Source organism: Lolium perenne, chromosome 3 (genome assembly GCF_019359855.2).
Source record: "Lolium perenne isolate Kyuss_39 chromosome 3, Kyuss_2.0, whole genome shotgun sequence".
NCBI classification, from domain to species: Eukaryota; Viridiplantae; Streptophyta; class Magnoliopsida; order Poales; family Poaceae; genus Lolium; species Lolium perenne.
In genome coordinates, this window is record NC_067246.2 from 188,460,120 (window position 1) to 188,532,208 (window position 72,089).

The 72,089-nt window shown below is 44.0% G+C and overlaps 3 protein-coding genes across 3 annotated transcripts; 1 reads left to right on the forward strand and 2 right to left on the reverse strand.

The window, feature by feature from the left end:
- The first annotated feature begins 20,157 nt into the window (after positions 1-20,157).
- LOC139838066 (uncharacterized) lies at positions 20,158-30,769 on the forward strand. The gene is made up of 5 exons (XM_071827420.1): positions 20,158-21,223; positions 22,544-22,767; positions 23,436-23,904; positions 24,226-24,371; positions 30,647-30,769. Exons 1-5 carry the CDS (start codon positions 20,158-20,160, stop codon positions 30,767-30,769), a joined length of 2,028 nt encoding a protein of 675 aa, XP_071683521.1.
- Positions 30,770-32,192: 1,423 nt separating this feature from the next.
- On the reverse strand, positions 32,193-34,137 carry LOC127342889 (uncharacterized). Its single transcript, XM_051368916.2, has one exon. It carries the CDS (start codon positions 34,013-34,015, stop codon positions 32,405-32,407), a length of 1,611 nt encoding a protein of 536 aa, XP_051224876.1. The 5' UTR covers positions 34,016-34,137; the 3' UTR covers positions 32,193-32,404.
- Positions 34,138-35,517: 1,380 nt separating this feature from the next.
- Positions 35,518-42,620, reverse strand: LOC127342890 (ABC transporter G family member 36). The gene is made up of 21 exons (XM_051368917.2): positions 42,161-42,620; positions 41,932-42,052; positions 41,737-41,825; positions 41,348-41,592; positions 41,122-41,198; positions 40,924-40,977; positions 40,731-40,821; positions 40,337-40,638; positions 39,967-40,248; positions 39,510-39,826; positions 39,249-39,409; positions 38,891-39,157; positions 38,577-38,803; positions 38,159-38,491; positions 37,734-38,024; positions 37,508-37,591; positions 37,290-37,423; positions 36,641-36,868; positions 36,386-36,557; positions 36,038-36,292; positions 35,518-35,945 (listed from the first exon to the last, which is right to left on the reverse strand). The coding sequence occupies exons 1-21, from the start codon at positions 42,496-42,498 to the stop codon at positions 35,688-35,690; spliced, it is 4,326 nt and encodes a 1,441-aa protein (XP_051224877.1). The 5' UTR covers positions 42,499-42,620; the 3' UTR covers positions 35,518-35,687.
- Positions 42,621-72,089: the final 29,469 nt, after the last annotated feature.

Below are 72,089 nucleotides of genomic sequence, written 5' to 3' on the forward strand. Positions count from 1 at the left end.
TGCGCTATGATACAATATCTACCTATGATACTCTAATCTCCTCTTTCATCCATAATTACATGCCACATTAATATTTTTGGTGGAGTTAGGATGCATGATACTAGCTATGATACTAGCACTATGGCTAGCCTAAATATGTAATACTACCTATATATATCTATAAAACAATGTCTTTTTTTTTTGAATATTTCTATGTCGTAAATCGGATCTAAATGCATCTATTTTTTTACTAAACTAAAATATCTTTTTATGGACGGAGGGAGAATAAACATCAACACTTTGCATCCTAGAAAAAAGAATTTCATCCATCCAATAAAACAGGTCTTAACTTTATTCTTCATCTATACTAAATTTTGATAAAGTTAAAACATAGTTTCATGTGGGACGGAAGGAGTTCTTGGTAGTTGTCCAATGTTCAATAACAGGCGAACATGGGGAGCCTGACCTTTTATGGGTGCGTGTATCTGCACCCTTTTGCCAAAACGTGGTGTTTGCCATGGTTGCACATGTGCTACATCGTGTGAATGTGACCATTACTTATCGTAGATTTATCTAAATACGTATGTATCATAAAAGAGTGCTAATCATGTTATAGCACGTAATGATATAGTCCCTCTAATTTATATTACGGCCACTAGTATAGATATACCTACAACTAAAATATGTCTAGATACATCTATATTAGTTGCAACTAATATAGATCGGAAGAAGCAGTAATGTTCGGTTTGTTAAACGAGCTAGACTTGTAAACGTGTAGTATACAGTTTAGATATTTATGTGTGCGTGTTTATCTTATTTCCACCGGCCATATTGATAAGGCTATGAGTGGTTAGACTAGATTCTTCTAGAGTCCTCCTTTGTAACAAACTTGATGTAAATCCTTTTGAGGTTGTTGGTTAAACCTCCTATATAAACACGCACGGTGTGCCTCGGAGAGGTAACACACCTGAAAGAACATTTCCCGCCCTTTTGGGTTTTGTGTGTTTGACGTCAACACTATGTATATTTTTATGTGTGTTGATGTAGACAGGTACAAGCCATCAAAAATTATGTTGGATCGGTGTATTGATTTAGCTGTTCTGAAGTTCTGCAGGTTTTCTGTATCTGGCGGAAGTTCCGGCCTAATCTGGCGGAAGTTCCGGCCTGACTTTTTCAGCGTGCTTCTCGTTGACGTCTCGTGCTCGTGTTTTCTTCAGGACCGGAAGTTCCGGTGGAGTTGGCCGGAAGTTCCGGTCAGCGGAACTTCCGCCCAACTTCCGGGCAAGTTCCGGAATTCCGTGTTTGTGGCTCAGTATAGTCCAGTAAGGTTTTCGCAAGTTTCCGGAACTTGGCCGGAACTTGGCCGAAACTTCCGGCCACCGGAAGTTCCGCCCAAGTTCCGCCCCTTCTTTTGCTTTGCAGGTATTTTATGAAGGGCGGAAGTTCCGGCCCGAGTGGCCGGTACTTCCGGTGGAGGCCGGAACTTCCGGCCATCCTGGCCGAAACTTCCGGTGCAAGTGGAATTCGTCCCCAACGGTCAGATCTGAAAGCTCCACCCATATAAATAGCTCTCTTCTCCAAAGGGACAAGTTGCTCAATCATTGCAAGAAAAATCTGCCAAGCTTCACCACCATTAGAGCCACCTCAAGAACACAAGATTTGCAAGATCTCTTTCCTCCCCCAACCAAAGCTCTTGATCTTTGGAGATTCGAAGGAGAAGACACCGATCTACATCCTCACCGAAGCGTTCTTCATTTCCCCCTCTCTTGTTTGAGGGATCTAATGCTAGTGTTCCTATTTGGTTTCCTAGTTGATTTGTGTTGATGTATTGTTGTTGATTGTTGTGTTGTAACAGATTTGGGAGCCTCCAATTTGGTTGTGGATGTGTGCCCCAAGAACCTTGTAAAGGCCCGGTTTCCGCCTCGAGGAAATCCCTTAGTGGAAGTGGGCTAGGCCTTCGTGGCGTTGCTCACCGGAGATCTGAGTGAAGCCTTCGTGGCTGTTGGTTTGGCTTTCGTAGCAACCACACTCCTCCAAACGTAGACGTACCTCTTGCAAAGGAAGGGAACTACGGGAATCACCTCCGTGTCATCGCGTGCTCCACTCTCGGTTACCTCTATCCTATTCTATCTCTATATTGCTTAGATATATCTTGCTTAGTTGTTAGCCTTGTCATATAGGTAAATTCACTTAGTTGCATATCTAGAGAATTTACCTTTTGCGTCAAGCCTAAATTGAAAAAGAACTAAAAATTGGTTAGCACCTATTCACCCCCCCCCTCTAGGTGCGGCATACGATCCTTTCAATTGGTATCAGAGCCTCGGCTCTTATTTCGGGCTTAACCGCCTAAGAGTATGCCGGACGAGGAGTCCTCGGAAGGGGCCGCCAAGATGGTCTCCGTGGAAGACTTCAATTCGTTGAAGTCCTCCGTGGAAGCCCAAATGGAAAGCATGAAAAAGATGATTGCCGAGCTTTTGGCTCCGGCCCTTCCCAAGGCTCCTAGTGTAGAGGTAAAAGACACGGGTGCGTTAGATGAGGGAGAGGCTTCGGACTTACCCTCATCTACCAAACCCGTGGAAGGTGATAACTTAAACACTATCAAATCTCCCATTGCATCTCCTAAGGGAACTAATGGGAGTGAGAGCTACAATCGAGTACCTCCACCTTTCCAATCACCCGATATACCGGTTCCCCATCCCCATTTGAACATTCGGGGCGACCCACCTAAGTTTTCTATTGATAATTTCGATACTTGGCAATTTGAGTTCCGCTCTCATGTTTGTAGTGCTTCCAATGAATTATGGAGAATCATCTTGGAGGGCTTCAAGCCATACAACCCCGACAAGTTGACTAGAAGAGAAGCGGTTGATAGTCAACTCAACAACACCGCCTTGCACATGATTCAAACTAGTGTGGGGACAAAGGAATTGCATCGTGTCCGGAACTACACCACCGCCAAGGAAGCTTGGGATGGTTTGACCGCTAGTTGCATTGGAAGTGAGAGCACAAGGAGGAACAAGTATAATGCTCTTAAGAATAAAGCCGAAGGGTTCATGAGGCTACCGGATGAAGATCATGAAGACATGTATGGAAGACTTCTCACCGTTGCCGATGCCTTCCGGCTTATTGGTGCCACCCACATCAATGACTCTTGGATCAAGGAGAAGTACATTGAATGCATGATGCCATTTGTACCCATTGATGTCAAGACTCTTGTGGGAAGGGAATGCTATTCCTCTCTCACCTCTCAACAAGTCGTGCACGAGATGCAAGCTCTCAAGGTGCTTGAGGAAACCTCTCATGATTCTCGCAATCGTGCTCTTGGGATGGCAAAAGGTTCCAACCTTGCCTTGGTGGTCAACTCCGTTGAAGAAGTGATTCCTCAAGAATCTTATAGGGCATCTTGGAGTATGACCTATCCGGAAGATTTGCAATGCCACTACCATGATCACATGGCCTTCCATGCAAAATCCTTTTGGGTTGATCCTCCAAGGCCAAGGAAGACAACATCAAGAGGAACAACAAAAGTGGGTTCACTAGCTTTGGTCCAAAGACAAGATCATGCTACAATTGTGATGACAAGCGCCACTTCATTGCCGAATGCCCCTATGAGAATAGAGAGCTTCATAATGGGAGGCTCATTCCCAAGGACAAGAGCAAAGACTCAAAGGGCAAATATTCAAAGCCCCTCAACAAGAAGTTCTACAACAACAAGACCAAGAAGGGCAAGAGGCCCTCAAGAGTTGTGCTAGTAACAAGGGAAGAATATTCACCCGATGAAGTTGAAAGTTCTAGTGGTGATGAAGATGAAGAAAGCTCAAAGGAATTGGCCGCCATCGTCACCACCAACATACCCTCTTCATCTCTCTTTGAATCTCCCAATGAGAACCCTCATATCAAGAATGCACATTGCTTCATGGCAAGGTCCTCCTTGGACACACCTATTGTGCTATCAACTCAAGAAGAGTATACCTCCGGAGATGATGATGTTGATGATGAAGAAGATGCAACCTCTAATGGATTGGTCGCTCTTGCCTCCCTCTCCACTAACTCTTCATCACCAAGTGAATCCCCCAATGAGGTCATTCATGTGGAGGAAGAAAGTTGCCTTATGGCTAAATCTTCCGAGGTATCATCTCCTAACCCCTCTATGCCTAACATTGCTAATGATCTAGGGGTTGACCCCGCTAGTCTAAAAGTGAAACAAGAGATGCTAGAGTTTGATGAGTTCATTAGTAACCTACAAGGTAACACTAAGAAGCATGTTTCAAGCCTCATGGTTCGTATAGCTCAACAAAGTGATATGCTTGAGAAAAAGGGTCAAATAGAGAGAGAAGACTCTCTTGAAATCCATGCCCTTAAAAATGCTCTTGAGGAAAGTCAAGAAACTATAGCTTCTCTTGAGGAGAGGCTAGAAACTCTTGAAGAGCCTCAAGATAAAATTAACAAGCTCACTAAAGCTAGAGATCTTGCTAGAGCTAAGACTAAAGTTCTTATAAAGGAAAAGGCCAAATTTGGTGTTGATCATGAGAAACTTGTGAAGGATCTAGATGAACTAGACAAGGCTCACAAAGCCTTGAAGAGTGAATACTCTCTCCTCTCCGAGTCTTATGAGCAACTTCAAATTAGGCTTGCTTCATATGACATACCTAGTACCTCTACTCCTTCATGTGATCATGCAAATATAATTGAGGAAAATGCTAGGTTGAAAGATGAACTTGCTAGGACCTCCTCTCCCCAAAGTAAACTTTCCTTGGATGATATTTTGAGTAAGCAAAGGTCAAACAATGGGAAGGAGGGACTTGGTTTTAATACCAAGGCTAAAAAGGCAAACAAGAAAAAGACCAAGCCCGCACATGAGAAAGCTAATGGTGAACCCCGAAAGGGCAACACCATTAATGATGATGGTGCGGGAATAGATAACCCTCACTATGTTCTCTTTAAAGATTATTATGGTGATGTTTATGCTAAATATGCTGGTCCATATGATGGTTATGTTGCTTGGTCTATTTGGGTTCCAAAGACCCTTGTTGCTAACAAAAGAGGACCCATTGAAAAATGGGTACCTAAATCCAAGAATTGATCTCATGTAGGACTATGCCGCCGGAGGTTCAAAATGGGTACTTGATAGTGGATGTACAAGTCATATGACCGGCGGCAAGAACCTCGTCAAGGAGTTGAGGCCTAACATAAATGATATCACCGTCTCCTTTGGCGATAATTCTACATCCGAGGTATTGGGTTTTGGCAAGGTTGTGGTTGCACACAACATTACTCTTGTGGATGTCATGCTTGTCAAAACCCTTGGTTACAATTTGCTTTCCGTTTCCGCCCTTGGCAAGATGGGTTTCACCGTCTTTATTGATAATGATATTGTGGTCCTCTTGTGGAGCAAGACTCTAAAAGTCGCATTCGTTGGGTATCGCGAACACAACTTGTATGTGGTGGACTTTTCGGGGACCACCACGTCAAGTGCGATGTGCCTATTCGGAAAGGCGGACGTGGGTTGGTTGTGGCATCGCCGCCTAGCCCATGTTAACATGAGAACTTTGCAAAGTCTTCACAAGGGGAACCATATTGTGGGACTAATGGAAAATGTGTCTTTTGCCAAAGATCGTGTTTGTAGGGCTTGTGTTGAAGGCAAAATGCATGACTCTCCGCATCCAAGCAAGACCATCATCTCTTCCAAGAGGATCTTGGAGCTCCTTCATGTGGATCTCTTTGGTCCCGTTACTCATGCAAGTCTTGGTGCGAAGAAACATTGCTTGGTGATTGTCGATGACTACTCAAGATACACTTGGGTCTACTTTCTCAAGACGAAAGATGAGACTCAACAAATATTCATTGACTTTGCTACCGAGGTGCAACGCCAACACAACCTCCTCATTATGGCAATAAGAAGTGACAACGGCTCCGAGTTCAAGAACTACACACTCAATGATTTTCTTAGTGATGAGGGGATTCGTCATCAATATTTCGCTGCTTACACCCCTCAACAAAATGGTGTTGCGGAGAGGAAGAACCGGACTCTTATGGATATGGCAAGATCTATGATGGCGGAGTATAAATCCCGCTATAACTTTTGGGCGGAAGCCATCTCCACCGCTTGCCACTCCTCTAACCGGCTCTATCTCCGCAAGGGATTGAACAAGACTCCATATGAAATACTCACCGGGAAAAAGCCTAATATATCATACTTCAAGGTGTTCGGGTGTAAGTGTTTCTACAAAATCAAAGGGGTTCGTTTGTCTAAATTTGCTCCTAAAGCTTTGGAGGGTATATTTGTTGGTTACGGTGCCGAATCTCACACTTATAGAATCTTTGATGTATCCTCCGGGATTATCATTGAATCTTGTAGTGTGAAGTTCGAAGAAAATGATGGCTCCCAAGTGGGGCAAGTTGATGTTTGTGCAGGTGATGAAATACCTCAAGATGCCATAGTAAGAATGGGTGTGGGATTTTTCCGCCCCATTGAGGGACACGGTGTGGCGTCTCGGGAAGGACTATGCTCTACCACGGTGGAGCCCTCATCTTCTCAACATCAACAAACCCCATCAAGTGAAGCAAATGATGCACCAACCCAAGAACAAGAACAAAACCCTCCCTCTAGTGTGCAAGATCAAGGACAAGATCAAGGACAAGATCAAGGTCATGATCAACCAAGAATTCATGATGGTTCCGACGAGTATCCATTTGATATTTGCTCCGCACCAAATGATGTCCAAGATCAAGCACATGATGTTGAGCACTCACAAGAGATTGTAGTTGCTCAAGTTGAAGGTCAAGACGGGGACCCAAAAGATCAAGTTGATCAAGTGATACCTCCAAGGCCAAGAAGAACCAAGGAGGAGATCGAGGCCCGTCGTCTAGCAAGAAGAGAAAGGAACCTTGAGCTTCGTGATCACACTCATGATAAGGTTCTTGGTGATATAAGGGCAAAGGTTTCCACAAGAAGGCAATTGGCTAATTTTAGCAACCATCATGCTTATATCTCCTTAGTGGAACCCAAGAAAGTATTTGAAGCCCTTGAAGATTTGGATTGGTTGGAAGCTATGCACGAAGAACTCAACAACTTCAAGCACAACAAAGTGTGGACATTAGTAGAGAAGCCAAAGGGGTGCCGCAATGTTATTGGCACTAAATGGATATTCAAGAACAAGCAAGATGAGTTTGGAAATGTTGTGAGGAACAAGGCAAGATTGGTGGCTCAAGGGTTCTCTCAAGTTGAGGGAATTGACTTTGGAGAAACCTATGCTCCCGTGGCTCGTCTTGAGTCCATCCGTATCCTTCTTGCTTATGCACCGCATCATAACTTTAAGTTACAACAAATGGATGTGAAAAGTGCATTTCTTAATGGTCCTATACATGAAGAGGTTTATGTTAAGCAACCCCCGGGGTTCGAGGATCTCAACTTCCCTAACCATGTCTACAAGCTCGATAAAGCTCTTTATGGTCTCAAACAAGCTCCTAGAGCTTGGTATGAGCACCTTAAGGAATTATTGGCAGACCGTGGGTTTGATGTTGGGCTAATCGATCCCACTCTTTTTATTAAGAGGGTCAATGGGGAGCTTTTCGTTTGCCAATTATATGTTGATGATATTATCTTTGGCTCTACTAACAAAGCTTTCAATGATGAATTCTCAAAGCTTATGACCGATAGGTTTGAGATGTCTATGATGGGAGAGATGAAGTTCTTCCTTGGTTTTGAGATCAAGCAATTGAGAGGAGGAACCTTCATCAACCAAGCAAAATATCTCCAAGACATGCTCAAGAGGTTCAAGATGACCGAGATGAAGGGTGTTGCCACTCCTATGGTTACCAAATGTCATCTTGCACTTGATCCCAATGGTAAAGAGGTGGATCAAAAGGTATATCGCTCCATGATTGGATCCTTGCTTTACCTTTGTGCATCTAGACCGGACATAGTGTTGAGTGTTGGTGTGTGTGCAAGGTATCAAGCTTCTCCTAAGGAGAGCCACATGATAGCTCTCAAGAGAATCTTTCGATATTTGGTTGATACCCCAAGATATGGTATTTGGTACCCCAAAGGCTCAAGTTTTATTCTCAATGGGTACACCGATGCGGATTGGGCGGGAGACAAGGATGATAGGAAATCAACCACCGGGGCTTGCCAATTTCTTGGTAGGTCCTTGGTGTGTTGGTCATCTAAGAAGCAAAATTGTATATCTCTCTCCACCGCCGAAGCCGAATATGTTGCCGCCGCAAGTGGATGCACTCAATTGTTATGGATGAGGCAAACTTTAAAGGAATACGGTGTCATTTGTGACAAAGTGCCTCTATTATGTGACAATGAAAGTGCTATCAAGATTGCCTATAATCCGGTGCAACATTCAAGAACGAAGCATATTGAGATCCGGAATCATTTCATTAGGGATCATGTTGCCCGTGGTGATATTGAACTCATCTATGTTCCTACCAAAGATCAACTTGCCGATATATTCACGAAGCCTCTTGATGAAGCAAGGTTCACTTATTTGAGGAATGAGCTAAATATCATCGATTCAAGGAGTATAGCTTGATCATCTTGCAAACACACCTTCGTCTCAAAACTTTATTTGGTTTAGATGTGGGCATGGAGATAGGGGGAGTGCGGTTTAAATTATTGAGCTATCCCTCCCCCCATAATGCCAACATTAAAGATTTCATTCTCGTTATATCATATGTTGATATGTGAGCTTAAATGATGAGTATTGGTTTGGACCCAAGATATATCTTCGCGGTGCCATATCATAACACTCATATATGGTGGCCTAGGCCACCGCACTCTTCTTCGTGAAGAGTTGGAGTTGTTTGGATCTTCATTGGATTTTATTGACATCTCCTTGTTTATGGGAAATCACTCATTTTTGGCCGTCATTTGATTTATTTGCAAAAATGAGTGATCATGTACCATCTCACAGTTTGGCGTATCTGTCCTAATCCTATCTCATCTAAGACATATCCTTCACCTTCTCCAAGTGCACCTTGTTCATGTCAAAATCCTGTTTTTGGGCACAGTTTCCTGTTCCACTGGAAGTTCCGGTCGTTTCGACCGGTACTTCCGGCCGGTATCCTTTTCGCCTGTGCAGCCCTGTTCGTGTCCAGCCTGGGTGGTTCCTGAGAGACCGGAAGTTCCGGCTCCAACGAGCGGAACTTCCGGCCTTAAGTGGCCACTATATAACTGGGCCGAACGGGTGAGCAGTTCCATCTTCCTCACTTTTCCCCTTTCCAAGATCTATTTGGTGGTGCTCCTCCCCTGTGACGGCTGCTGCTCCTCCGGCCGGATCTCCCTCCTCCGGCGCTCCCCGCCGGATCGTCTCCGTGGATCGGCATCCTCTCCCTCTTCTCCTCCATGGCTCCCCCCGGTTTGTGCCCTCTCCCTCTCTATGTGTGGGTAGACCTCACTAGATGAAATATAGGGCATACTCTAGGCAAAGCTATGGTAGAAATCCTCTAGATGCCTTTCCTCTACTAGATCGTGCTTAGGATGTCGTGGTAATGCGGTTCTTTTAGCCATTGCCTCAGATCTGGTGAGAAACTGCCGCTGTTTTCGAACAGCCGGAAGTTCCGGCCCTTCACGCCGGAACTTCCGCCCGGGGCGGAACTTCCGCCGGTTCTCACCGGAACTTCCGGCCTGGCGACTTTTTCTGCTGTTACCCGATATCCCGTGCATGCTCCGGTGTTTGGCCTCTTTGCTTATGTGTTCTCTTTCATCAGTCCTATCATTTTGATTCCGTTATCAGGTGGTTCCAAGAAGAGAGGCAAGGATCATGTGGATGAGGTAGAGGAAGAACTCGAGCAAACCCGACCATCCAAGCTCACCGCTCGCCAAAGAAGTCGCAGCTGCTCAGAGGCTCAAGTCACCGACTGTTCGTGGGAAGAACATACATATATCCGTGAAGAGCATGCAATATAATGAGTACAAGGAGGTCCGTGACATGAACCCTTACCTCACCCCTCGGAACAATAGGGTTGGGGATAAGCGGTTCCACAACAAGTCCCAAGAGGAGATATTCTATGAGATCTACATTCCATTCAAGAAGGGGGTAGCCCCTCAACATGCTATTGACACCGGGAAGATGGCCGCTAACAAGTACTTTGAAGAAGCTTATACTATGTGTGGAGAGTTTGGGCTCTATCCCATTATGGAGCTCAACAAGGACTATGATGTTGGGTTGATTCAACAGTTCTATGCCACCGTCCACTTTGAGCAAGATGAAGCAAGAACATTTCGGTGGATGACTCATGAGAGGCTCCTTGAGTCTAACTTGGCAAAGTTTGGAGCCGCCCTTGGATACCCTCGCTACCCGGGTGTTAATGCAAATGGTTGGAGGTGCCATGATAGCTCATGGGCTCAAACAAGGGAAGTCTTGGAGCACCTCTACATCCCCGGTTGGGGTGTTCCGGGCAAGAGTGCGGATCTTCTCCCCACTTGGGATATTATGCTTAGAGTCTACCGGGAAACCATTGGACCAAAGGGTGGCAACCTTGATGAGATACATCTTTATGAAGTGGATCTAATGGCAAACTCTTTTGCTAAGAAGGGCACCGGTGAGAAGATTGATGTGATGGACTACATCTACCATGAGATGTGGTCATGTGTGTATGAGAAGAAGCTTCCCGCCTTTGCTCCGTACATTATGAAGCTCATTGAGGACACTTGGATGGATACTTGTCAGGCTAGACTCGTTCAATCCATTCCACTCACTCTCACATCCCATGAAGTGAAGACATTGAGGGCCAAGCGCCACAACTCTCCTCTTGAAGATGTTAATCCCATGGATGAGAAGCCACCGAGTTGGGCTTCCAAGCTAGCACGCCGCATGAGACAGATCTTTTGCCTCACCTCTGCAGTCAACCAACGTCAGTATCAGCAGCATGTTGAAGCCAAGAAGTCAAGGGTTCGTCAGAAGAGCATCATGAGGGCACTTGAGGTGGAAGTGTCTCCCCCCGGATCCGAGGAGGATGTCACTCCGGAAGCTGAGTGGGTCTCTCGTTATGGTGTTCCTCTTCCTCCGGATGGCCTTGAGATCGAGTCTCCTCCTCACACTCCTCCCTATCCCGGCGCTTCATCGAACCTCCCTCCCGGCTGGGCTAACGCCGACCCTTGGGGCGCGTAGATTCTCCTTTTCCTTTTTGGTGCTTTGGTGCCAAAGGGGGAGAGTGAGACCTTGTTAGGTTGCTCTTCGGTGGGTATTTGCATGGGGGAGTCACAAGCTCGTGTTGGCTTTGGTTTTTATTGCTTGTGATTCTAGTTATCTTTATGGTGTCGAACTATGTCTTAGCTATTTGGTTTGTAAACTCTATCTATGTGCTTGGAACCTTATTTGTGTATGGTAAACTCCGTATGTGAGTCTTCCTTGGTTATCTATGTGTGCATGATCTTATTATCCATATGCTTATCACTATGTTGTATTGCTAACCCTTGGAAGACGGTTGCAAGATATAGGGGGAGCTTCTTATGTACCATTGCTCATATCTAGGGGGAGCTCCTCTATATCTCTCACATTGTTGTTTACATTATCTATTCCTTGCAAATACTTGTGTTGTCATCAAACACCAAAAAGGGGGAGATTGAAAGAACATTTCCCGCCCTTTTGGGTTTTGTGTGTTTGACGTCAACACTATGTATATTTTTATGTGTGTTGATGTAGACAGGTACAAGCCATCAAAAATTATGTTGGATCGGTGTATTGGTTTAGCTGTTCTGAAGTTCTGCAGGTTTCAGATCCGCGGAAGTTCCGGCCTAATCTGGCGGAAGTTCCGGCCTGACTTTTTCAGCAGAAGCTTCTCAGCGACGTCTGTGCTCAGGTTTTCTCTTCAGGACCGGAAGTTCCGGTGGAGTTGGCCGGAAGTTCCGGTCAGCGGAACTTCCGCCCAACTTCCGGGCAAGTTCCGGAATTCCGTGTTTGTGGCTCAGTATAGTCCAGTAAGGTTTTCGCAAGTTTCCGGAACTTGGCCGGAACTTGGCCGGAACTTCCGGCCACCGGAAGTTCCGCCCAAGTTCTGCCCCTTCTTTTGCTTTGCAGGTATTTTATGAAGGGCGGAAGTTCCGGCCCGAGTGGCCGGTACTTCCGGTGGAGGCCGGAACTTCCGGCCATCCTGGCCGGAACTTCCGGTGCAAGTGGAATTCGTCCCCAACGGTCAGATCTGAAAGCTCCACCCATATAAATAGCTCTCTTCTCCAAAGGGACAAGTTGCTCAATCATTGCAAGAAAAATCTGCCAAGCTTCACCACCATTAGAGCCACCTCAAGAACACAAGATCTGCAAGATCTCTTTCCTCCCCCAACCAAAGCTCTTGATCTTTGGAGATTCGAAGGAGAAGACACCGATCTACATCCTCACCGAAGCGTTCTTCATTTCCCCCTCTCTTGTTTGAGGGATCTCATGCTAGTGTTCCTATTTGGTTCCCTAGTTGATTTGTGTTGATGTATTGTTGTTGATTGTTGTGTTGTAACAGATTTGGGAGCCTCCAATTTGGTTGTGGATGTGTGCCCCAAGAACCTTGTAAAGGCCCGGTTTCCGCCTCGAGGAAATCCCTTAGTGGAAGTGGGTGATACGTCCCCGACGTATCCATAATTTCTGTCGTTCCATGCTTGTTTTATGACAATACTTACATGTTTTGCTTGCACTTTATGATGATTTCATGCATTTTCCGGAACTAACCTATTAACGAGATGCCACAGTGCCAGTTCCTGTTTTCTGCTGTTTTTGGTTCCAGAAAGGCTGTTCGGGCAATATTCTCGGAATTGGACGAAATCAACGCCAAACCTCCTATTTTTCCCGGAAGGCTCCGTAACACCGAAGAAGAGTCGGAGAGGGGCCGGGGGCCACCACACCACATGGCGGCGCGGGCTGCACCCGGCTGCGCCGGCCTAGGTGTGGCGCCCTGTGTGCCCCCGCGCCGCCTCTTCGCCTATAAAATCCCTTTCGACCTAAAAACACCGTACCAATTGACGAAACTCCAGAAAGACTCCAGGGGCGCCGCCGCCATCGCGAAACTCCAATTCGGGGGACAGAACTCTGTTCCGGCACCCTGCCGGAACGGGGAAGTGCCCCCGGAAGTCATCTCCATCAACGCCACCGCCTCCATCATGCTCCGTGAGTAGTTCCCCCATGGACTACGGGTTCTAGCAGTAGCTATGTCGGTATCCTCTCCCCATGTACTTCAATACAATGGTCTCATGAGCTGCCCTACATGATTGGGATTCATCTGATGTAATCGGTGTTGTGTTTGTTGGGATCCGATGGATGATACATTATGATTAGTCTATCTATAAAGTTTGTGAAGTTATTGTTGCTGCAATCTTGTTATGCTTAATGCTTGTCACTAGGGCCCGAGTGGCATGATCTTAGATTTGAGCTCTATATTGTTGCTTAGATTGTATCTACAAGTTGTATGCACATGTCACTGTCCGGAACCAATGGCCCCGAAGTGACAGAAATCGGGACAACCGGAGGGGATGGTAGTGATGTGAGGATCACATGTTTTCACGGAGTGTTAATGCTTTGCTCCGGTACTCTATTAAAAGGAGTACCTTAATATCCAGTAGTTTCCCTTGAGGCCCGGCTGCCACCGGCTGGTAGGACAAAAGATGTTGTGCAAGTTTCTCATTGCGAGCACGTACGACTATATACGGAAAACATGCCTACATGATTAATAATCTTGATGGTCTATCTTAATGCTTTGATTCCTATCAATTGCCCAACTGTAATTTGTTCACCCAACACTTGTCACTTATTGGAGAGTTACCACTAGTGTAGATCGCTGGGAACCCCGGTCCATCTCTCATCATTATATACCTGTCCTACATGTCATTGGAAGTAGTATCAACTATCTTCTGGTGCCATTGCTCTCATATTGCTATTACTGCTGCTATGTTATCACATTACTGCTCTCATATTATCGCTACTTTCACATCACCCCTGTTGCTAGTGCTTTTCCAGTGTGCAATGAATTGACAACTCAGTTGTTAAGGCTTATAAGTATTCTTTACCTCCCCTTGTGTCGAATCAATAAATTTGGGTTTTACTTCCCTCGAAGACTATCGCGATCCCCTATACTTGTGGGTCATCAAGACTGTTTTCTGGCGCCGTTGCCGGGGAGGCATAGCTCTACTCATAAGTTCACCTGGGGAGTACACTCTACCTCTCTCTCTGTTTTGTTTTATTTTATTTTTCTTAGTTTACTTTTGTCTAGTTTAGTTGTGCTTAGTTTATTTCTGTCTAGTATTAGTTTGCGTAGATTACTTTTGCTTAGTTTATTTTTGTCTTGTTTTATTTGTCTCATATACCCAAAAATCCATAAAAATTTGAAAAACCAAAAAATTAAAAACTGCTATTATGGGAGAACCAACAACCTACTTGGAGCTTATGGAATGTTATAATTGTTATAGAGAATCAAGAACTGGTAAAATAATGAGTGCTATGATAGAAAAATTAAATATAATTGCTAGAATCTTGCTTAGACGCCATGATATAAACTGTTGCTCTCAACAGGATACTAAACATCTTAAATTTCAATGTGGCTTTAGTGAGGAATATTTTATTAAGAGCTATAATCGGAATTGCTATATTCATTATGGGTTCGAAGAGGTAGAACAATTTGTCTTATTTATGGGAGCCTCCGAGATAGAATCCTTCATGGTTGAGAATTATGAAACTTGTGCTATTTGTAAGGACCTTAAAGATTATGTCTCTACTATCCTTAATTCTTGCATAGAATGCTACAATAGGAATCCTTATATCCTTGATTATAAAGAGAGACACATTAATGCACAAGAATGCACTCACAATTTGCAGGAACCGGTGGAAGAAGAAATTGATGAACCTGAAAGCTCATTGGATGAAAAAGAAGAGGAGAGCGACGAACAAAAGGAGGAAGAATGGATTAGCTAGCCATGCCAAACTTCTAATGAGAGTAACTCTTTATCTCTTACACTATTTGATTGTCCTCCATGCTTACCGGAAGAGGTTGAATGTTATGTTCCTGTGGATTCTCTTGAAATAGTACCTATGAGTAAAACTTGTGAGAATAATTATGCTACTGTTATATATGATAATCCATGCTACTTTGATAAATCTTATGATAATGCTTTGTTTGTGCCTGATGTCGAAATGCATGGTACTAAAGAATTTTGCTTAGCAAATGTTTATGATAAAGCTCTAGATGATGGTCCTATGTTACTTGATAATATTAATTGTACTACTAATGAAAATGGGATTGGAGAGGATTTAACTTTATCTATGTGTCCCATATCTCTTGAGATTGATCAACTACCTTGTTATATTATTAATAAAAGTAAGTTTGAAAGTTTTAATTCCACTATTCTTGAACTTGATAAAAATTATGTGCTTGGAAATCATGGAAAGTATGCTGCATGTGATAGTTATATTGTTGAGTTTGTTCATGAAGCTACTGAAAATTATTATGAGAGAGGAAAATATGGTTGTAGAAATTTTCATGGTACTAATACACCTCTCTATATGCTTAAAATTTCGATGTTACACTTGTTCTATTTTCTTATGCTTGTTACTTTGCTTTTCATGAACTTGTTTATTTACAAGATTCCTTTGCATAGGAAGCATGTTAGGCTTAAATGTGTTTTGAATTTGCCTCTTGATGCTCTCTTTTGCTTCCAATACTATTTCTTGCGAGCGCATCATTAAAACTGCTGAGCCCATCTTAATGGCTATAAAGAAAGCAACTTCTTGGTAGATAACCCATGTGTTATTTTGCTACAGTACTTTGTTTTATATTTGTGTCTTGGAAGTTGTTTACTACTGTAGCAACCTCTCCTTATCTTAGTTTTGTGTTTTGTTGTGCCAAGTGAAGCCTCTAATCGAAGGTTGATACTAGATTTGGATTTCTGCGCAGAAACAGATTTCTATCTGTCACGAATCTGGGCTATTTTCTCTGTAGAAAAATCATAAAAATATGCCAATTTACGTCCGTGTTCCTCAGATATGTACGCAACTTTCATTAGTTTTGAGTTTTCTGATTTGAGCAACGGAAGTGTTTTATTAAAATTCGTCTTTACTGGCTGTTCTGTTTTGGCAGATTCTGTCTCTGTTTTTTGCATTGTCTCTTGTGGACTTTAAGCGAGCTTTTCTAGACATAGAGAGCTGTAGCTAATGTTTAATTGAGTTCTTGCAATGTGCCACTACAGGACCAAGGTGGATTCAATTTTTTGAGTACTAACCCCTCTAATGAAGTTTATGAGAAGTTTGTTGTGAAGGAAGTTTTCAAGGGTCAAGAGAGGAGGATGATATATGATCAAGAAGAGTGAAAAGTCTAAGCTTGGAGATGCCCCCGTGGTTCATCCCTGCATATTTTAAGAATATTCAAGCGTCTAAGCTTGGGGATGCCCAAGGCATCCCCTTCTTCATCAACTTATCAGGTTCCTCCCCTGAAACTATATTTTTATTCGGTCACATCATATGTGCTTTACTTGGAGCGTCTGTGTCTTTATTTTTGTTTTGTTTTTGTTTGAATAAGATTGGATCCTAGCAATCCTTGTTTGGGAGAGAGACACGCTCCGCTTTTTCATATGAACACTTGTTCTTCGTTTTACTTTTAATGTTCAATGATAAAAGTTGGAAGCTACAATACTTATTGGTTATTTGGTTGGGAAAAGAAAATGCCTCATATGTTGTGGATAATTTGACACTTGGCAATTGTTTTGAGCTCTCAAGTAGATCATAAGTTTTTGCATGTAGTTTAAACCTATTAGTGGAGAACTACCGTAAAGCTTGTTAAAATTGGTTTGCATAATTGATCTCTCTTAAGGTCTAGATATTTTCTGGTAAAAGTGTTTGAGCAACAAGGAAGACAGTGTAGAGTATTATAATGCTTGCAGTATGTTCTTATGTAAGTTTTGCTGTACCGGTTCATACTTGTGTTTGCTTCAAACAACCTTGCTAGCCTAAGCCTTGTACTGAGAGGAAATACTTCTCATGCATCCAAAACCTTGAGCCAAAAACTATGCCATTTGTGTCCACCATACCTACCTACTATGTGGTATTTCCTGCCATTCCAAAGTAAATTGCTTGAGTGCTACCTTTAAACAATTCAAAATGCTTCTCAATTTGTGTTAATATTTCATAGCTCATGAGGAAGTATGTGGTGTTTAGCTTTCAACCTTGTCATTTACTTTTGACGGACTCTCATATGGACTAGTGGCACATCCGCTTATCCAATAATTTTGCAAAAAGAGCTGGCAACGGGATTCCCAGTCCCAAATTAATTAACTTAAATAGACACTCCTCCATGGTTTGTGATTGATGGACGGCACCCTAAGGATTCGGTTAGCCATGGCTTGTGTAAGCAAAGGTTGGGGGGAGTGTCATCATCATAATAAAACTGAAATAAAAAGGCACTCCTTCATGGTATGAGATTGTTGGCAGGCACCCGAGGATTCGGTTAGCCATGGTTTGTGTAAGAAAGGTTGGAAGGAGTGCCAAATAAATATGCAATAATTCATGGGAGCCGCTCTTGAAAGTCCGGTTGGCGAGGTAGTTAGTATACCCATTACCATTCGTTGACAACAACAAACACCTCTCAAAATTTTATTTTTTTATGCTCTCTATATGTTTTCAAAACCAAAGCTCTAGCACAAATATAGCAATCGATGCTTTCCTCTTTGAAGGACCATTCTTTTACTTTTATGTTGAGTCAGTTCACCTATCTCCTTCCATCTTAGAAGCAAACACTTGTGTCAACTGTGCATTGATTCTTACATACTTGCATATTTGCATTCATCATATTACTTTGTGTTGACAATTATCCATGAGATATGCATGTTGAAAGTTGAAAGCAACCGCTGAAACTTATATCTTCCTTTGTGTTGCTTCGATGCCTTTACTTTGAATCTATTGCTTTATGAGTTAACTCTTGTGCAATCTTTTGATGCTTGTCTTGAAAGTACTATTCATGAAAAGTTTTGCTATATGTTATCTATTTGTTAGCAACTATAGATCATTGCCTTGAGTCACTTCATTCATTTCATATGCTTTGTAATAGTATGATCAAGGTTATGTAAGTAGCATGTCACTACAGAAATTATTCTTTTTATCGTTTACCTGCTCGGGACGAGCAGGAACTAAGCTTGGGGATGCTGATACGTCTCCAACGTATCCATAATTTCTGGCTGCTCCATGCTTGTTTTATGACAATACTTACATGTTTTGCTTGCACTTTATGATGATTTCATGCATTTTCCTAACTAACCTATTAACGAGATGCCACAAAGGCGTCCTGTTTTCTGCTGTTTTTGGTTCCAGAAAGGTTGTTCGGGCAATATTCTCGGAATTGGACGAAATCAACGCCAAACCTCCTATTTTTCCCGGAAGGCTCAAGAACACCGAAGAAGAGTCGGAGAGGGGCCAGGGGGCCACCACACCACATGGCGGCGCGGGCCAGACCCTGGCCGCGCCGGCCTAGGGTGTGGCGCCCTGTGTGCCCCCTCGCGCCGCCTCTTCGCCTATAAAATCCCTTTCGACCTAAAAACACCGTACCAATTGACGAAACTCCAGAAAGACTCCAGGGGCGCCGCCGCCATCGCGAAACTCCAATTCGGGGGACAGAACTCTGTTCCGGCACCCTGCCGGAACGGGGAAGTGCCCCCGGAAGCCATCTCCATCAACGCCACCGCCTCCATCATGCTCCGTGAGTAGTTCCCCCATGGACTACGGGTTCTAGCAGTAGCTATGTCGGTATACTCTCCCCATATACTTCAATACAATGGTCTCATGAGCTGCCCTACATGATTGAGATTCATCTGATGTAATCGATGTTGTGTTTGTTGGGATCCGATGGATGATACATTATGATTAGTCTATCTATAAAGTTTGTGAAGTTATTGTTGCTGCAATCTTGTTATGCTTAATGCTTGTCACTAGGGCCCGAGTGGCATGATCTTAGATTTAAGCTCTATATTGTTGCTTAGATTGTATCTACAAGTTGTATGCACATGTCACTGTCCGGAACCAATGGCCCCGAAGTGACAGAAATCGGGACAACCGGAGGGGATGGTAGTGATGTGAGGACCACATGTTTTCACGGAGTGTTAATGCTTTGCTCCGGTACTCTATTAAAAGGAGTACCTTAATATCCAGTAGTTTCCCTTGAGGCCCGGCTGCCACCGGCTGGTAGGACAAAAGATGTTGTGCAAGTTTCTCATTGCGAGCACGTACGACTATATACGGAAAACATGCCTACATGATTAATAATCTTGATGTTCTATCTTAATGCTTTGATTCCTATCAATTGCCCAACTGTAATTTGTTCACCCAACACTTGTCACTTATTGGAGAGTTACCACTAGTGTAGATTGCTGGGAACCCCGGTCCATCTCTCATCATTATATACCTGTCCTACATGTCATTGGAAGTAGTATCAACTATCTTCTGGTGCCATTGCTCTCATATTGCTATTACTGCTGCTGTGTTACTGTTACTACTGCTCTCATATTACTGCTACTTTCACATCACCCCTGTTGCTAGTGCTTTTCCAGGTGCAGCTGAATTGACAACTCAGTTGTTAAGGCTTATAAGTATTCTTTACCTCCCCTTGTGTCGAATCAATAAATTTAGGTTTTACTTCCCTCGAAGACTATCGCGATCCCCTATACTTGTGGGTCATCAGTGGGCTAGGCCTTCGTGGCGTTGCTCACCGGAGATCTGAGTGAAGCCTTCGTGGCTGTTGGTTTGGCTTTCGTAGCAACCACACTCCTCCAAACGTAGACGTACCTTCTTGCAAAGGAAGGGAACTACGGGAATCACCTCCGTGTCATCGCGTGCTCCACTCTCGGTTACCTCTATCCTATTCTATCTCTATATTGCTTAGATATATCTTGCTTAGTTGTTAGCCTTGTCATATAGGTAAATTCACTTAGTTGCATATCTAGAGAATTTACCTTTTGCGTCAAGCCTAAATTGAAAAAGAACTAAAAATTGGTTAGCACCTATTCACCCCCCCCCTCTAGGTGCGGCATACGATCCTTTCAACACCTTTACCCAAAATATCACATGGTATCAGAGCACGGTACCTCCTAAACACATCTAGCGCAAAAACCCTTCTGAGATCGATCTACTCGACGGTCTCCAACCCCACGAAACCATGGGCACACCATCCTCCAACCAAAACCCTTCCGATCGTTCCACCTTCGGGACGGCCATGACCGGGAGGCTCGGCAAAATCAATTTCATCCTCTGGCAGACCCAGGTGCTGCCGGCCGTGAAGGGTGCCCGCCTCATGGGTTACCTTGATGGCTCCACCGAGGCGCCCGATGAGGAGATCAGCGTCAAGAAAGGTGAGGAAGTCATCACCGAGACCAACCCGGCCTACGAGGACTGGGAGGCGCAGGACCAGAAGGTCCTCAGCTTTCTCGTGAGTTCTCTCTCACGGGAAGTACTTCCCTACGCCGCTGGAGTAAAGACGGCGGCCGAGCTCTGGGAAATCATCCAGGGCATGTACGCGGCAAGGTCGCGTGCACACACCACCAACACCCGCATCGCCCTTGCATCTGCAGAAAAGGGCAACAAGTCCATGGGTGAGTACGTCACCATGATGAAATCGCTGGAGAACGAGATGATCTCCGCCGGGAAGACCCTCGAAGACGAAGACATGGTCTCCTACATCCTCGCCGGTCTGAAGGACGACTGCTACACCGGCCTCGTCGCTGCCATCCTCGCCATGACCGAGCCAATCACTGTAAGCGAACTTTATTCGCAGCTGTTATCTTATGAAAGCCGCCAGCAGATGCTCCGTGGTGTCTCGCAATCCTCTGCCAACGCTGCCATGCGCGGCGGGCGCGGTCGCTTTGGTGGTCGTGGAGGAGGTGGTCGCGGCTATCAAGGCCGTGGCAACCCACAAGATGGTGGCAACAGTGGCCAAAATGGCTACAATGGCGGCAACAATGGTCGTGGCTGCGGCAACTACAACAACAATGGCCGCGGTCGCGGCAATGGCAGTGGGGGCAACGGTCGTGGAGATCGTCCTCGCTGCCAAGTCTGCTACGTCCAAGGACACATTGCCAGCGATTGCTGGTACCGCTTCGACCCCGACTTCGTCCCTAGAGAGAGGACTGCCGCCAACGTCAACAATGGTGGCCACTACAACAACAACGGCGGCTGGGTCATGGACACCGGCGCCACCGACCACATCACCAGCGAGCTAGAGAGGCTCCACGCACATGAACGCTACCATGGCAATGACCAAATCCATGCTGCCAATGGCGCAGGTATGAACATTACTCACATTGGTGAAACTATTATTCCAACTCATGATCAAAATCTCCATCTAAAAGATGTCCTTCTTGTTCCCGAAGCTAGCAAAAGTCTTATATCTGCCCATCGATTCACTAATGACAATCATGCTTTCGTTGAGATTCACCCTGAATTCTTTTGTGTTAAGGACAAGGTCACGAGGACGGTTCTCCTTGATGGACCGTGCAAGGATGGTCTCTATCCTCTTCCCGAGTCATCCACCTCATCATCCACATCCAAGCAAGCTTATGGAGTCTTCAAGCCATCCCATCATAGATGGCACAGTCGTTTAGGCCACCCGGCCTCTTCCATAGTTCAACGAGTCATTAGTGAGAATAAAATTCCATGTTCTAGAGAAAATAATGAGATGGTGTGTGAGGCTTGCCTCAAGGCAAAGAGTCATCAATTGCCTTACTCTAGATCCACTAGTGTATCACATCATCCCCTAGATTTAATCTTTTCAGATGTATGGGGCCCTGCCCCCGACTCTTTTGGTCGCAAGAATTATTATGTTAGCTTCATTGATGATTTCAGCAAATTTACATGGATCTATTTGATCAAATCTCGTTCTGAAGTTTTTGCCATTTTTCATCAATTTCAATCCCTTGTTGAACGGCGTTTTGGTCGGAAAATTATAACCGTCCAATCTGATTGGGGAGGTGAATATGAGAGATTGAATTCCTTTTTTAAACAAATTGGCATCACTCACCATGTCTCTTGTCCTCATGCCCATCAACAGAATGGCTCAGCTGAAAGAAAGCATCGACACATTGTCGAAGTAGGGTTATCCCTCCTTGCTCAAGCATCCATGCCACTCAAATATTGGGATGAAGCCTTCATTGCAGCGGTATATCTAATCAATCGTCTTCCCACCAAACTTCTTAAATTTTCAACTCCATTGGAGGTCCTTGAGAAAATCAAACCTGATTATCAGTCCATGCGCATTTTTGGATGCGCCTGCTACCCAAACCTTCGTCCTTTCAATGCAAGAAAATTAGAATACCGCTCAGTGCAATGTTCATTTTTAGGATATAGCAATCTCCACAAAGGATTCAAGTGTCTTGATATCCATTCTGGACGCTTATATATATCTCGTGATGTCGTTTTTGATGAAACAATCTTTCCTTTTGCCAAGTTACATTCCAATGCTGGCATGCGTCTCTCTCAAGAGATTCTGCTATTACCTTCCCAACTTCTTAATCCTGACCAGTTTGATCATGGGGGCAAAAATAGTGTTGATCCAACTGTGACTAATGCTTCAATCAAACCTGCTAATAGTGCATGCGAGTTTACAGAAAACAGGGAAGAAAACGAAGAAGAAAACGGAGAAGAAATTGGAGCAGATTTGGTGCAAAACACCGAGCTGGAGCGTGATCGCATGTGCGCTATGCGACACGGCACGGAAGCCCAGGGTCAGGAGGATCCTGCTGCGTCACACGCGGGAAACGCGTCGCCAACCGCGTCGCCGCCACGACCCGGCGATCGGCGCAACCAATCATCGCGCGCCACATCGGCCCTGGTGAGCAGGATGAATCGCGTCATCGCCACTGGTGGACCCCGCCCACGTGAGCCAACGGCTTCGGCCAGATCCTCTGCGGCTCGCGGCGGGTCTTCCTCACGCCACACGGAGGATTCCAAATCGGATGCGCCCACCAGTGATCACGAGGAGGATTCGCGGCGCAATCCCGAGGGGAACCCTGCTGCTCCGACAGGGTCAGGTTCAGGGGCTGCGTCAGGCGCGTCAGGCCCAGGATCTTCTGCTCCAGCCTCAGGTAGCGAGCTTCCTGTGCAGCGAATGAGTACAAGACTGCAGATAGGTAAAATACAACCTCGCCAATACAAAAATATGGTAAAATTTGCCAACCTCACTTCTTCAGGAGAGCCAAATAATTTAGATGAAGCTCTAGCAAATAAGAATTGGAGGAATGCTATGAACGAAGAATACCTAGCCCTCATAGAAAATAAAACTTGGCATCTAGTTCCACCGCAGCAAGCTGGCAAGAATATTATAGACTCCAAGTGGGTTTATAAGATCAAACATAAAGCTGATGGTAGCATAGACAGATATAAAGCCAGGCTAGTTGCTAAAGGATTTAAACAAAGATATGGCATAGACTATGAGGATACTTTTAGTCCCGTAGTCAAGGCAGCTACTATTCGTCTTGTGTTGTCTATTGCTGTATCCAGGGGTGGAATCTTCGCCAGCTAGATGTGAAGAACGCGTTTTTGCATGGTGTTCTGGAGGAAGATGTTTATATGAGGCAACCACCAGGCTATGAAGTTAAAGGGAAGTCTCAATACATCTGCAAACTTGACAAGGCCTTGTATGGCTTGAAACAAGCCCCTCGAGCATGGTTCGCAAGGCTAAGTACAAAATTACAAGCTCTTGGATTCTGTCCTTCCAAGGCAGATACATCGTTATTCTTTTACTCCAAGGGGAATATTACTATATTTGTGCTTATCTATGTTGATGACATAATTGTTGCTAGTTCCTGTCACAAGGCAACATCAGCTCTTCTTAAGGATCTTCAAGTGGAGTTTGCTTTGAAGGATCTTGGAGATGTTCACTACTTTCTTGGCATTGAAGTTAAGAAGACAAAAGATGGATTGCTTCTAACGCAAGAGAAATATACCAATGATATTCTGAAAAGAGTAGGTATGTTACAATGCAAACCTACAAGCACGCCAATGTCCACAAGTGAAAAGCTTTCTGCTCATGAAGGAACCCCCCTAGAGGTAGAGGATTCCACAAGATACAGGAGTATAGTTGGTGCTTTACAATACTTGACACTCACAAGACCAGATATTTCCTTTCCTGTTGATAAAGTTTGTCAATTCCTTCATGCACCAACTACATCACATTGGACTGCTGTTAAAAGAATCTTGAGATATCTCAAGGACACATCTAGTCTTGTGTTGAGATTCAGCAAGTCGCCTTCTATGCTTGTAAGTGCTTTTTCAGATGCTGACTGGGCAGGTTGTCCAGATGATAGAAGGTCAACAGGAGGCTTTGTAGTTTTTCTTGGACCAAATCTAATATCATGGAGTGCAAGAAAACAAGCCACTGTGTCAAGATCTAGCACAGAAGCAGAATATAAATCACTTGCAGATGCCACGGCTGAAGTAATGTGGATACAGACTCTTCTTTGTGAATTAAGGATACCTCATCCTCCTTCAGCACGGTTGTGGTGTGACAATATGGGTGCAACATACCTTTCAGCAAATCCAGTCTTCCATGCTAGGACTAAACATATTGAAGTGGACTACCACTTTGTTCGAGAGCGAGTATCTCGGAAATTGTTGGACATAAAGTTTATTCCCACTGGAGATCAAGTTGCAGATGGGTTCACAAAACCACTTTCAGTTCGTCAGCTCGAAGCCTTCAGAAACAATCTCAACTTAGAGAGTTGTGATCGAGGGGGTGTGTTAAACGAGCTAGACTTGTAAACGTGTAGTATACAGTTTAGATATTTGTGTGTGCGTGTTTATCTTGTTTCCACCGGCCATATTGATAAGGCTATGAGTGGTTAGACTAGATTCTTCTAGAGTCCTCCTTTGTAACAAACTTGATGTAAATCCTTTTGAGGTTGTTGGTTAAACCTCCTATATAAACACGCACGGTGTGCCTCGGAGAGGTAACACACCTTTACCCAAAATATCACACGGTTGACCAAATAAGGGTAAGTAACCCACTTAGTCTCCTAGCACATGGGGGCTCCCAATAGAAAATTTCCACTTATGCCCCGTTTGGAAAACATATTTTTTGACATAAACCAGCGAAACTTATAGGTCGCTAAGAAATGTACCGTGATCTAGAAAAGCTATGTTTGGAAGCTCAATTTTCTTTGTGGGGTTTGGAAGTTCAATATTGTATAGGTGTCAACCCGTTGGATCCCACTTAACTATCTATATAGTCAGGTTCATGTATAGGAAGAACCGGGACAAAGTTAGCTAGCTTTAAACAAAATCCGGAGAAATCTCTCTTAAATCTCTATGTTTATGTTTCAGCAAAAAGAGTTTGTTTTCCCAATGGCACACGGTGGAAGCTGAAAATTCCTTTATGGGCTAAAGCTTTTTGTTGGTTGGTTATTAAAAATTGAACCCTTACCAGAGATAATCTAAAAAAAATAAAGGTTGAAAAGGCTCAGAGCTGTGTGGGTTTTGTGGTGGTTATGAATCACAAGAACACCCCTTCTTTGGTCGTCCCCTTGCTAGATATATTTGGAACGTAATTGGTGTCTTTTTAAATTTGAAGAATATGCCAGTTTCTTTTGAAAGTTTGTATCGGCAACGTTTTGCCACTTTTAGTAGTTTAGATAGGAAGGTGGTGATGATAGGTGATGATAGGTGATGTTGCGATTTGCTCGGATTTATGAAAAACGAGAAAATTGGAAGGACTTTGGAGGCTACTTCAATAGGGGGCTAGAAAATTGGCCAAGGTGGTGCATGAGATCTTTGGAAGAAGGGCATATTGGGATGATCTCTCTTGAAGATGGAGTCGAGGAAGACGGTGGTAGCAATTCCTATGGCGTGTGCGTGGCATATGCTGAGAGTCTGCTTGACTGGATATGCTTCTCATCTGCTATTGGGCGGCCTGAGAAGGCATTTGGTTTTTGGTTGATGTGAGTTGGTGAATTGTCACCCCCTTCATCCCTCTGTAGGTTTAGCAAGGTGGATTCGAGTTTGATTTTTTGTATTGCTCTTGTAAGGTGTTGTGAATAATCTAATAAAAAAGCTGTGTGCATCCCTTGGATGTAGAAGCTGGAACGATATTTTCCCATTTCGAAAAAAAAGAAAATTGGTCAAGGTGGTGCATGAGATCTTTGGAAGAAGGGCTTATTGGGATCCTGCGAATAGGAGGCTGGCTATAAGTTCATGCTATTATTTATATCCTGAAGATATCTCTATGTTTGGTGTGCCACTTCTCTGAAAATCTGTTGGCAGATAGCTTCTGTTGTGCGTCTCTGAAACACTCTTGTAGGTATGGCTGTTCCCTGGTACTTTGTTTTTGAGTTATAGCTTGTTCGGTTGCTTTCGTAGCTATAGTTTCGTTTACAGGCAAAAGGGGGTTGGTCCCTTTCAGTTTCCTGAATGTTGCAAAGCCTATGAAACGTGTGGATGTTATCTTGCCCTTGGTTTCTTAATGAAATCGGAACCCTTTTGGTTATTCCTTCTATTGAAAAAAACTTAGGGTGTGTTTGGTTGGTGTCCACCCCAGCCCTACCAAATATTTGGCAAGAGTTGGCTGCCAATTTTTTGGAAGAAATCCTTTGCCCACATTTGGAATTATTTGGCTAGAATCTGTGAGTGAGAGGGGTGGACATGCATTGGCAGCCAAAATTTTGGCTACAAACCAAACAATGACCACAACTTTATAGGCAACCAATTTTTTGGTAGGGCTGCTTAGGGAACCAAGGGGCTGTTTGGATTGTGCCCTCACATGCCCTGCCAACATTTGGCAGCCAAAATTTTGGCGCAGGATTTGGCCGCCCTTAACTTGCCCAGGAATTGGCGTGAAATTGTACAGGCGGATAGAGGCTGGCTAGGGCTCGCCAAATATTTGGAGCCCAACCAAGCAGCACCTTATGATCACAGGCGAGCCAATTTTTTGGTAGGGTCGACACTGGCGTGGAACCAAACACAACCCAAACCAAACACACCCTTAACACCTAGAAAAGAATAAACAATTGGAATTGGTCCTTGCTGTAGCGAGTGGCCTATGAGATACCTTTCATACATGATGAGTTTGGGCCTTGCTTCTATTTTACATACTCATCCTACTGTGTGATATTTGAGCCAGTACAGAAAATAGATCGGGATTTTCTGGTCTTGCCTCCAGATGTTCTGCTATTCACAATGGTTCATTTTCCGGTCCGTGTCGATTAGTCAAATTACGAGCCATCAGGAATATTTTAGGCCTGTGCATATGAATAAACAAAGAAACCTTATCGAGGTTGCTCTAAAATACCTTATATAAAATTTCGTCTATGCTTGAAGTATCGACAATTAAACTGATATTGAAACGAATCATTCATCAGCTAGCTGAACCGGAGGATACGAGCAAACCAACACACAAATCATACTAATTCCACTATGTTGACAACTGCATTCAAGTGAACTTTGGCTTGCCTAGGTTTTTGTTTGTAGAGAGTATTTTGGATTTGAACTGACAGTCCTAAACCTTTTTTTCCATATTATTTAACTATTAATTGCAAAACCAAGCTTAGAAAATTAAACCGGTACTTAATTCATTTTGAGTTGAAGGCCACTGTCCAATATCGTCTAATATCCTGGTGCAATTTATTTAGTTTATCAAGATCTAAAATTGTGTTTCATAAAGTAACTGTCTATAAGGTCCAGTTCTTTGGATCATACTCTGACATTAACTACAAGAAACTGTGGAAATCAAAAATACATTCGGAGGGGGGAGGACACCGGAGCACACCTCATTTCAACAGTCATCCGTTTTTTGACGTGGAGCCTGACATTAGCGAGTAGTCAGTTTAGGTTGTTCGGCTTGTGTGTTTGTTTTCTTTTCTTTCTCGCGATCTAGTTCCTCTGTAGCTTGTACCTGAAACATCTTCTTTCCTACTTAATTGAGTCGGCAGAACACCTGCCATTTTTCTTCAAAAAGAAGTAACTATCATAACACTATACCACCAAATCATGCTAACATGTCATGTTGCAGAGAAGTGTTATTCTCTAATCTTTCTAACATACTGATTTCCTCCACTGGCTTTTCATGTTAGATGATAAGTCTGTTATAAGCTCACTATATATGTGTGGGATTCTGGCTCCTATAGACTATCCAATGGTGAAGTGGGTTTTATCAGGTTATTGTATCTATACATTTTACCTCTGGGTCCTATAGCTCTATGATTTTTTTTACCAGTTTTGCTGAATGCTTAATAAAATGGCCAAGTTTAGGGAGAGGAAGACGAGGGATGTCAACGAAGTCAAATGCATCAAGGACGGAGAGGATCAGCTTCTTGTGAAGGATGAGGCGATCAAGCGTAGATGGCGGGAGTACTTTGACAACCTTTACAATGGAGAGGTTGAGAGCTCTACCATTGAGCTAGACGACTCCTTTGATGATACCAACATGTGCTTTGTGCGACGTATCCAGGAGTTTGAGGTTAAGGGGGCGTTAAGGAGGATGAAAGGAGGCAAGGCGATGGGTCCTGATGGTATCCCCATCGAGGCGTGGAGAGGCCTTGGAGACGTAGCGATAGTATGGCTAACTAAACTTTTCAACCTCATTTTTCGGTCAAACAAGATGCCCGAAGAATGGAGGCGGAGTATTTTAGTACCAATCTTCAAGAACAAGGGGGATGTTCAAAGTTGTACTAATTACCGTGGAATCAAGCTGATGAGCCATACTATGAAGCTATGGGAGAGAGTCATTGAGCACCGCTTAAGAAGGTTGATAAGCGTGACCAAAAACCAATTTGGTTTCATGCCTGGGAGGTCTACCATGGAAGCCATCTTCTTGGTAGGACAACTGATGGAGAGATACAGGGAGCAAAAGAAGGACCTTCATATGGTGTTCATTGATTTGGAGAAGGCCTATGATAAGATACCTCGGAATGTCATGTGGCGGGCCTTGGAGAAACACAAAGTCCCAATAAAGTACATTACCCTCATCAAGGATATGTATGATAATGTTGTGACAAGTGTTCGAACAAGTGATGGCGACACTGATGACTTTCCAATTAGAATAGGGCTACACCAAGGGTCAGCTTTGAGCCCTTATCTTTTTTATTTGGTGATGGATGAGGTCACAAGGGATATACAAGGAGATATCCCATGGTGTATGCTCTTTGCGGATGATGTGGTGCTAGTCGATGATAGCCGAACGGGGGTTAATAGAAAGTTAGAGTTGTGGAGGCGAACTCTAGAATCGAAAGGTTTTAGACTTAGTAGAACTAAAACTGAATATATGAGGTGCGGTTTCAGTTCTACTAGGCACGAGGAGGGAGAGGTTAGCCTTGATGGGAAGGTGGTACCGGAGAGAGACAGTTTTCGATATTTGGGGTCCATGTTGCAGAAGGATGGCGATATCGATGAAGATGTGGGTCACCGAATCAAGGCTGGTTGGATGAAGTGGTGCCAAGCTTCTGGCGTACTCTGTGACAAGAGAGTGCCACAAAAGCTAAAAGGCAGGTTTTATAGGACAACTATCCGACCTGCGATGTTGTATGGCGCGAAGTGTTGGCCAACGAAGAGACGACATATCCAACAGTTAAGTGTAGCTGAGATGCGCATGCTGAGATGAATATGTGGCCACACAAGAAAGGATCGGGTACGGAATGACGATATACGGGAGAGAGTTGGGGTAGCACCGAATGAAGAGAAGCTGGTCCAACATCGTCTCAGATGGTTTGGACATATCCAACGGAGGCCTCCGGAAGCGTCAGTGCATAGCGGACGGATAAAGCGTGCTGAGAATGTTAAGAGGGGGTCGTGGTAGACCAAACTTGACATGGGAGGATTCCGTTAAGAGAGACCTGAAGGTTTGGAATATCGATAAAGATTTAGCCATGGACAGGGGTGCGTGGAAGTTAGCTATCCACGTTCCGGAACCATGACTTGGCTTCGAGATCTTATGAGTTTCAACTCTAGCCTACCCCAACTTGTTTGGGATTGAAAGGCTTGGTTGTTGTTGTTGCTGCTGAATGCTTAATAGCTAAGGTTAATAAATAAGATCTGAAATTTTACGGATTTCCTTTACTATACCTATTTCTATTTGTTACACTGTTTCTGCTATGTAAGCTCACTTAGCTCAGAGGTTAGAGCATCACATTTGTAATGTCAGAGTCATTGGTTCAAATCTGATAGTCGGCTTCTTTTTTCTTTATTGAGATTCTACAGACAAGATTTTTTTTGACGGATTAAATGGGAAATTCAGGATCTTTTATGTTTTCTATCTTAAGTTTATTCAACAGAATATCTGATGAACATATATTGGTTCAGCTAACATAACAAGTTACTCATGTATCTTAATCTTATGCTTCTTCCTATAGTTATTTTCTGCCAGGAAATAGAATTCTGGCTAAATTGAAAGTGTTTGGCTGGAAGCTTGCCTCTAATACGCTTGGGGTGAAGTGCACAGATGTAGCAGAAACATGGATGTACTACCCACCTGTACCATTTTTGGAATGTAACCTGAATCGCCCATCACGCGATGCTGACCTGCTCAAAGTCAAAGGCTCTAAGATGTTGACTGTGGACTGGGTGTTTATACTCTGAATCAATGCAGCGATGAAGTGAGATCAAAGTTATTATTCTTACGGTGGCGATCCTAGCATCTTAGAAAGAACTCGATCTTTGGCAATGGAAAATTCAGTGTTGAGCAGTCGGCCTCATTTATCCAATCCTATTTGTATTCATTTATGCAGGTTAAAACTTCAGAGCTGGATCTGGATATTAAAGAGAAGAAAGCAATAAACCGAACTATTGATGGCATGCCACAGCAAGCAAAGGAACGACATACAGCCTGGACGAAACCAGTAGAAGGCTGATACAAACTAAATGTTGACGCCGCATTCTCTCATGAAGCAAATAATGGATCTTGGGGTGCTGTCCTACGTGACCATGAGGGAAAAGTGGTGTTTTCAGCGTGGGGAATAATACTGTTTTCTCAATCAGCTGAAATAGCAGAAGCAATTGCAACTTTAGAAGGAATCAAAGGTGTGTTACCTGTTGCAGCTATCCCTGTGATTTTAGAAAGTGACTGTGCAGCAGTAGTAAACAAGCTGAAGATGGAGGACAAAGTAATAGAACTGGAAATTTTGTAGCACACGATCTTGCTAGTTTTGGTCGTTGCGTGTGGAGTGGGGCTGTGCTAGTGAGTGCAATTCCTCCCTAAGCGGTTGAATCAGCTCGAAGAGATTGTAATTCTGAATGTAATCAAGACAATGTTTAAATAATACACATCTAGGTTTCAAAGAACAAAAGGAAATAGCTTGCTGGCAAGGCAAAATATTATACCATGTCTTTACAAACCTCACTATTTACAAACAATAGAAATTCGGGCTCTCTTTACATAATTCCAGTACAGGAACAAATTGCAAAACATTCATAAGATTGTTTCTCATTTATGAGATACAGTTGCTGTGCCTACAGGTCTGCCATGATACATTAGATTCCTAACTATTTTCTCCATTATATTTTCATTCAAAATATTTGTTTTGTCAGCATAATCCGTTTCCCCTGCAAAAACAAATCACGTTTCGAAAATCTAATGGGTTTGTCAGCGGACACAACGATGGGACTTGAACTATATGAAAGGGAAAGAGAGACCATGAGGAACAAGAGAGGTCTTCTTCTGGGTGGTCAGAAAACTAGAGGTCTTCAATGCGGAGAGACCAGCAGTCCAGATGATCATCCAATGGATCCAGACGAAGCCTGGAAGACAGCGGGGCTCTTGCGTAGAGAGTTGTTTGGCTTCCCTGTGCCAACACCAAGGGACCTACCAACACCTACTTATGATTGGGATGTAATGTTCCATTGATTCTTACAAGAAATTAACCAAACCATTTTGATGGTTCATATTAAATGAACACATGAATTTAATTGAAGGAGGAGAGAAAGATAGAAGGATTTGATGTGAATTTAGTAACATCCTCCAAAATTTATATGGAATCTTATGATCCAAGGAGGCCCTGATTCTAGTGACATGAACCAAAAGGTCAAGAGAGATGAAACCATACAATTCAAAGAGGCCCTAATTCTTTTATCCGTTTGGTGCCTACATACATGAATCAAGGTCTAGAGAGATGTCCAATATGTTGCTCCAGTTTTTAAAATTTATGCTTACTAATCATTTTTAGCATAATTTATACATTTATCCTTATTCAGTAGGCATTTACGTTTTTCTTTAGTTGGTTAAATATATCACATCGAAACGATGTATTGGAAGCAAAAAGTTCAGCGATCAAGCTCCATCCAACAAATATGCAAATGGTGCCAAGGGATTTCAGTATTTGTTTGTTTTACAGAAAAAACTAGCCCATGCAGGTGCACGGGTTGACAACAAGTAGTATTATAAACCTTCACTGATTTCTTAAAAAGGAAAACAAAACGTCTTCATTGCATCATGATTTGCCGTGGATCAGTGCTCACCTCCAACTGCATGTAAAGAATAAGAACATATCTCATTCTCTTGAATTCTTCCACCGATGTGCTGCTTGCAGAATCTTCAGGTGTTTGGATTCAGAGACTTCACCAGGGAGTGGTCTATTCCTCTTTCCTACTCTTGGTGTGTTGATTTCACGGTCTATACCGCTCAAGCCAGCTGAAGCATCAAACTCAGCCAAGTCCTTCAAAAGAAACTCAGGCATATCTAGCGCTGGCTGAGCAATTGCAAGCTCATAAATGGACCGAGCACGATCGGTCTCTCCAAGTTGCCTTTCCAGTTCAGCATATTTCCTCCAAGCATAGCAGTTCGCCGGAGACCACTCGATGTACTTCTGGTACAGTGTCCGACACCGATCAACATTGCCGAGACGCATCTCCATCTCGATGTACTTCTTGAAGATCTTGCCCTTGGGAGCCATCCCGATGGCATTTCCCAGAAGCTGGCGAGCGGCAGTGAGGTCCTTGCGCCTGATCTCAAGCTGGGCCGCCATGATCCACACCTTAGCGAAGGTGAACTTCTTGTGCGGGATCAGCTTCAGGCACTCCCGGTAGACCTCCCTGGCACGTCCCATGTCCTGCGCGTCGAGCTCCTCGTAGAGGGCGTAGTTTATCCAGAGGTAGATGTACCTCTGCCAGTATCGCTTCTCCTCCGCCGGGGGCACGTTGGCGATGGCCCTCTCGTACACGTCCCTGATGCTGTCCTTGCTCCCGGTGCTCTCCTCGTGCGCGAGGTATTCGAACCACGCGTCGTAGTTGAGCGGGTTCTTGCGCACCGCATCCTCGTAGGGGGATATCTTCTTATTTGTTGCGACGATGGCAGCGTCTACCGCTAGCGCTGGGTCCTTCCCATCGGCAGCAAGAAGCTCGGCGGCACGCTGGTACAGCCGGTGTGCACGCTCTGCCTCTCCATGCTTCATCTCGAACTCGGCGTAGCGCTTGAAGGTGTCCGGCAATGGGTGCTCGTCCACGAGCCGCTCGTAGAGGGCCCTGGCGCACTCGGACTCGCCGTACCGGGTCTCGAACATGATATACGCGTCCCAGCCGTTGGTGCCCGGGTGCCACGCCATCCAGCGGTCGAACACCTGGCGGGCGTTGGCGTAGGCGCCGAGCGTCTCCTCCATGTGCGCGTACTTGCTCCACAGCTGGTCGACGCGGGGGAGGAGCGCGACGGCGCGGTCCCAGACGTTCCGGGCGTGGCCGACGGCGCGGCTGCGCATCTCGAACTCGGCGTACTTGACCCACAGCGCGTGGTCGCGGTGGCCGGCGGGGGCGCGGAGGGCGCGCTCGTAGACGGAGCGGGCGCGGGCGAGGTCCCCCTGCTGCTCCTCCCAGCGCGCGTACCTGACCCACGCCGAGACGCCGCAGTCCGCCCGGCAAACTTTCTCCTCGAACAGGTTGCGCTCGCCGAGGCGGTACTCGGAGAGCTCGTCGAGGTCGGCCATCTTTCTCCTGGGCGGCGGCTTGATCGATCGGTCGTGGCACCCCCGGGCGTCGCGGATGATCTGCTCGGCAGTGATCTGGATCGGCGACGGAGCCTTGTTTTTCACCCGCGTCGCGCGGGGCAGCCTCACCTCGGTGTCGCGCTGGGTGAGGCAGCAGGGAGACGGGCGGGTCGGGGCGGTCGCCATGGCAGTTGCTGTGATCGATCGATTTGGATTTAGCCCTAGAACTAGAATCGCCCGGCTATATCTGCGGTCTGCGGCAACACCGCGTAATCGACTCAAAGCTTAAGGCCGAGTTCTGTCAAAAAAAAAAGCTTAAGGCCGAGTTTTCCTCAAGACCTAGCGAAAACGTATACTTATAGGTATAGCAACACCCAAAACACAAGTCCCACTCGGACACGAGGACACGAGGACACGAGCTCTAGTACAACTTACGTACTGAACATAATACGAGTACAGTGTGTGACTGTTTTTTAGTCCACTTTTATTCTTGAGCCAGATAATGCTATCAAATCTCATTTATAATTTATGTTGCAAACGACAAGTAGCACGAATCACGACAACTAGCTACTGTGAACGCGACCGCCAAGCTTCGGCTCTCCGCTACATGAGCACGACGCACTGCGACATGAACACAACGAGCTGCTCCTGCAGTACGGCGTCTTCTAGCGTAATTGCGATGCCTTCTGATGATGACTCTGAGAATACGGTTAACCATTGTGGCGTTTAGAGTGGATTGAGCCTCTACACCACTCCAACTGGGATGAACTTTCATCGAAAGCTAAACTTCGGGATACATCATCGTCTTCACACGGCCGAGTTATTTCTATATTCAAGGTTTTTGCTTTGTGATTGTCTTCATGTTTGAAGTTATATATCTTGCTATAACCTTGTTGCTTGTCTTGCTTATTTTAAGTTGTTGGTGCATATAACTTCAGGATACATCATCGTCTCCACATGGTTCAGTTATTTCTATATTCAACCTCTTTGCTTGGTGATTGTCTTCGTGTTTAAAGGTATATATCTTGCTATAACTTTGTTGCTTGTCTTGCTTATCTTAAGTTGTTGGTGTATATAGTTGAGCCTTGAAGATATATGTTTTACTCTGCATTTGTTCAAGCAAAAAACCGTAAAAGTTCTAAATGGCTACCCCCTCTCTCTAGGCGGCATTGAGGTCCTTCCAGTTGGGCGTTCATGTCTTGGCTTCTTACTTTTATCTTCCATACAACATACTCCCTCCATCCTCAAATAAGTGGACATCTAGCCTCTAAACTTTGTTCACAAAAGAGTGTACTCCTATCTTCCCAATGCAATTTAATTGCTTCTCTCTCATCGCACGGAAATCAAAACCAATAATATTGAGCACATATTTTTCTTGTTTTCTACAAGCACTTAGCTCATTGGAGGTGAAAGAATTAAAGAGGAGAGATGCATGTTCCCAATGTACTTTTCACTCCACCTCATAATTTATCTTGAAAACCCCGCAGGTACACTTATTTGTGGACGGAGGGAGTACGCAACACAACAAGCAGATAAAAATTGACGCCAAGAAGCATTTAAGGAGAGTAAATGTCCCAGTTTGAGCACATTAGCTAGATAGGCTTCTTAGTGCATGAGGATGTGTTTATCTTCCATAAAACATATACAACTGATGCAGAGGCAAGAGTTGTATTTTCTACAAAGAAAAATCCCAACTTTATAAAATTTATATGAAAATGAGAGGATGCAGTATACAATGTTTCCTGAAGAAAAAGGCTCTATGATGTACAAGATAACTAATAACCTATTGGGATCCCTAACCTATTTGCCACGCAACCAATGCAATTTCTATCTAGAGCATGCTTCATATCGTCATCATCTACCTCTTCTGGAAGTTGAGCTTCATGATGGCAAAGGCGAACAAGAAGGCAAATAGCACCCCGAATGCCACGACCACCGTGGCCACATAACCCAACCAACTGTACTTGAAGTCAAAGTAGTCCTCTATAAAATCTTTCACGAGGATGCCATCATCCATTGCTGTATCAACATCGCCGAACTGAGATACGACCAGTCCGTACAGTGTCCAAGCGACCGGGCATACCCAGCAATACCATCTCCACCAGATTGGGACTCTCTGCTTAGTTTCAGACAAAAAACAGGAATAATTAAGCTTCAGAAATGCTGAAAAATGAGTAGATGTGGACTGCCAAAGGTGATGAAACTTACCGGTCGGGGGATGATGAATCCGGAGAAGAGATTCCAGATGGCGTAGAATGCCGACGAAACGATTGATGCAATGTGGTAGTTCGGTGTCAGGCCAACAGCCATCATGCCGTAGAATGTGAAGTAGAGCAGTGTGAAGTACATGAAGAAGAGGTACCAGAAGAATTTGGGTGCTGTCCACTCAAACCCAATCATCGAATAAACAATTACTCCATACACGGTAGCCTGAACAAGTGTGTATGGGAGTTCAATGACAACCTGCAATTGACAAGTTTATCGCTAATCAAAGTCTAGCTATCAATAATGCAACAGCGTCTAGAACTGAACCATCTGCATGAAAAAAACACTCACCTGGCCAAATGCGTATGGAAACGCGGAGTACATGCCAGCTGCTCTTTCACGGTAAAAGACTGTCCGCTCCACGGCCACCACAGGTTGAACCGAAGTACAGTTCATGATACCAATGAACAGCACTGCAGCGTACATGGACCCCATGGCATTGAACAAGTCTTGTGACTGGCTCCTGGATTAAGAAGAACAGGAGATAAACAAAGTTTTCATTGTGGCTAATTGCTTGCTATATAGAATGTGGGTGTCATGACTTACATTTTGCCACCAAGGTCCCAGAAGATGGTTCCAAAGATAAGAGCAATAACGGTAGTAAAGAGGAACCTGACAGCATTGTAGGGAGGATTCCTCCAGTATGACAGGTTCTGCTTCCACAGGCAAGCTACACATTGTGTGATCGAAGACTGTGAGTACTGGGTAGGGAAATAAAGGTCACTTGAACCTGGCTCAGGTTGGCTTAGTTCCTTTATCAAAGCCTTGTTCCTCCTGCAAAAAGTAACATACTTGCATTACACCTGCAATTGCAAAAAATCCTTGGAGAAAAGAAAGTTGCCTTATTGAAAGGCTGCCATTGCAAGGCTGAGTCGAAGTTAAAGAGCATTAGTATGTCGCCATTGCCAGTCTTTCAACTTGTTGTGGTAGCTTGTATTAGTATGCTGAGTTAAGTGCAGCAAATTTAAGGATATGATCTGCCATATGTAAATTTACCTATTTACGTGTGGTATGCTAAGGATATGATCTGCCATATGTAAATTTACCTATTTACGTGTGGTATGCTAAGCTACCTGACCTTTATAGCATACTTAGAGAACTCTGTTTGCTTAACCATCTGAGGTTTGCCTCCTTAATCATGTAAGGTGATTCCAAATGACTATGTGACTAGTAGGATGGCTAGTTAGTAACTTACTGGTAGAGTTCAGATTTCTTGTATATGTCACTGAAATCAACACCTAGCATCTGTTCTTGGCCAATCGTTGTCACTTCCAGCATCCATGTTGCAGGGTTGTATCCATCTTTAATTTTGCTGACTCCATGAATCCCCTGAACAGTACAAAACAATGGGCTTATCAGAATATTCAGGAAACTGACTTGGGGTATTCTCAGATTCTTTTAATATCACTTTACCTCGTAGTACTTGATTAACTCAGAAGAATGATGTCCTAATGGACCAGCGTATATCTCTTCTCCACCTCGCTTCATCAGGAAAAGCTGCAAGCATTAATATTTAATAAGACAGTTAAGACCTCGGCATAGTTCAAGGATCGAACAACCAATCAAGCGGAATTCACCAATTTAGCTTAGTTATCCACAGGGTAGCTGGTAAAAATCTCTGATGAGAACTCTCTCATACCTCATCAAATGCTTCAAATATGTCAATGCTAGGCTGATGAATCGTGCATACAACAGTTCTACCAGTATCAACCGTGTTTCTCACTGTCCTCATCACGATAGCAGCTGCTCTGGCATCAAGTCCAGAGGTTGGCTCATCCATGAAGATGATAGAAGGATTAGCAACTAGCTCCACAGCAATGGTCAGCCTCTTCCTCTGCTCAGTCGACAGACCATTCACTCCTGGTAGACCAACCAACGCATCTGTCAGAGGCTTGAGCTCCACAAGCTCCATCACCTCGTCGATGAACATCTGCATACACATAAATTAGAAACTATCTATTGATTTTTTGACTAAATCTAATTAGTGTCTACATACATCCAAATTTTGACAAATCTAAGACATCTATTTATGGACAGAAGTAGTAGTTATTTTGTTTCTCTGACCTTTCTTTTGTTTGAATCAACATCCTCGGGAAGACGAAGCCACGCTGAAAAAAGCAGAGACTCATAGACTGTCACCTGAGGGGAGTGGATATCATTCTGTTCGCAGTATCCTGATACACGCGCAAAGGTCTGTTGTTTCTTTGGATATCCAGAAATGCTGATGTTTCCTTCAATGTACCCGCCTGTCTTTCTCCCTGCCAGCACATCCATCAGCGTAGTCTTGCCAGCGCCACTGACACCCATCAACGCGGTCAGCACACCTGGCCTGAAAGATCCACTAACACCTTTGAGGAGTTCTAAACGGTCTTCTACCACGCCTTGTGCTTTCATTTCCTGAAACGAATTTCATACACAAGGTTACTAACTTAAGACAATGGCAGATGGTGATACTGTAACCGAAGCATTTTTCCTCAATTACCGGTGGCATGTCAACAGAGTATCTGATGTTGTCAAACACAAGTGAAAGGGGGAGAAATGGAAGGACCATTCCCCTAAGTGTGGGGCTAGAATCCGCTTCGACAATTTCTGTTGGTCCACAAGTGCTAGGTGATTCCAAGTGATCATTGTCCAGAACCTCACCGTTCAGGTTGGCATGCTTCTGCTTGAGCTCATCTTCAGATACTGAAGAACGGGAGTTACCATATGCTGGAAAATCACAAGATGAGACCATCTCAGGATTAGATGTAACCAAAGTATGAGAAATGTTAGCAAACTAGTTCTGGATGTACTCACCCTTCAGGTATGTAAGGGCAAGAGTGAAGAGAGCGTTGAATAATAATGTGAATCCAAACATTGCGCCTAAACCGATCCAGTACCACTTTGCTTCTGTGAACACTCCACGGGACTTGAGGACTTGCACGCCAAGGGTCTCGTTTGAGGCAGCGCTATCCAAGATTTTGTCCCAGCTGTGACCCAAGAACTCATTCACTGAGATGGCATTCTGCGCATACATTAGTGGAGATATCCAGTAACCCCAAATCCACCATTTCTTCACTTTATCTGTAGATTCAAACAGAACGATGGCTTAGATGTTGAAAAAAAAAATCCAATAGCTATCAGGCCAGAAGGGTCGCTGGGTAAGTAAACATACCTCTTACTAGAACGAATCCGCCCAATACCATAAAAATTAGCAACATGAATGATGCATAGACATTTGCAACAATCATGTTCCTCCCTACCCCACCGATGAATCGGAAGAGTGATGCGGCCATCTGATTGATGGCCAACATAAGCAGATATTGCTTGAAAAACCTGGTGACAACTAGAACATTCAGAACATCGCAGAACAGTATCAATATATGATAGCTGACGATGCAGTAGTTAAATAAAAGAGATTCCCGACAAATCTCACCTGCCAACATTTGGGTCAAACCCAATGACATAGTACGTTATGAAAACATAACCGCCGACCTCAACAAATGTTATTGGGATCTTTAGGATCCACGAGGGTATTGTGTAGGTCCATGCTGGGTAGAAAAGAAGGTCCCTCTGCTTGAAGAACACAGGTAGCTTAAAGACAGTAAGTGCAAGCTCAGAGAACCCATTGAACATGATCATTAGCACACCAAAGAAGAGCGCCCCCATGTAGATTCCCCCATTGGCCACGGAGTCACGCTTCATCTTTGTACGGAAGAAGAGCGTCATTGCCATAAATGACACCAGGATCAGCTATAATGACAGAATGCCAAGGAATCCATTATTCCATCCTATTTTCGATAAAGGGAGCTTTTATTGATCAAATGTCGCATCAAGCCGATGCAAGTAATCATGTACCAATCGATATACTTGTTTGTATTAATAGCAGTTACCTGGAAGCTTCTAAACATGTAGACGAAAGAGTTCCTCTTCATGAGGAGGATCTCCCTGTCAATGTTTGCCTTTAGCAGCTCCTTGCCACTCACGCCATACCTCGTGGTTGTCAACGCTGCTGGATGGCTCTTGCTCTTGTCGAACGGAACAGCGAGCTCCTTTCTTATAGCTCTCCCAGTGCGGAATGACTGGAATGCATGCACAAAGTCCTTAACCGGAACGAACTGGTAGGACTCGTCACCCCGTGCCCAATATTGCTTTTGATCTTTCCTCGAAGTCACCTGTCCAGCATTTGCAGAGAGGCGTGTTATCAAAAAAAAAAGTACTCATGTGTAGATAAGAAGGTGATGGCAATGCCAATGTGGGAACCTCTTGCAAGAAGTCAGCGACACCCTTTCTGTCAGGACACTTGAACCCGACAGATTCGAAGAATTCAAGCACGTCCTCACGAGGGCCCTGGTACACGACGTGTCCGTCCGAGAGGAGGAGGATGTCGTCGAATAAGTTGTAGGTCTCAGGGGCTGGCTGCAGCAGGGAGATTAGGGCAGTGCCACCGAGTATGTGGACAGACTGCCTGAGCGAGTTTACAATCTGGAATGTAGTGGAGCTATCGAGCCCAGTGGAGATCTCGTCCATGAAGAGCGCCTTGGCTGGCCCAACCAGCATCTCACCTACAGAACGTACCAAAGTAGATACACATTAACGGTTTATTAACCACTGACTTTCATCATCTGAAATGGAGCTAGAATTCAATCTATTTTACCAGTTGTAACACGCTTCCGTTGTCCGCCAGAGATGCCCCTCAGCACGTCGTCCCCAACCATGGTGTCTGCACACATCTCTAGTCCTAATATCTGCAACAAGTAGTAACGTCTGAAATGATGAACAAGCCATATTTTGGGTACTAGTAATTCAGTCTGAAGTTAGTCGCAGTTGTAGCTCAAAGCTGCGGGTACCTTGAGTATGTAGTCTGTATTCACATTGGCTTCTAAGCCCCCCATTGAAGACGCCTAGTAACCAAGATGAGCAGAAAAGTTGGTATATACTGGCTCTCCATTTCAAATTTAATTATGATGAAGAAAGCAGTGAAACAAGCAGAATCTTGTTTATTTACTACTACTTGGATCTGATATGAAAATTTGTAGTAGTACTACCTTCATAAACGCATCGATATCAGCATCAGGCTTGATATTTGCTGCCTTTTCTCGCCTTGACAGCTCAGTGAGCATATCTGGCAACACAGCAAAAATGGGAGACTTGATGAGCATATCTCTCAAAGCAAAGGAAGCCAAATCCCACAGAATGTGCGAGCAGCAGAAGTGAATGAATGCGCAAGTGCACGTGACTAGTTGCAGAGAGAATTGTAGTACTCCGTAGTACCAAAGCGAGTGCCAACACCCTGGCAGCGTGCGGAGAAGGCGAGCGTCTCCCTGACGGTCATCTCGCCTATGTGGAGGTCGTGCTGGCTTATGTAGGCGGCTGTCCTCTCCGGCACGAACTCCTCCATGCCGTGGCCGTTGTAGGTAACCTTGCCCGAGACGTTGAGGCCCTTGTCGAGCCTCCCGGCCAACGCGAGCAGCAGGGTGGTCTTGCCTGACCCAGGTGGGCCCAGCAGGAGAGTCATCCTGCGCGAAGGAAACGAAAAGAGCGTGAGGTTGAAGAAGCGGTGGCGCTCCGGAAGACCCGGGTCAAATCCTGCAAGTTGTACTCCACGGGTATGCAGGCATGTTTTCTGTGAAGAGAAGAGAAGGAGAGGGAGATGTTTTCACCTGCGGGGCTTGATGATGCCGCTGACGTCGTGGAGGATGGGCATGGTCCGCTTCCTGTTGGGGAGTATCCGCAGCGCGTTCGCCGCTTCCTGCGATAGTAAACACACTCGCACCAAATCAAATCAATGGATTGTATGTTGGGCAGGCACGCACAGATGGATGGAGAGAAACGAGAAGGGGCAAGCAGGGTGGCACCTCGAGCGTGTTGGTGAAGGAGTTGAGGACGGTGGGGAGGCCACTGTCGCCGACGCGGACCTCCGCCTCCGCCACGAGGCGCTCGAACCGCACCTCGATGGTGGGCATGTCGATCCCAACCCTGCAGAAAACGAGCACGCACAAATCGTCAAACACCCCGCAGGCAGGCCCAGGCAACGGGAAAACGAGTGACGGCGGCGAGCTGCCGAGTCTAGTAGGACGCGCGCACCGCTCGAGTCGGTCCTTGAGCTTGAGCAGGAAGCGCTCGTTGTCCTGGTCGGCGACGCGCACGAGGCGCTCGAGGAGCGCGCGGCGGTCGCGCGGGCCGAGGCCGTGCACGTCGACCACGCCCTTCCCCGCGGGGCCGTCGAGCGGCGGGAGCATGGCGCGGCGGACGCGGTCGTAGGTGGGCAGCTTCTCGAGCGCGGCCCAGCGCAGCGACTCCTCGTCGTCGTCGTCCCTGGAGGAGCGCGAGAAGACGTCGTCCCCGCGCCGCCAGATGGAGCTGCCGCTGTCCCCCGCGGCCCGCATGCTGGCGACCTTGTGGATTTCCGCCGTCGCGTCCATCGAGATCTCCTCCTCCCGCCGCGCCGCGGCCGGCCCCCACACCTCCTCCTCCTCGCGCGGAGCTAGGTAGCCGCCGCTGCCGCCAATCCCTAGCCGAGCGGCGCAAAACCCTCCAACCCCTCCGCGTGATTTTTTCCGTTGGCGAGGTGGAGTGGAGCGGTGTTGGGAGTTGGGGCGACGGGACGGGGTTTTGTAGGGCGTGGGAAGGAACGGAACGGGACGGGGAAGGTGGTGGCGTGGAGAGGTCATCAAGGATTGGATTTCCGCCAAATCGCCCACATTCATTTCGATTCCACGGTACGCCACTTGTCAATTCTACAAGGCCTAGTTTGAGACGCTGCAGTAGGCAGGGCTTCTAGAACGCCCCTGCCAGCCATTGCCAAAGGCGGCGAGCTATGGCAATCAATGTGCCCGCGGGGATGCGGGCCTGATTATATACGCACGAATCCTTTCGTCGCCTTTCATACGGGATAGATTCGACACTCGACAGTAACTGCTACGTACAAAAAATGAATTTGCTGCCAATATATGCCCCAGCATGCTGCCAACGTGCCAATCCCATGCATTAAGTCACATTTTCAGTGCCATGTATATTTGCCGTTTCAGGTTATCCGTGCGTATGATATTATTCGTATCGTATTGCGATATTACGTTACTATACGTTACGATGCTAATAGATAGCTACTACAGTATATCACATATATCACGTCAAGATATTGGGACTAAATATATGGCATGATATTGCGATATTACAATATATGATATTGTTGTATGATTGTTATATCATGCCATATACGTATGATATTATTGTATCCAGGTTATATATCATGCCATATATTTAGCGAGTATATATAGCATGCATATAATTTTACGGTATGATATTACAACTACTAGTATCGGTTGTAGATAACATCATGCATGATATGTTCCAACTAAAGACGTCTAAGAAGTGAAGTACTACCTTCTCGTACTTCCTTTCATTAAATAATGTGCCACATACATTAGTACTGTATTAGAAAATGTTATTGTGATCAGATGCCACCTACACCAAAATGACAAATGTGGCAATCAAAACATATTTTTAATGCACACTTAGACCCACATTTTTGTGATGCCTGAAATACACCATTTTTTTACTAAAATTTACACATTGTATAAATATTATTTTATGTCTACAATACTAGTTTGTTCAAAAAAATAGAAGTACCTTTTTCATATTTTTTTGAAATATCTTAGCTACTAGCAGCTCGGGCTCGATTTGCCCACTAATTTCTAGTATCATTATGGATTGGACATCACGTTTACATCTCGGTCATCTTCTCAATTTCATCACCCATCAACCCATCACCAGTCTTGCACAAAAAGATGTAAACAATAAGAAGGAAAAATCTTTACTATTATATTGCACTTAGGTATGGTGTGTCACTTTGACGTCAAACATTCAGAAGATCGCAGCCGTACATCATCTCAAAATCGCCCATCATATCACGTCCACGATCAATCACACACACGGAAGGAAACAAAACCATCCGACATCAATCAAGGAAACGCATACAACGTCAATCAAGGACAGAAATCCAGCGCAATATTCTATACTACTCATCAAATCACCACCGCTTCGGGTGGAAAAAAGTTTCAAAAATTATTGCCCAACACCGCATGCTATCTTCTACTACATGTGGGCTTGGAAAGAGCCTATCATATCCATTAATTATGGAAATTAACTTGGAAATGAATTAATTCGATAGAGCGTCACATATATGACAACAAACAGAATCCTCGCCTTGTACTAAAAATGCACTAAAAATGCAAAGGAATCCTTCTTACAATCATGGATGATTGCATGGAAAGACTAAAATTGCACCACACATATGGCAAGAAATCATCGTACCACGACACAATGGTTCAATTAAAAAAACATGTAATGAAATGAAACAAATAAATTAAGTCACTCCATCTGCTTGTACGCCCAGTCAAATCAATCTTCCGGGTGTTCCCTTTTGGCGAAGGCAAAACAATTCAGATGGATAATTCAAAAACTAATTCAAAAAGGGCAACAAAGAAAATCTCGTTGTTTTCCCGAGAACATCCACGCGATTTGATCTTTGCCTACATAGGAGGCGATGACGAGTGTCAAGAGAAACAAAATTAGGGAAGCCGGCCCACAGTATGACTCCCGATTGACCTCCGAGGTGACCCACAAAGTCGCTATTTTGTAGCTCCTTAAATACCCCACTCTTTCATATAGATTTTTTTTTACAACTAACCCTCCATTTAGATCAGTCACCAAAATCTCGTTTCGATCCAATCTTTCATCAGTCCACATATCGCCAGCAGATGATACCGACATGGCGGAGGGTCGAACCAGGACGACAAGCCATACCTGCAAGCGCAAGCCTGGAGGAGGAAGCGCTGGAAGCATATATGTGGGAGATCATGATGCCTATAACAATGGAGGTGGTGCAAGGAAGTGGTTCGCCTCTCACTGACCGCCGGGACAACTGTGACGCACCGAGGAGCACTTCGTGGGCTACCCGGACTCTATATTATTGATCACGTAGATCGGAATGCATGCGTTTTTTGAAATACATGCATGCTTTTTGTTACATGTAACTGAAATAGTTGGTTTCGAGCTCACCGTCCTCGTTCTCTACTCCACAATGCAGGTGCAATAGACATTGTTCAGCAGCACGAAGGAAAATGCATGGCACTAGACATTGCTGCAACTAGGTACTCTTGGTGTGTTTGAATAGGATCCACCTAGGTCTCCTGGACGGTGACGCGATGCAGGTTTGGGTTTGTATGTTTGTATACCTCCAGATGAAGCACCTCACTAGCCTAATCTCATTTTTTTCAGCCTCAAATCCACAACATCTTGTTATTTTTTCTACATCACCGAGTAACATCACAGATTAATTAGGTCTATTGTGTCGACATATGATTGAAAGGTTTTTCAAGTTGGTTGTGATTGGGGCACGCCGCATCTGAAAAAATTAATCCGAAGGCCCACTCCTAATATGATATGCTTTCCTTTAAGTTGTAATATATTGATTCGATTGTGTTCTTTGTGTAGACTCTATTCAATCGAATGTAAATTCTACTTTGATTCCTCTTTTAGTTTTGTTCACATGCTTCATGGACAAGGATGGATCCAGCCACTAACCTTGGAGGGGACGCTATCATGTTGGAAGGGGCAAAATAACTACTAGGTTTACTAATTGTCAGCTTGGGTATTAGGGAGTTTATGAAGAAAAGTAGTAGTAAATTGTTGGAGGTGGCTTAGCCCTTTATCGTCCCCCTCTCCCTCCGTCGCTGTTCATGGATATCAGCTTGTTAAGTCTCTGATGTATTTTCTTAAGTGAGGAGCATATGCGGAAAAAATGAAGTGCATTGCGCCATGTTGTTTCAATAAATTAGTTGATACAAAGAAGATACCTGCTCGACTTCATTCATTTCATTTAAGTTTAAATCATTATCAACACACTAAATTACGTTGGAATATTTTTCTTTTGCCCTGGAAATAGAAGGATGTTCTTTTATTCCAAGTTGTTTTTATCATCATTACATGTATGAACTAGCAAAGTATAGAAAGTAATAGGCATGTCCAATAAGACAGTGCACACTACCAAAGGGAGGTGAATTCTATATGTCATGATGTTACAAGTATTACTAATTTACAACACTACCACAATAAAGCAAAGATATAATTTCCTTCCAATATAAAAAACTAGGAACCAACTACGCGCATGAGTTTGATTTTGCCAATCTTGAAAGGACTAGGGAAACCATAGATGAATGAGAAATGGCAAAGAAGGACTACTCTTCCTCCAGGGATGGGCTTGTTTGGTAAAGTGATTACCCTAATCATTTTAGCGAAACAGAGGGGGGGGGGGGGGGGCACTCTCGAATAAAAGAGGTTGGTGATAAAGAACAACGGCATTGTTGTACCGTAAAATTTTCTTTAGATTTTTGGTGGAGCTTCCACTCGTAAAGTTTGGCAGAAACTAAAAAAAAAAACCTCATGAGTTGAACTTTCTATTTTTTTGATAGAGACGAACACATCGACGTAGTTGTGGCATGGCTAGAAATCCCACAGATAAATAAGAAGGAACAAAATGAAAGAAAAATTATTTTGCATCTACATGTATTTTATGAATTCATTAGAACTATAAAAGACAAAAGAACCAAAATAATCAAGGGTCAAATAATCTATTCAAAACCGTAGCAACGCACGGGCAATGGAGATAATATATCGGTAGGAGGATGTGTTTATTATTCTTGCTGTCGAGCACTTCATATATCTGTGAAAAGCAGACATCAACAAATGGCCACAGAGTAAAATAATTGCACAAATCAAGTAATTTTTTTGCACAAATGTCACTGATGTTAAACGAGTAAAAAACCACGAACGCATCTAAGATGTTTTTCCTATTTCTGCTAGATATAAAGACTGTTTTCTTTAGCGAGCTTAGATCTATTGTTTTTGGCTTCGTGGCCACGATACCACCCATCTTCAACTCCACCATCTCCAGCTAAAAAAAGTCTCGCATTAAACAACCTGCGAAGCTATGGACTCTAGCGAAAAACAAAATGGGTAATTGTGACTAGTGAGAGTTGGTGTTTGTCTCCTTTTTCCGAGGGAGACCATTCTCTGCTACTACATAGTTTTTTACCATCTTGATTTAGGCTTGTGATTTCATAGACCTTCAAATCTCAAAACAATGTAAACCATCGAAGAGGTATCTTGATGAGTGAAACATAAGAATGGTTAAGATTAAACGATACATTTCAGAATTACGGATAGGATAGCTCAGATTAAATGATACCACGATACCTCTTCGGTGGGTTACCCTGTTTTGAGATTTGGGGAACTATGGAAGCTCAAGCCCTTGATTTAAGAGTGCTTTCTTTCATGATTAACTATGATGCCACATCATAGTTTAATTATGATGCTTCCCTTAGATAGTACAACCATTATGGAAGGCCGAAAATATGCGTTTATTTTGTTCTTGCTTGCTTGAGTCATGCATGTTGAATGTTGATCCATCCACTTGGCAAGTGCAACAAAATAACGAGCAAATTAGGAGCCGTCCGATTAGGCCTAGTCTAGTTGAACATGGCGATCTAAGCATAAACAAATCAGTTTTTCTAAATGTAAATCTCCTAGTACTGTTTTTTTTTGCGGGTAGTAAATCTCCTACTGTTAATGATTGGTAACAGATTGAAAGAATTTCGCAAAAAAAAAAATCTCCTAGAATATTCTTATATATCAAAATCGGTATACTAAAGGCCGGCGTGTAATATCTTTATATTGAGGCGTCTGAAAACTCAACTTAGGCATAGACCGACTCTAAATGACTACTCACGTAACGCTGGGCAAATACCACAGAACCGAACAGCCGGGCAACTGAATCCACCTGGTGCGTGTGGATAGAGCTAGCTTTTTACGACGCAATTCTAAGGGCATCTCCAATCGGCCGACCCAAACGGACGCGCTGGGCCGTCCGTTTTACGCCGTTTGCGTGGCCGCGCGGACACCAGGACAGCGCCCCGCGTCCTCGTGTCCGTTTGGGTCGCACGCTACGCCCAACGCAGCGGCCACCCATTTGGCCATTTGGCATATTTTTTTGGGAAATAGGCCATCTGGCCACACATACTTATAAATAGTATCTAACAAATATAGAAATAATATCTAACAATTATAGAATAATATCAGATAGTAATAAAATAATATCAAATAAAATGTTGCATGATGAAGAAATAAAATGTGCCATAGTTCGAACAAATATAAAAATTACAAATTGAGATTGTCAACTCAATTTGGATGCTCTATGATCTCCTTCTGCCTCTTCTTAAACCAAGCTCTCTTCGCCTCGTTCATGTTGGTCAAGTCGGCGTTCATGATCAGGTTGTCCTCGGCTTGGCGTTTGAGCTCAACTTCCTTCGCCTTCAACTCCACATCTTGGGCCCTTGCCAGTGCTGTGAGCTCAATTTCTCTCTCTTTGAGCTCAATTTCTCTAGCTTTGGTCTTGGCCTTGACCTCTTTAATCTCAAGCTTCTTCTTTTGGACATCGAAGTAGTTCTTCCTATCCTCATCTTTCTCCCGGCGCCTTCTCTCATCCCTCTTGTCCGTGGACACCTCTCTGTCGGCATGCAGCTCCTTCAAAGTGCCAAACAATAGCATGGACGAGGCATCACGCTTCAAGTCGGCTTTGGTTGCCTTGTGGCCGCGAGGACGACTTGCACGAGAAGCGGAGCTACCGCAAGGCTGGCCACCATCAAGGTCAATGACCGTCGGATCTTTGGCGGTCTTGTTGCCAGTCAAGGTCGCCATGTACCCCTCGTACCCCTCCTGGAACTTGGGGGTGCCGTGGAGTTGCTTCCAACTATGAGGGAAGGCAAAGGTCTTTTCTCCATTGTTAGATTTGTACCATTCCAAAGCTTGCCACACCTAGAGCAAAGCGAGACAAGAACGATAAACATATGTGCAAACATTGGATGAATATGTTGAGGTTAAGAATCATACCAAGTCCTTCATGCCCATGCCGCTAACGGGGAGCATTCTGTTTGAATTGTTCCCCACCTCTTTTGGAGCGATATGTCGCTGCGGTCGCTCTCAAATGGCTCCAGTCCGTATTTGCGATGCTCATGAAAGTATTCATAGATCCGGCGCCAGAATGCGGCCCCCTTCTGCTCGGCACCCGTCAATGCATCTTGCCCGATGGTCAACCATCCATCGACGAGCACCTTGTCCTCCTTCTCCGTGTAGTTGCTGGTTCTTTTGCTTACGCGGCGACCTCGAGCTTGTGCAGCTGCGGCTTGCGTGAGCTCCTGAGCGAACAACGGCTCCTCCTCGATGTTAATGCTGCCGGGACAGGCAGTGGTGTCCTGTTGTGTGTCAATGGGAGGTGGCTGGGGAGCCTGCTCGGTTAAAGCAGAGGGCATGGTGGTCGGCATTGTCTGCGTGTAGGACGGAGGGGCTTGCACGGTGGACGGTGCCTGCACGGTGGACAACTCGTCGAGCAGGTTCCGTGCACCGGCCATCGCTGCTGCTCCCATGTGCTTGGGGCCTTTGGAGTTCGCCGGCGCACGGTTCAGGTCAATGGACGAAGGAGACGGCCCCGTGAACGACTCGCCCACCTCCGGTGACCCATCCCGTGACGGGTACGCGTACCGCGCCGACTGCGTCCCCAATTCGTGCGCGCCGGGCGTGTACCCAAACGGAGCAGTCGGCAGGGATGTTGACCTTGGAGGAAGGGGCCGGGTCACGGACGAGGCCGAGCTCCCCCCCGAGGCCGTGCCGGCGCCCGGGAGGATCAAGTGCTGAGCGAGCGTTGCGTGGCCATAAAAGAGCATGGCATGCTCTTGCATGACGTCCGCCTTCGCCTCTGTCTTGAGTTGGAGAAGCTGCTCCGCCGCCCGCTGCCGCTCCTCCGCGGCAGCGGCATCCCTCTTCCGTTGCTCGAGCGCCCTACGGCGGTCGGCCCTCTTCTTGCTCTCGATCTTCCTCTGCTCCGCGGTGAGGTCGGGCTTCGCCTTCTTCGTCGCCGGCCCGGGCTCCACGACCACCGGCCCGTCCAGTTGAGGAGCCTCCGCCAAGGGAGGACCGGCAACGGCCTCGAGCTGTGCCTCGTCTCCGATGGTGGCGGTGGCGGCGGCAGTCGCTTCGTCGGCCATCTCTAGGGTTTGGGAGTGGAGTGGACTGGGTGTGTTTTGGGAGACATACAGGCGGGCCAGGGGTGGACAAGGGGAGGACGCGAGCGACCAGCATCCGGCGTCCGCGGCCACGCAAACTCATCCCAGATTTGGGCCGGGTTTGGGTCGTCCCGGACGCCGCGGCCATCCGTTTTAGGGATGGATCCGCGCGCTGAGCCGCGTTTTTGTCCGATTGGACCCATCCGAATGCGCGGGCACGGTTTGGATCGCCCCGTTGAAGATGCCCTAACATAGAGCAAGTAGCAAGGCCACGAGATCGAACAGGAGTCTGAAGTCTAAACCCAGTACCACGATGAGTGGTCACGAGCACAGCACGTTGTTCATACGGGAATTGATTGAGCGGCACGGGATGTGACAATTATCGTGGAGCTTGCGTCGTTTTCAGCATCTGCTATTCTAGATTTCTAGCATTCAGCTACGTAGTACATTTCGCTTTCGTAGTACTCATCTTGACTTGTCTCCATGTTGTTTTAGCAGAGACCCAAGGATTGCTACCAACCTGTGTCTTCGTGTCAATAACCGGAGCCGTACTATGTTCTTCAGACGGTTTGACCTTTCGGTCCACCTCCGTGCGCCTACTAGTAGTACGGAATTGCAACCCAGGGCAAACCCGTGTACAAGTAAGTACCTACTAGCGCATATTCAAAACCATTAGAGCATCTCCAGCCACGTCTCTCAAACGGCGCCGGATCAAGCGTTTGGGGACCTGTTTTGTTCGTGCCGCGTTTGGGGGACGTCGTTTTCCAGTCGCGTCCCACAAACGTCGCTCATAATTTTTTTTATAGGATTTTCAAAAATACAACCATTTATTAAATATAGCATACAAATAAATACGTTTGCTGAGATTGTTTTCAAATTAAAATACAATAAACAATAAAACAACTAAACAAATATAATAAATGGGACTAGATCAAGGTGACGCGGTATTTGCTGATAATCCTTTGATCCTCCACCTATGCTTGACGAGATCATTTTGAAGTTGCTCGTGAACATTGCTATCACGGATCTCTGCGTGCATGGCGGGAAAATCAGCAAAATCTACAGGCAACTCATGATCAACCTCCGCAAGAGGGCCATGGCACTCATAGGGATCAACATGTGTCCTGACATGATTCTTGTGGTCATCCTCGATGATCATGTTGTGCATGATCACACAAGCCTGCACCACCTCCCACATTTGGTCGTGAGCCCAGCTTAGAGCAGGGTACCGGACAATTGCAAATTGAGCTTGAAGCAAACCAAATACCCGCTCGACATCCTTCCTGCAAGCCTCCTGATTCTTCTGACCAGATGGAGCCGAGATTGTTTTGACAAAAGTGGCCCATTTTGAATATATACCATCGGCTAGATAATAGCCTTTGGTATATTGGTTGCCACTGATCTCATAGTTGCATGGTGGAGCATGACCTTCCACTAGTTTGCTGAACACCGGAGACTGCTGCAGCAACACATTGATGTCATTGTGTGATCCCGCCATGTCAAAAAAAGAATGACAAATCCACAGGTCATAATCTGTCACAGCTTCAAGTACCACAATGCAATATCCATGACGCCCTTCGTATATACCTTGCCAGGCAAACGGCAATTCTTTCGTGACCAGTGCATGCAATCGATGCTTCCAAGCACTCCAGGGAATCCTTTGGGAGCATTTTGTGCCATGATCCTTGCAGTCTCTTCTTCGGTTGGCCCTCTCAAGTAGTATTTACCAAACTTTCCCACCACAACTCGGCAAAATTTATACATGCACTCAATGGCAGTAGACTCACTCATGTGAAGGTAGTCGTCTTGTGTATCAGCAGGTGCTCCATATGCAACCATTCTCATGGCGGCGGTGCACTTCTGAATCGACGAGAACCCGGCAACACCTACCATACTTCCAAAGGTAATTTTCTCTTAGGACCAAAGGCAAATATTATATGGTCGACATCATATAATATCACAAGAGAAAACTAACACACAATCATAGTACAAAGCCATAAATCATCTTTATTCATATCATAATATAGCTAGGGTTTCTCCATATCTCCCCAAGAACAAAGAAACTACTCACACATGAAGGCAATCAACGTGATCTCAAACATATGAATGGAGTATGATAGTACAATTGAATACAAGATGAGATCCACACTAGGGATTGGATTGCAACCGAATAACAAAGGGGATTGGTGTTGGAGACGGTGTTGATGATGATGATGTAGATCGGTGTTGAAGCATTCAAGATCCAAGTCCCTTTCCTCTTGAGTGGTGGTGATGGATGAGATCTTGTGGAGGCAGCGGCTATGGAGTCTTCAAGGCGACAGGGCTCCGCCGTGGAGGTATGTGGTGATGGGGTGATTCTCTCTTGGCTCCTCTCCTCTTTATATAGGCCTAGGGGGTCTTCAATAGCTCCTCCCATGTTGCCTATGACCTAAGGAAGGTCTAGGAACAAACGAGGACGAATTCTGTGAAGAAACTGATGGGTTTGTTGCAGGGAAAACAAAAAAAATTCTACCGTGAACATGAACAAAAACCAAGATCCAATCTAGGAAGAAGCAAGATCTAATCTATGAAGATCGAAGCAACGAGATGTATGAGAGACTAACCCTCGAAGATCCAAAACATTACGAGATCAGATCTCGTTGTTGATGTAGTCGATCGTCCCGTGCTGCAATCCGGTAGCACTTCCGTACTCGGTCGTGCGTACAATGTTGATGAAGTCCTTCCTCTCCCCGTTCCAGAGGGCAGCGGAGTTGTGGTAGATCTCCTCGGAATCCCAGCAGCACGATGGCGTGGTGGTGATGGTAGAGGAGAAATTCCTGCAGGGCTTCGCCAAGCCTGCGCAGGAGGAAGGATGAGGGAGAGAGGGGCGGCTAGGGTTTGGGGGGACGATGTGATGCACCCCAACCCTCCCCTCCCTCTTATATAGGCATGGGGGGCTGCCTTGGCCCCTACTCCAAAACCTAGGGTCGGCCAAAACAAGGGGGGAAACTTCCCCCCAAGTTAAGTCCCTATTTTCAAGGGATTTGATCTTATCCACTTGATCCAGCCACATGGGCCTTCGGGGGTTGGTCTGCCTGGCCCATGTGGGCCTATGTGACCCCTCCGTTCCATGTTGGTCGTTCGGGATAGGTGGGCCCCACTATGGTACCCTTCGGAACCTTCTAGAACCTCCGGTACAATACCGAAAAATCCTGAACTTTTCCGGTAACCCTGAAAATGACTTCCCATATATGAATATTATTCTCCGGACCATTTCGGACCTCCTCGTGATGTCCTGGATCCCATCAGAGACTCCGAAAAACATTCGGTCTCCAACTCATATTCCATATCTACTATACAACATCGAACCTTAAGCGCGTCACCCTACGGTTCGTGAACTATGCAGACATGATCGAGACTCCTCTCCAATCAATAACCATTAGAGGGACCTGGAGATCCATATTGGCTCCCACACATTCAGCGATAACTTAGTGATCGATTGAACCATTAACATACGATACCAATTCCCTTTGTCGCGTGATACTTTACTCGTCCGAGGTTCGATCATCGGTATCTCCATACCTAGTTCAACCTCGTTACCGACAAGTACTCTTTACTCGTACTGTGGTATGTCATCTCTTGTGACCTTATCACATGCTTGCAAGCTAATTAGACGACATTCCACCGAGAGGGCCCAGAGTATATCTATCCGTCATCAGGATGGACAAATCCCACTCTTGATCCATATGTCTCAACTCATACTTTCTGAATACTCAATCCCATCTTTATAACCACCCATTTACGCAGTGGCGTAAGATGTAATCAAAGTACCCATCCGGTGTAAGTGATTTACATGATCTCTGTTGGAGATATGCCCAAGAGGCAATAATAAAAGTGGTTATTATATATCTTTATGTTTATGATAAATGTTTATATACCATGCTATAATTGTATTAACCGAAACATTGATACATGTGTGTTATGTAAACAAACAAATGAGTCCCTAGTAAGCCTCTTAACTAGCTTGTTGATTAATAGATGATTAGTTTCATAATCATGAACATTGGATGTTATTAATGACAAGGTTATATCATTATATGAATGATGTAATGGACACACCCAATTAAGCGTAGCATAAGATCACGTCATTAAGTTATTTGCTATAAGCTTTCAATACATAGTTACCTAGTCCTTATGACCATGAGATCATGTAAATCACTTATGCCGGAAAGGTACTTTGATTACATCAAACGCCACTGCGTAAATGGGTGGTTATAAAGGTGGGATTAAGTTTCCGGAAAGTATGAGTTGAGGCATATGGATCAACAGTGGGATTTGTCCATCCCGATGACGGATAGATATACTCTGGGCCCTCTCGGTGGAATGTCGTCTAATGTCTTGCAAGCATATGAATAAGTTCATAAGAGACCACATACCACGGTACGAGTAAAGAGTACTTGTCAGAAGACGAGGTTGAACAAGGTATAGAGTGATACCGATGATCAAACCTCGGACAAGTAAAATATCGCGTGACAAAGGGAATTGGTATCGTATGTGAATGGTTCATTCGATCACTAAAGTCATCGTTGAATATGTGGGAGCCATTATGGATATCCAGATCCCGCTATTGGTTATTGGTCGGAGTGAGTACTCAACCATGTCCGCATAGTTCGCGAACCGTAGGGTGACACACTTAAAGTTGGATGTTGAAATGGTAGAACTTGATGATGGAATGGAGGTCGTAGAGTTGTTCGGAGTCCCGGATGAGATCCCGGACATCACGAGGAGTTCCGGAATGGTCCGGAGAATAAGATTCATATATAGAATGTCATTTTATGTGTTTGAAAATGATCCGATGCATTTATGGAAGGTTCTAGAAGGTTCTAGAAAAGTCCGGAAGAAAGTCACTTTGGAAGGCGGAGTCCCGAAGGGACTCCACCACCATGGCCGGCCAACCCTAGGGGGTGGAGTCCCAGGTGGACTCCACCTAAGGTGGCCGGCCACCCCCTCCCAAGGGAAGGTGGGAATCCCACCTCTAGTGGGAGTCCTAGCTTGGGTAGGTTTCATGTGATATGGAAGGTTTTGGCTTGGGGTCTTATTCGAAGACTTGTAGACCAACTCTTGGGTGTTCCACCTATATAATGAGGGCCAAGGGGAGGGGGCCGGCCACCACAAAGCCACAAGCTGGCCGCACCCCATAGAGGCCGGCCACCCCCTCTCCCCAAACCCTAGCCGCCCCACTCCTCCTTCTTCCCCGCACGCTTAGCGAAGCTCCGCCGGGATTCTCCACCGCCACAGACACCACGCCGTCGTGCTGTCGGATTCAAGAGGAGCTACTACTTCCGCTGCCCGCTGGAACGGGGAGGTGGACGTCGTCTTCATCAACAACCGAACGTGTGACCGAGTACGGAGGTGCTGCCCGTTCGTGGCGCCGTGATCAAGATCTTCTACGCGCTTTTGCAAGCGGCAGGTGAACGTCTACCGCAACAACAAGAGCCTCATCTTGTAGGCTTTGGAATCTCTTCAAGGGTGAGACTCGTCAATCCCCTCGTTGCTACCGTCTTCTAGATTGCATCTTGGCTTGGATTTCGTGTTCGCGGTAGGAAATTTTTTGTTTTCTATGCTACGTTATCCTATAGTGGTATCAGAGCCATGTCTATGCATAGATGGTTGCACGAGTAGAACACAATGGTTTTGTGGGCGTTGATGCTTTTGTTATCTTTAGTTTGAGTATTTGGCATCTTTGTGGCATAGTGGGATGAAGCGGCTCGGGCTAACTTTACATGATCGCGTTCATGAGATTTGCTCCACGCTCGACATGCAACTTGTATTGCATAAGTGGCTTTGCGGGTGTCTGTCTCTCCTACTATAGTGAAGATTCAATTTACTCTTCTATTGACAACACTAGTATCACCGTTGTGGTTCATGTTCGTAGGTAGATTGGATCTTACTCGAAAACCCTAAACCACGTAAAATATGCAAACCAAATTAGAGAACGTCTAACTTGTTTTTGCAGGGTTTGGTGATGTGATATGGCCATAATGTGATGATGACTATGTATGAGATGATCATTATTGTATTGTGGCAACCGGCAGGAGCCTTATGGTTGTCTTTAAATTTCATGTTGAGTAGTATTTCAAAGTAGTTGTAATAGTTGCTACATGGAGGACAATCATGAAGACGGCGCCATTGACCTTGGTGCTTCGCCGACGATGATGGAGATCATGCCCGTTGATGATGGAGATCATGTCCGTGCTTTGGAGATGAAGATCAAAGGCGCAAAGACAAAAGGGCCATATCATATCACATATGAACTGCATGTGATGTTAATCCTTTTATGCATCTTATTTTGCTTAGATCGCGACGGTAGCATTATAAGATGATCCCTCTCACTAAAATATCAAGATAATAAAGTGTTCATCCTTAGTAGCACCGTTGCCAAGACTTGTCGTTTCATAAAGAGATATAAATAAGCACTTCACTATGCCATTCATAACAGTGAATAAGTATTCTGTGAAATATAGCCTAAGAGACCCACAAGGTGCACACACTGTCACCTTTACACACGTGGGACAAGGAGTCTCCGGAGATCACATAAGTAAAATTCACTTGACTAGCATAACGACATCTAGATTACAAGCATCATCATATGAATCTCAATCATGTAAGGCAACTCATGAGATTATTGTATTGAAGTACATAGGAGAGAGATGAACCACATAGCTACCGGTACAGCCCCGAGCCTCGATGGAGAACTACTCCCTCCTCATGGGAGACAGCAGCGTTGATGGAGATGGCGGTGGTGTCGATGGAGGAGCCTTCCGGGGCACTTCCCCGTCCCAGCGGCGTGCCGGAACAGAGACTCCTGTCCCCCAGATCTTGGCTTCGCGATGGCGGCGGCTCTGGATGGTTTTCCGTATCGTGGCTCTCGGTACTGGGGGTTTCGCGACGAAGGCTTTAAGTAGGCGGAAGGGCAACGCAGGGGGCCACACGAGGGCCCCACACGCTAGGGCCGCGCGGCCAAGCCCTAGGCCGCGCCGCCCTAGTGTGGCGGCGCCTCGTGGCCCCACTTCCTTCCCCCCTCGGTCTTCTGGAACCTTCGTGCAAAAATAGGACCCTGGGCGTTGATTTCATCCAATTCCGAGAATATTTCCTTACTAGGATTTCTGAAACCAAAAACAGCAGAAAACAGCAACTGGCTCTTCGGCATCTCGTTAATAGGTTAGTGCCGGAAAATGCATAAATACGACATATAATGTGTATAAAACATGTAGATATCATCAATAATGTGGCATGGAACATAAGAAATTATCGATACGTCGGAGACGTATCAGCATCCCCAAGCTTAGTTCCTGCTCGTCCCGAGCAGGTAAACGATAACAAAGATAATTTCTTAAGTGACATGCTATCATAATCTTGATCAATACAATTGTAAAGTATATGTAATGAATGCAGCGACAAAAACAATGGTAATGACATGAGTAAACAAATGAATCATAAAGCAAAGACTTTTCATGAATAGTACTTTCAAGACAAGCATCAATAAGTCTTGCATAAGAGTTAACTCATAAAGCAATAATTCAAAGTAAAAGGTATTGAAGCAACATAAAGGAAGATTAAGTTTCAGCGGTTGCTTTCAACTTGTAACATGTATATCTCATGGATAATTGTCAATGCAAAGTAATATAACAAGTGCAATATGCAAGTATGTAGGAATCAATGCACAGTTCACACAAGTGTTTGCTTCTTGAGGTGGAGAGAGATAGGTGAACTGACTCGACATAAAAGGTAAAAGAATGGCCCTTCGCAGAGGGAAGCATTGATTGCTATATTTGTGCTAGAGCTTTGGTTTTGAAAACATAAAGAGAGCATAAAAGTAAAATTTTGAGAGGTGTTTGTTGTTGTCAACGAATGGTAGTGGGCACTCTAACTACCTCATCAACCAGACTTTCAAGAGCGGCTCCCATGAAGGACGTTATCTCTACCAGCAAGGTAGATCATCCCTCTTCTCTTTTGTTTACACATGTACTTTAGTTTAGTTTTTCTTTATTTATGGATGACACTCCTCCCAACCTTTTGCTTACACAAGCCATGGCTAACCGAATCCTCGGGTGCCTTCCGACATTCACATACCATGGAGGAGTGTCTATTTGCAAAATTAAGTTGCTTACTGATGAATCAGAGCAAAACATGTGAAGGGAATTATTAATGAAAGTTAATTAATTGGGGCTGGGAACCCCATTGCCAGCTCTTTTTGCAAAATTATTGGATAAGCGGATGTGCCACTAGTCCATTGTGAAAGTCTGTCAAAAGTAAATGACAAGATCGAAAGATAAAACACCACATACTTCCTCATGAGCTATAAAACATTGACACAAATAAGAGGTGATAAATTTTGAATTATTTAAAGGTAGCACTCAAGCAATTTACTTTGGAATGGCGGAGAAATACCATGTAGTAGGTAGGTATGGTGGACACAAATGGCATAGTGGTTGGCTCAAGGATTTTGGATGCATGAGAAGTATTCCCTCTCGATACAAGGCTTAGGCTAGCAAGGTTATTTGAAACAAACACAAGGATGAACCGGTGCAGCAAAACTCACATAAAAGACATATTGTAAACATTATAAGACTCTACACCGTCTTCCTTGTTGTTCAAACTCTTTACTAGAAATTATCTAGACTTTAGAGAGACCAATTATGCAAACCAAATTTTAGCAAGCTCTATGTATTTCTTCATTAATAGGTGCAAAGTATATGATGCAAGAGCTTAAACATGAGCTCAACAATTGCCAAGTATCACATTATCCAAGACATTTTACCAATTACTACATGTAGCATTTTCCGTTTCCAACCATATAACAATGAACGAAGCAGTTTCAACCTTCGCCATGAACATTAAAGATAAAGCTAAGAACATATGTGTTCATACGAAACAGCGGAGCGTGTCTCTCTCCCACACAAGCATGATGGATCAGATCTTATTCAAACACAAAACAAAAATAAAAGCACACAGACGCTCCAAGTAAAGTACATAAGATGTGGCCGAATAAAAATATAGTTTCAAGAGAAGGAACCTGATAAGTTGTCGATGAAGAAGGGGATGCCTTGGGCATCCCCAAGCTTAGATGCTTGAGTCTTCTTGAAATATGCAGGGATGAACCATGGGGGCATCCCCAAGCTTAGACTCTTCACTCTTCTTGATCATAGTATATCATCCTCCTCTCTTGACCCTTGAAAACTTCCTCCACACCAAACTCGAAACAAACTCATTAGAGGGTTAGTGCATAATCAAAAATTCACATGTTCAGAGGTGACACAATCATTATTAACACTTCTGGACATTGCTCAAAGCTACTGGAAGGTAATGGAACAAAGAAATCCACCCAACACAGCGAAAGAAGCAATGCGAAATAAAAGGCAGAATCTGTCAAAACAGAACAGTCCGTAAAGACGAATTTTAAAATGGCACCAGACTTGCTCAGATGAAAATTCTCAAATTGAATGAAAGTTGCGTACATATCTGAGGATCACTCACGTAAATTGGCATAATTTTCTGAGTTACCTACAGAGAATTAGGCCCAGATTCATGACAGCAAGAAATCTGTTTCTGTGCAGTAATCCAAATCTAGTATGAACCTTACTATCAAAGACTTTACTTGGCACAACAATGCAACAAAACTAAGATAAGGAGAGGTTGCTACAGTAGTAACAACTTCCAAGACGCAAATATAAAATAGAGGTACTGTAGCAAAATAAACACATGGGTTATCTCCCAAGAAGTTCTTTCTTTATAGCCATTAAGATGGGCTCAGCAGTTTTAATGATGCACTCGCAAGAAATGGTATTTGAAGCAAAAGAGAGCATCAAGAGGCAAATTCAAAACAAATTTAAGCCTAACATGCTTCCTATGAAAAGGAATCTTGTAAATAAAAAAATTCATGAAGAGCAAAGTAACAAGCATAGGAAGATAAAACAAGTGTAGCTTCAAAAATTTCAGCACATAGAGAGGTGTTTTAGTAACATGAAAACTTCTACAACCATATTTTCCTCTCTCATAATAACTTTTAGTGGCATCATGAACAAATTCAACAATATAACTATCACATAAAGCATTCTTATCATGAGTCCCATGCATAAAATTATTACTCTCCACATAAGCATAATCAATTTTATTAGTTGTAGTGGGAGCAAATTCAACAAAGTAGCTATCATTATTATTCTCATCAAGTGTAGGAGGCATAGTATTATCATCATAAATATTACTCTCCATAGTAGGCGGCACCAAAAGACCACTATCATTATAATCATCATATATGGGAGGCAAAGTATCATCAAAGAAAATTTTCTCCTCAATTCTTGGGGGACTAAAAAGATCATGAAAACCAGCTTCCCCAAGCTTAGAACTTTCTATATCATTATCAACAATGGTGTTCAAAGCGTTCATACTAATATTACTACCAGCATGCAAATAAGGTTCCATAGGTTTTTTGATTTTCGCATCAAACCATCCATGTCTTAAATCAGGAAATAAAATAAGAAGCTCATTGTTGTCCATTATGCCAAACTAGTGTAAACAAGAAACAAAAAGATGCAATTGCAGGATCTAAAGGAAATAGCTTCGAGTACTTACAATGGAGAAAATAGCTTAGTAGCCGGAGGATGTGAATACCTTTTACCTTACCTCCCCGGCAACGGCGCCAGAAATTTAGCTTGATGTCTACGCCCCCTCCTTTTCCTGTAGACAGTGTTGGGCCTCCAAGAGCAGAGGTTTGTAGAACAGCAGCAAGTTTCCCTTAAGTGGATCACCCAAGGTTTATCGAACTCAGGGAGGAAGAGGTCAAAGATATCCCTCTCATGCAACCCTGCAACCACAAAGCAAGAAGTCTCTTGTGTCCCCAACACACCTAATAGGTGCACTAGTTCGGCGAAGAGATAGTGAAATACAGGTGGTATGAATATATATGAGCAGTGGCAACGGCACCAGAAAAGTGCTTTGCCCAGGACAGTAAACAAGCAGTAGTAACGCAGCAGTAGTAACGCAGTAAAACAGTAAACAAGCAGCGATAGCAGTATTTAGGAACAAGGCCTAGGGATCAGACTTTCACTAGTGGACACTCTCAACATTGATCACATAACAGAATAGATAAATGCATACTCTACACTCTTGTTGGATGATGAACACCATTGCGTAGGATTACACGAACCCTCAATGCCGGAGTTAACAAGCTCCACAATTCAATGTTCATATTTAAATAACCTTAGAGTGCATGAAAGATCAATACGACTAAACCAAGTACTAACATAGCATGCACACTGTCACCTTCACACTATGTAGGAGGAATAGATCACATCAATACCATCATAGCAATAGATAACTTCATAATCTACAAGAGATCATAATCATAGCCTACGCCAAGTACTAACACGGATGCACACACTGTCACCATTACACCGTGCAGGAGGAATAAAACTACTTTAATAACATCGCTAGAGTAGCACATAGATAAATTGTGATACAAAACACATTGCAATCATAAAGAGATATAAATAAGCACTTCACTATGCCATTCATAACAGTGAATAAGTATTCTGTGAAATATAGCCTAAGAGACCCACACGGTGCACACACTGTCACCTTTACACACGTGGGACAAGGAGTCTCCGGAGATCACATAAGTAAAATTCACTTGACTAGCATAACGACATCTAGATTACAAGCATCATCATATGAATCTCAATCATGTAAGGCAGCTCATGAGATTATTGTATTGAAGTACGTAGGAGAGAGATGAACCACATAGCTACCGGTATAGCCCCGAGCCTCGATGGAGAACTACTCCCTCCTCATGGGAGACAGCAGCGTTGATGGAGATGGCGGTGGTGTCGATGGAGGAGCCTTCCGGGGGCACTTCCCCGTCCCGGCGGCGTGCCGGAACAGAGACTCCTGTCCCCCAGATCTTGGCTTCGCGATGGCGGTGGCTCTGGATGGTTTTCCGTATCGTGGCTCTCGGTACTGGGGGTTTCGCGACGAAGGCTTTAAGTAGGCGGAAGGGCAACGCAGGGGGCCACACGAGGGCCCCACACGCTAGGGCCGCGCGGCCAAGCCCTAGGCCGCGCCGCCCTAGTGTGGCGGCGCCTCGTGGCCCCACTTCCTTTCCCCCTCGGTCTTCTGGAAGCTTCGTGCAAAAATAGGACCCTGGGCGTTGATTTCGTCCAATTCCGAGAATATTTCCTTACTAGGATTTCTGAAACCAAAAACAGCAGAAAACAACAACTAGCTCTTCGGCATATCGTTAATAGGTTAGTGCCAGAAAATGCATAAATACGACATATAATGTGTATAAAACATGTAGATATCATCAATAATATGGTATGGAACATAAGAAATTATCGATACGTCGGAGACGTATCAAGCATCGAAACACTTCTTCAGCTGCATGATGGAAGAAGGCAGCTCCGTTAGTGAGCACATGCTCGCCATGACCGGGCATGCGAAGAAACTCAGTGACTTGGGAATAGTGATTCCTAACAGACTGGGGATTAATCGTGTCCTTCAATCACTGCCACCTAGTTACAAGAACTTTGTGATGAACTACAATATGCAGAACATGAACAAAGAGTTACCTGAACTCTTCTCCATGCTAAAATCTGCTGAGATTGAGATCAAGAAAGAGCACCAAGTGTTGATGGTCAACAAGACCACCAGTTTCAAGAAACAGGGCAAGTCTAAAGGCAAGAACAAGAAGAGTGGCAAGAAAGCTACCACGCCTCCTGTGAAACCTAAGACTGGCCCTAAGCCTGATGCTGAGTGCTATTACTGCAAGGAGAAGGGACACTGGAAGCGTAATTGCTCCAAGTATTTGGCGGATCTGAAGAGCGGCCTTGTCAAGAAGAAGAAAGAAGGTATATATGATATACATGTTATAGATGTTTATCTTACTGGTTCTCGTACTAGTACCTGGGTATTTGATACTGGTTCGGTTGCTCATATTTGTAACTCGAAACAGGAACTAAAGAATAAACGAAGACTACTAAAGGATGAAGTGACCATGCGCGTTGGAAATGGATCCAAAGTCGATGTGATCGCTGTCGGCACACTTCCTCTACATCTACCTTTGGGATTAGTTTTAAGCCTCAATAATTGTTATTTTGTACCCGCGTTGAGCATGAACATTATATCTGGATCTTGTTTAATGCAAGACGGTTATTCATTCAAGTCTGAGAATAATGGTTGTTCTATTTTTATGAATAATATCTTTTATGGTCGAGCACCTAAAAAGAATGGCTTATTTCTGTTAGATCTCGATAGTAGTGATACACATATACATAACATTGATGCTAAGCGAATTAAATTGAATGATAATTCTACTTATATGTGGCACTGTCGTCTTGGTCATATTGGAGTGAAACGCATGAAGAAACTCCATACCGATGGATTACTTGAATCACTTGACTTTGAGTCACTTGATAGATGCGAAGCATGTCTAATGGGAAAAATGACTAAGACTCCATTCTCTGGGATTGTGGAGCGAGCTACTTACTTATTGGAAATCATACATACCGATGTGTGCGGACCAATGAGTGTAGCATCGCGCGGTGGTTATCGTTATGTTCTAACCTTCACAGATGATCTGAGTAGATATGGGTATATCTATTTCATGAAACATAAATCCGAAACTTTTGAGAAGTTTAAGGAATTCCAAAGTGAAGTAGAAAATCAAGGTAACAAGAAGATTAAATTTCTACGATCTGATCGCGGAGGTAAATATCTGAGTTATGAGTTTGGCATGCATTTAAAGAAATGCGGAATACTTTCACAATTGACACCGCCGGGAACACCACAACGAAACGGTGTGTCCGAACGTCGTAATCAAACTCTCTTAGATATGGTTCGTTCTATGATGTCTCTTACTGATTTGCCGTTATCATTTTGGAGTTATGCATTAGAGACAGCCACATTCACTTTAAATAGAGCACCATCAAAATCCGTTGAAACGACACCGTATGAATTATGGTTTAACAAGAAACCTAAGCTGTCGTTCCTGAAAGTTTGGGGTTGCGAAGCCTATGTAAAAAAGTTACAACCGGACAAGCTAGAACCCAAAGCGGAGAAATGCGTCTTCATAGGATACCCTAAGGAAACTATAGGGTACACTTTTTATCACAGATCCGAAGGCAAGATCTTTGTTGCTAAGAACGGAACCTTTCTCGAGAAAGAATTTCTCACTAAAGAAGTGACTGGAAGAAAAGTAGAACTCGATGAGATTGAAGAATCTCTGCTCGTTGATCAGAGTAGCGCAGTACCGGAAGATGTTCCTGTACCGCCTGCACCGACAACAGAGGAAGCTAATGATAATGATCAAGAAACTTCAAATGAGATAGCTACTGAACCTTGCATATCGACAAGGGAACGTGCCACTCCTGATTGGTATGATCCTTGTCTAAATGTCATGATTGTAGACAACAATGATGAAGACCCTGCGACGTATGAAGAAGCGATGATGAGCCCAGATTCCAACAAATGGCAAGAAGCCATGAAATCTGAAATGGGATCCATGTATGATAACAAAGTATGGACTTTGGTAGACTTACCTGATAGCCGCAAGGCTGTCGAGAATAAATGGATCTTCAAGAGAAAAACAGATGATGATGGTAATATTACTGTCTATAAAGCTCGACTTGTCGCAAAGGGTTTCCGACAAATTCAAGGTGTTGACTACGATGAGACTTTCTCACCTGTAGCGAAGCTAAAATCTGTGAGGATTTTGTTAGCAATAGCTGCATTTTTCGATTATGAGATTTGGTAGATGGATGTCAAAACGGCATTCCTTAATGGAGACATTGAGGAAGAGTTGTATATGGTACAACCCAAAGGTTTTGTCAATCCTAAAAATGCTGACAAAGTATGCAAACTTCAGCGTTCAATCTATGGACTGAAGCAAGCATCGAGAAGTTGGAACCGACGCTTTGATAAGGTGATCAAAGACTTCGGGTTTATACGATGTCATGGAGAGGCTGTATTTACAAGAAAGTGAGTGGGAGCTCAGAGCGTTCCTGATATTATATGTAGATGACATATTATTGATTGGGAATGATATAGAACTATTAAGCAGTGTAAAGGGTTATTTGAATAATAGTTTTTCAATGAAAGACCTTGGTGAAGCATCGTATATATTAGGCATCAAGATTCATAGAGATAGATCGAGACGTCTAATAGGGCTATCACAGAGTACATACCTGGACAAGATTCTAAAGAAGTTTAGAATGGATGAAAGTAAGAAAGGATTCTTACCTATGTTACCAGGCAAGGTCTTGAGTAAGAATCAAGGTCCGGCTACGGCAGAAGAAAGAGAAAGGATGAGTCAGATCCCCTATGCCTCGGTAGTAGGCTCTATCATGTATGCCATGCTATGTACAAGACCGGATATAGCACATGCTGTTAGTTTGACTAGCAGATATCAAAGTGATCCAGGAATGGAACACTGGACAGCGGTCAAGAATATCCTGAAGTAATTGAAAAGAACTAAGAATATGTTTCTTTGTTATGGAGGTGACCAAGAGCTCGTTGTAACAAGTTACACCGATGCAAGTTGGAACACTGATCCTGATGACTCTAAGTCACAGTCTGGGTACGTGTTTATATTGAATGGTGTTGCAGTAAGCTGGGCAAGCTCGAAGCAGTGCACGGTGGCGAAATCCTCAACAGAATCGGAGTACATAGCGGCTTCAGAGGCTTCATCAGAAGCGGTATGGATGAAAAGGTTCATTGTAGAGCTCGGTGTGGTTCCTAGTGCATTGGACCCATTAGTCATCTACTGTGACAACATGGGTGCCATCGCCAATGCACAAGAACCAAGGTCACACAAGAGGCTGAAGCATATCAAGCTGCGTTATCATTCGATTCGCGAGTACATCGAAGATGGAGAAGTAAAGATTTGCAAAGTACACACTGATCTGAATGTAGCAGATCCGTTGACTAAAGCTCTCCCTAGGGCAAAGCATGACCAACACCAGAATGCCATGGGTGTTAGGTACCTTACAATGTAATCTAGATTATTGACTCTAGTGCAAGTGGGAGACTGTTGGAGATATGCCCAAGAGGCAATAATAAAAGTGGTTATTATATATCTTTATGTTTATGATAAATGTTTATATACCATGCTATAATTGTATTAACCGAAACATTGATACATGTGTGTTATGTAAACAAACAAATGAGTCCCTAGTAAGCCTCTTAACTAGCTTGTTGATTAATAGATGATTAGTTTCATAATCATGAACATTGGATGTTATTAATGACAAGGTTATATCATTATATGAATGATGTAATGGACACACCCAATTAAGCGTAGCATAAGATCACGTCATTAAGTTATTTGCTATAAGCTTTCAATACATAGTTACCTAGTCCTTATGACCATGAGATCATGTAAATCACTTATGCCGGAAAGGTACTTTGATTACATCAAACGCCACTGCGTAAATGGGTGGTTATAAAGGTGGGATTAAGTTTCCGGAAAGTATGAGTTGAGGCATATGGATCAACAGTGGGATTTGTCCATCTCGATGATGGATAGATATACTCTGGGCCCTCTCGGTGGAATGTCGTCTAATGTCTTGCAAACATATGAATAAGTTCATAAGAGACCACATACCACGGTACGAGTAAAGAGTACTTGTCAGGAGACGAGGTTGAACAAGGTATAGAGTGATACCGATGATCAAACCTCGGACAAGTAAAATATCGCGTGACAAAGGGAATTGGTATCGTATGTGAATGGTTCATTCGATCACTAAAGTCATCGTTGAATATGTGGGAGCCATTATGGATCTCCAGATCCCGCTATTGGTTATTGGTCGGAGTGAGTACTCAACCATGTCCGCATAGTTCGCGAACCGTAGGGTGACACACTTAAAGTTGGATGTTGAAATGGTAGAACTTGAATATGGAATGGAGTTCGAATATTTGTTCGAAGTCCCGGATGAGATCCCGGACATCACGAGGAGTTCCGGAATGGTCCGGAGAATAAGATTCATATATAGGATGTCATTTTATGTGTTTGAAAATGATCCGATGCATTTATGGAAGGTTCTAGAAGGTTCTAGAAAAGTCCGGAAGAAAGTCACTTTGGAAGGCGGAGTCCCGAAGGGACTCCACCACCATGGCCGGCCAACCCTAGGGGGTGGAGTCCCAGGTGGACTCCACCTAAGGTGGCCGGCCACCCCCTCCCAAGGGAAGGTGGGAATCCCACCTCTAGTGGGAGTCCTAGCTTGGGTAGGTTTCATGTGATATGGAAGGTTTTGGCTTGGGGTCTTATTCGAAGACTTGTAGACCAACTCTTGGGTGTTCCACCTATATAATGAGGGCCAAGGGGAGGGGGCCGGCCACCACAAAGCCACAAGCTGGCCGCACCCCATAGAGGCCGGCCACCCCCTCTCCCCAAACCCTAGCCGCCCCACTCCTCCTTCTTCCCCGCACGCTTAGCGAAGCTCCGCCGGGATTCTCCACCGCCACCGACACCACGCCGTCGTGCTGTCGGATTCAAGAGGAGCTACTACTTCCGCTGCCCGCTGGAACGGGGAGGTGGACGTCGTCTTCATCAACAACCGAACGTGTGACCGAGTATGGAGGTGCTGCCCGTTCGTGGCGCCGTGATCAAGATCTTCTACGCGCTTTTGCAAGTGGCAAGTGAACGTCTACCGCAGCAACAAGAGCCTCATCTTGTAGGCTTTGGAATCTCTTCAAGGGTGAGACTCGTCAATCCCCTCGTTGCTACCGTCTTCTAGATTGCATCTTGGCTTGGATTTCGTGTTCGCGGTAGGAAATTTTTTGTTTTCTATGCTACGTTATCCTACAATCTCATGGTCGAAGGACTAGGTAACTATGTATCGAAAGCTTGTAGCAAGATGAACTTAATGACTTGATCTTATGTTACGCTTATTATGGGTGTGTGTCCATTGCATCATTCGCCTAATGACATAACCTTGTTATTAACAACATCGAATGTTCATGATCAGCAAACCATGATCATCTATTAATCAACAAGCTAGTTTAACAAGAGGCTTACTAGGGACTCTGGTTGTTTACACAACACACATGTATTAATGTTTCATGTTAACACAATTATAGCATGGCGTGTAAACATTTATCATAAACACTAAGATATAACAATAAATATTTAATTATTTCCTCTCGGACATATCTCCAACAGTCTCCCACTTGCACTAGAGTCAATAATCTAGTTTACATTTGTAAAGATATAATACCTTGGCCTTCTTGTGCTTATCATGTATTGCTCACGGGAGAGGTTTCAGTCAACGAATCTGACACGCTCAGAAACATATGTATTTTGTAATTCATTTTCGTCTCCACGCATCACTCATTTTCCAATGAGTGGGCATTAATCGGATATGCTTAGTCTTCTGGTGGAACCTTAATTACGCGGTCTGAAATAAGTCCCAAATATTATCACACACAATATAGCTTCAAAGTTCTGAAACTACCAGAACTACACCAAGTTATCAAAGAACTCCTTGACTCAAACACTCTCAATCATTGTCAAAACAATGACATACTCTGCCTTCCTTTGCAGAATCCGTCACAATATTTAGAACTCATCTAAATCTAGCATAGACTTCTTCTAGCTCATTGTGCTACCTTTTAATCAACATTTAGCCTAACTGAGATTTTATATGTGACCAAACTAATATCGGTGCAACATCTTACAGCGATTTGTTTGTCATTACCCCATACAAAACTATATATATCCTTGGTTCTTTTAAAGCACTCAGGGATATTCTTACTGTTGTCCAATGATCATTACATGAATCATTCTGGTATATGCTCATAACACTTTGGAGCACAGGACATATGATTTTGTACATATTATTCGTGACCTAAAATCACTCATGTGTTTTTACTCATTGAGTGTCAGATACACTCAAGTCTTGTTAAACCTTCACATGGAAAAGAACACCTTCTTAACTTTTGCGTATTGAACTGTTTCAATATTCATTCTATGTACTTTGACTTAAACTTACTATGCGATTCAATCTATCTTCATAGATCTTAGCGCTAAATATGTTTTAGTCCATATCCTTTCATTAATGTTAATTCTCAATGAAACCTTTTATTCACATCAAGTACATAATTACATTATTTATAATCAATGATATGTCATCCACATATAATATTATAACTATGTATCAGTGCTCCCACTTAATTTCTTGCAAATGCAAGCATCTTCATCGTTTCTGATGAAATCAAAAACTCTTTGACTATTTCATCCGGTGAAGATTCCAACTCCGCGATACTCACTTCATCCAACTGAAGTTTGTATACCTATCTAGTATTCCATGGACCATCAAAACTCTTGGTTGTATCTAGTATACATCCTTAATACACACTTCTGGAAGGAATGTATTTCTGCCATCCTACTAACATATCTCATAAAAGAAATATGTAGTGACTACTAGAATAATCCATATAGACTATAACCATTGCTACGGAAGATCTAATCTTATCGTAGTCAACTCTTTGAACTTTGTCGTAAACAACTTTTCGACAAGTTGAGCTTCTTCAAGGATATTGCATCCAAGTCCATCAATTTTATAGGTATTTTTACTTTCAAGAAAGTATTCACCTATCTTGGATTTCATGGCACTTAGCCATTTTAACAGAGTCAGAGCCCATCATAACTTCTTTATATGTAGTTGGTTCATTATTGTTCAAAATCAATCCTTTTTCCACAAATCATTTATTTGATCACAAAGTAAACCATACCTACAAGGTTCAATGGGTACTTCGATCTCCATGACTATAACTCTTTGTAGACATGGGATCTATGATCGTCGTGGCTGCTTCTGGAACCATTTCTGATGCTGCGCTACTCTGATCATCACGCTCAGGTTCATAAACCTTATCAAGTTCCATTGTCCTCCCACTCAAGTTCTTCGCTAGAAATTTTTTCTTGGAAATAAGTAAGAAACATCGACAAACACTTTTGTCTTTGACTCCATAGTGGAAAGAATTCCCAAACAATTCTCTGGGATAACCCACAAAGACATTCATCCGATTTTGGTTGTAAACTTATTTACTTATGCTACGCATACCAAAATTTAAGAAAGGACTATTAGGGTTTATACCCATGTCATAACTCATATGGTGTCATTTCAACGAATTATGATGACACTCTATTTAGTGTAAAAGCGACAGTCTCTAAAGCATAATCCACAAAATATAATGGCGTTATTTTATTTTATCTCATCATTAACCCAACAAGGTTTGGATACGTCTCTCGGATACTCCATCATCACTATGATACTCCAAGAAACGTGAGTTGTACAACAATTTCATAACTCTCTTAGATGTTCGCTAAAACTCGTAATTCAAATATTTCCACCATGATCCAATCATAAATGTTTGAGTTTTCTATTACGATGATTTCGACTTCATGCTGAAATTTATTTGAATCTATTCAAATGTTTCAAACTTCTTCCTTATCGAATAAATATATCCTTATATATACACTCAATTCACTATTGGAAGTTTTCATGAAGTAGAATAATCTCCCTCACACAACTATGCCCAATGAACCACATACATCATCATGTATGTTTCCACTAAGTTAGTTGCCCGTTCAACTCTTGGCCTATGAACGGTATTTCAGTCATTCTCTTTAGAAGAGATTTACAAGCGCCAAACGATTCAAAAATCAAATGACTCCAAAAATACATTTGCATGGAGTTCCTTCATGCGTTCCTTTCTAACATGACTTAAATGGTGGTTCCACAAATAAGTGGAATTCTTATTATTTGCCTTATGTCATTTTAGCGTCAGTGTTATGCATGTGTGTTTTCACCATTAATATTTATAATAACTTATCCATCATACATGGAGTACGGTCATAATTTGAACAACTCATTGTTTTCATTTGACCAGAACAAAATAACAATTATAAATTTCTTTATTATAAATCTGAAGGGCTAGGTAGAATGCCAACGACGAACATAATAACACTTTATTTTGTTCCAGACATGCATTCTTACCACATTCCTTGTCAGTCACTTAGGCCATTATATTCTTATATTACGTTGTGTTGTATGACTTCGCATACCAACCAATATGGTACAAATACCCAAGAATTTCATAGTGTGACTAATCAAAGAATACATTCATAACATGTATATCATCTATATACACCTGAGCTAGACTTTATAGTCTTTTATTTCTTTCTGCCAAAAACTTTTGTAGTTTCTCTTATGGCTTTCCTTATTTTTCAGAAAAACACTTCAACATCAATAACTTCTAGGTTTGTTAGTCAAATACCAATAACCTTGAGGTTCTTACTTTGAAGTTGATCATCACATGACAAGTGTTCCAGATTTCACTATTAGTAACTTTTTAATCCGATGAACAATTTCACTCATAATTTTTATCCATCAAATCATGACGACTTTCCGAGACCATGTCTGTACATGCTAGGCTCGTCAAGTTTAACCTCAGTATTCGCATGTACAAATCTGGCTTGCACCCGTTGTATGCACACGTAGAATCTATAACACCCGATCATCACGTGATGCTTCGAAATGACGAGTCTTAGCAACGGTGCATACTAAGGACGACCACTTCATGGATATGCGAATATCGTTAGTGCCCAACTAGTTGGAGGATCGAGACGCCTAGTGACAAGGTATTAACTTGTCAATGCCTACGGATTGTAGACTAGGGTTTAGTTAGATGTAGAGGGCAAGTAGATCTCGAAGGTTTCAGCCGAAAAGTACTCGACGAATATAAAACTAGGGTTGTGTTGACAGTAGATTCGATGCTTTCTTTGTCCCTCGACTCCCCCTTTTATAGGATGTGGAGCCGAGGGATTCGTATTGTACAAGTTACAGAGTCCGGGAAGGTTTCTA

What these genes read in the sequence shown, in the direction of transcription:
- LOC127342890 (XM_051368917.2), bottom strand. Translation starts at nt 42,498, where the DNA reads ATGGACGCGACGGCGGAAATCCACAAGGTCGCCAGCATGCGGGCCGCG. An exon ending in CTCAAGGACCGACTCGAGCG is followed by an intron (nt 42,053 to 42,160) that starts GTGCGCGCGTCC and finishes CGTTTTCTGCAG; the next exon opens with GGTTGGGATCGACATGCCCA. An exon ending in ATATCGATGCGTTTATGAAG is followed by an intron (nt 40,978 to 41,121) that starts GTAGTACTACTA and finishes CTTGGTTACTAG; the next exon opens with GCGTCTTCAATGGGGGGCTT.
- LOC139838066 (XM_071827420.1), top strand. Translation starts at nt 20,158, where the DNA reads ATGACCGGGAGGCTCGGCAAAATCAATTTCATCCTCTGGCAGACCCAG. An exon ending in CCATGCTGCCAATGGCGCAG is followed by an intron (nt 21,224 to 22,543) that starts GTATGAACATTA and finishes GCGAGTTTACAG; the next exon opens with AAAACAGGGAAGAAAACGAA. An exon ending in TGATATTCTGAAAAGAGTAG is followed by an intron (nt 23,905 to 24,225) that starts GTATGTTACAAT and finishes CTGACTGGGCAG; the next exon opens with GTTGTCCAGATGATAGAAGG.
- LOC127342889 (XM_051368916.2), bottom strand. Translation starts at nt 34,015, where the DNA reads ATGGCGACCGCCCCGACCCGCCCGTCTCCCTGCTGCCTCACCCAGCGC.